Here is a 72,089-nt window from a genome sequence, read left to right as displayed (position 1 = left end):
CAGGAAGCCAAAGCTCTTGGCAGAGATAAAAGGCTATTTCATGTACATCAGTGTGTTGTTTTTTGCATCTGACCCATGCCTTTGGTGCTGTGGGGCAAGGCTTCCCATGCCACAGATATCCTTTCTCCTTCTGCACTTGCTGAGCTTTTCCAGAGGCAATGTGGCGGCTAGAGGCTGGCAGGACACTCCCCTGTCACCTTCCCTTTACTCACACATCTGTGTCCTGCCAGGCATTATTTGATCTGGAATATTTCTTTCACAAAATGCCATCATTGAAGTGACACTGGCTGGAAGACACTGCAGTAGGCATTGCAGGTTAACTCAAGGAATATTACTGAGATCTTCAGTGAATGTCTTTTTGTTAAGCAAAGTAGTACAAGGAAAGGAAGGGATGATACAAGAATAATGGAAGATTAGAGAAAAAGAAAGACTAACCCCTGAGCTTTTTATAATATGGAATTAACCAGGAAATAGTCTTTTTCAGTAATAGTCTCCTACTGTACAACTAAATTATGAAAATACTGCCATCATCTGGATGATTAAAAATGTAATCTAACTTTCTGGTTACGATTTGGCAAAAATATTTGAGAAAGCAATAGAGTAAATTTCTCCCTAAGTAAAAAATATGGCAAATCACAGCAATGAATAGACAATTAGTTTCAGAGATAGAGGACTATGGCTGTACCTGGGATGGTCTATGTATGTAATGACATGAGGCTTATAGGCTGATTCATGTAGTTGTGTGTTGGGTGCTGTCTGGGAGGAGCGGGGGGCAAATAACAATCAAGGAGCTGAAAAAGTGCTTGTATGTCCTAAAGGCTTTTACAGATCTTGTCTATTTTTGAGAGAAATCCAAAGCAAAAGGCATGAACCTTCATAGTTTTTCTCAATGTACTCTTTCTTTTTAATCATATTTTTTTGAACTTGGAACCTAATTCTTAAATGCCTTCTCCTCCACATCCATTTTCTTTCTATATTTATTACTTCCACGGATAGCCAGATTTGTAGGTGTGCACATTTGAAAATTACTAGTATTAAATATTGTCAGTGTCTCAAATCTCATACCAACTTTGGGGTGTAAAACTTGTAAAAACTAGGTTTTCAAATATTTTTAGGTATTGCAAAACTTGGTTCTGCTTATTATTTCTGCATTTGGCAGAAGGCAGTGGTTTAATTAAATTTTAAAATATGAATGATCCTTTCATGCATGTACTTGAGCAAGTTTGTTAAATGAACTGAACCTTGACTGATACCTTAAATTAACAAGGTCATAAATGACTTGAAGACGGGAAATTTCCTTTCCTTTTTTGTCTGTTAGAGAAAAGCACAACCTTCCCACATTAAAAAAGACAGACTTATTAATTCCTTAACATTTGAAGTCAATCCAAATGGCAAAGTGAAAAGACAGATAAAACCCAGAAACTCCATATTTTATATTCATTCATACTAATCTAGAAAATATATGGCTTTCCAAGGAAGGCAGTGAAAATGTCCTGGGAATACTAAACAGACAAACTGTGTAATTTCAGAACAAATCCTTCCAAAAAGGGACTCGATTACCACAGCATCTTGAGACCATCATGCAAAAGACCAACTTTTTAGGGTCATTCTGAAACTTGGGGGTGTTAACTGAATTTCACTTGCCGTATCTGTACTTCAATATACAGTATATTTCTTATATGATACAGTATACTATTGTCCTGGGTTCAGCAGTAGCATTCATTTTTCTCCTTCTTGGTAGCTGGTGCAGTGCAGTGTTTTGACTTTTGGCTTGGGAACAGAGCTGATAACAAGGATGTTTTGGTTTGGCCAAGGACTTTGTGAGCCTCATGCTCTGCCAGGGAGGAGGGGAAGCCGGGAGGAAGCAGAGACAGGACACCTGACCCAAACTGACCAAAGAGGTATTCCATACCACAGCACGTCATGCCCAGGATGTAGCTGGGAGTTAGCCGGAAGGGCTGGGAGACTGCGGGGTTGGAGGAGATATGGGTCAGAGCTTGGTCGGGCCTGGGGGGTGAGTTATCGGTTGGCTGGTGGCGAGGCGATATAGTCTCTTCCCTTGTTATTTCCTTTATCATTGTTATTATTGGTAGTAGCAGCAGTGATTTGTGTTATACCTTAGTTACTAAACTGTTCTTATCTCAACCCGTGGGAGTTGCATTCTTTTTGATTCTCCTCTCCTTCCCTCCGGGAGTAGGGGGAGGGAAAGAAGGGGGGAGTGAGTGAATGAGTTTCCTGACTGGGTTTAAACCACGACAACTATATACCTGGCAATTATGGTAAGAGAAAGGAGAGAGGGCAGCTTAAATCTAAAAAGTCCATGGCTCCTGTGGGATGAAATCTGTGAAAGCAATTGCAATCATTGATCCTTATACGTAGATCACTATCTGTTATTGCATAACCTTTTAACAGGAATCTTCCTAACAATCTGCGTAAATTAAGCAGTCTGAAATGCGTAACCCTTCTGCCTATGTAGAACAATTAGGAATTAACCACTAGTAAAAGGTAGTAAATAGAAATCAATGTATTTTTCTAAAAGGTGATTATACAGTCCAATAGAAGGTTGCTCAAAGGATGTGCTTTATTCAGGAGAGGACAAAGACTATATGGATAATGTCTATATAAACATGTGTAAGCCCAGGTAAGGTAACCACTATAAGTGATATGAACTTTCTTGTCCCAGAGACCATTGATCAAACACTACCAAAGTTTGCAAAGCTCAGAAAGCAAATATTGGGAACTGCGCTTAGTTATGTTGATAGGTGTAGTACTGACAAAAGTCAGAAATAGAAGCAGAGGGTAAACTCTGGAAGTGAATTTAGAAATCAGCATGCAAACCATAAGCTTGGTTTTGGAAAAAGATGTGAACTTGTTAATACTGTCTTTCTCAAGGACAACATTATGCCAGGTCAAGAGAAATACTGTGCTAGGGACAGTGTAAAAATGTGGTCATGGGCTGTTACATAGCAGCTGTGTATGTTGGTGTTGCTCTGACCTGACATTGGAGCAATGAAAACAGGGGCTGGTGGTGGTTTGGAAAAGAATAAACATCCCCTTTCTTTCTGTTAAAAACTGTAAAAAAGGATTTTGTGCTCATATAACCATAGAAGATTTTTTTCAATAAATCTAATTTTTGCAGTAAATATTTTTATTTTGAGCCATAAATTGTCATTTTGTGTTTCAAGAACCAGCGTTGTCAGTGTTTGGGGTACTTGAAAGATCTTCTCTGCTTCTGCTTTTTTTCTTCTTGGCTATTGCGGGCTGTGGATTTGAGACACCCAAAGTATGGAGAAGAAGAGGGAGAGGCAAGGCAGACCTGGCTATTCTGCCAGATACCCCAGCAGGAGTGGCTGCCTTTGCAGCAGAAATAGTGAAGCTGCACAGTCTGAAGGGGTGAGTATTAACCAGGGTACCTCCAATATCTGTCTGGTGAGAAGGAAGGGTACTGCTGCTCCATCCATGCAGTGAATTCAGTGCACAAAGAATTTCTGTATCATCAGAGAAACAAAACGGTCCCCAGCAGGAATCCAGGAAAGTGAATTGCATAAATGTTTTGTGTAAAAGTGAGGGTTTTTTAAAGGATTGCTGATACAAAGCAGCATTATCCCTAGCCGTTTGAGGTGTCCATCATTTCAACTATTAGTGGTTTAGAGTGAAAATGTACAAGTTATCTGAATAGTAATTAAAAGTTGTTATCATTCAAATCTGATATGAGCTGAATTTCTCCTCTGCCTCCACTGACAGTGTTTTGGATTACTAAAGTTCCAGTAAATATGTCTCAATTAAAGTCTAACGGAACAAATTCAAGCCCCCATGTCATTTGATGTAGCTCACCCAGTAGTGTTTTTTTTCTATAGTACAACATATTTTATACTAAAGTAACCAGCTTTTATTTGCATAATTTTATGTTCCATTAAGACTGCACCAAGTAAGGGGAAATATGATTGATTACAGGCAAATAATCCTTGATTTCAGCTACTGATTCTTCACGGCACCTCTGCGTTTGACAGTGAGACGCGCAATTTAACAACTTATTTTAAAGGGACCTAAACAGAGATTTTTTGAGCTGTGTCTGTAGGTTGTATTCATAACTACAGGGAGTCTGAGCTATGCTCCTACATCTCTCATTTAAAGACAGAGCTGTTTGCTTGGTTAGATACCCAAGTCTCTTAGTAATCTGTTAATGCAGTTCAATGCAGTACTACAAACCTCTGATGATTTTGTATCTCAGGAAGAGGTATGTGCATTGAAACACCCTGAAGTCAAAAACGGAGATTTTTCCAAATGAGTAAAAGATCTGCATAAGGGACAGAATGCTTTATTTTCCCTATAGCTCATCCATTTACTCATAATGTGATAGTTAAGAAACTGAACATCCAAAACACCCAGCTCTACTGCAAGCAAATACTGTCAATTTGGAAATAAAATCGACAAAAAATTTTCAGAAACAAGATTTATGAGGAAAAATCAATTCATTCACATGGAAACACTCAAAGAAAATGTGTTATTTTTGATAGCTTTCTTGAAAACTGCTTAACTGCTGGTTCTGGGCATCCTTGCCTTGAAAACAGTATTGGTGGGAGGGACTTTGGTGCTGGCATTTGCCATTCTGCCCCATGGGCTGTTCCATGGGCTGCCCCACTGGCTCAGGGGCAGTGTGTGTGATGCCCTTGGTACCTTGGTAACTTAGAACCCAGGAGGTGGGGCTTCTAAACTCAATTTTATTTTAAAAAATATTCATAGAATCATATAACCACAGAATACCAGGTAAGAGACCTCAAGGTCCATCTGGTCCAACCTTTTTAGGTAAAGCATGACCTAGACCAGGTGTCCCAGCACCCTGTCCAGCCATATCTTAGAAGTGTTCAGTGCTGGGGAATCCACCATTTCCTGGGGAGATTATTCCAATGGCTGATTGCTGTCACTGTGAAAATCTTCATCTTGTGTCTAGCTGGAATCTCCCGAGGGGTAACTCACGCCCATTACCCCTTGTCTTTTCCATATGACTCCTTGTAAAAAGGGAGTCTCCATCTCTGTAGCCACCCTTAAAGTACTCTAACACCATGGTAAGGTCTCCCCTGAGCCTTCTTGTAAAGTAATAATGTAAAACAATTTCTTTCTGCAGAAAATATCTGCATTCTCTATCTCAGCTCATCACAGCTTCTTTCTCTTTCATTCCTGAAATATTCCTGGGGTTGAAGCTGAAAGCATTCAGCATCCATTCACCCATGTGGGCCACTGTGTCCCTCTAGCCTTCTTAGCTCCCATCCCACACTCCCTCCTATCCACCCTTCCGGCTCTTTCCCCATTCACTCGGATTGACCAGACTCCTCTGTAGCAGCACTCAGGCTGGGTGGGAGGTATCAGGAAGTGCCTGATACAAGCTACATGGTACAGAACTATAAAGACAACTGAGAGAACTCCTGTTGTTTTGACAGAAGGAAAAGTAACTCTTACAATACTTATTTGAGTCAGAGTGTGCTGCTCCACTACTCAGGAGAAAAGAGGTACAACTGCATTGTTGTATGAATACATTGTTTGCAGTATTTTCTTACTTTTTTATGGTTAACTAGGGTTGGAGGGAAATAAATAATATAATATAGATGATTACAAGAATGATACATCTGCAGCAATCTAGTCAAACTGCCAAACAGCATTACACAACTTCCCTGATATACTACTAGTTCTGGCTTTTTAGGAAAGCCTGAATGTCCCTAATTAAAATTGTGGTTTCCTTTACAAGGAGAAAGAGGATCATTTCTTGGTGATTAACTGCTGCTTACTGAAACAGGATATTTCACATAAACTGTGGCTGACAGTTTTGAGCAACTGGCAATTCCAGGAATCAAACTGTGATCATAAGGAAAACATTCAGAAAAACATTATCTCCTTTGGATTTGTTGCAATATTGTGCATTCACAGGGAAGTTGTAAAATTATTGTTCCACAGACAGAAATAAATCATCCTGGATGGTGTTTCATTGATGTTATAAATTTTAAAGTAGTCTTTAGGAAGTTTGAGTTCTGCCAAAGTGCAGGGATAAAATTGTTTCGAGTACTGATGCTGGAAAGTAAGGGGAGCACTTGAGATTGTGAAAGAAGGAAAGCTAAAGGGAGATGAGAAAAGCGCAAGGATGCTTAAGGCATCCATGAGGAAGGGGAATTCTTACTTAGGCTCCAGTTGAGTAGTACCCAGCAGTGGTTTCTGTTACACCAAGAAGGTGCAGCAGAAGCAACCTGCCTCTGGGAGCCTTCATAAATATCGTCCTGTCTGTCTGAACCCACTTCGCTAGGCCTTATGAAAAAATAAGCTCAATGCATATTTTTAAAGTGTGCTTCCAATGTAGAGGAGTGGTTTGACTGTTCAATGTATTGAATTGATAGGCAAAATTCATTCAAATACAGTGAGTGCATATTTTAATGAATTTAATTAAAGGCTTTCTATGAAGGCAAAGTGATTTTACATCCCTTCTCTTTATAGTTCACTTAAAATGTTCCAGCAAAGAAAAATCTGACTTTATGTGTGTGTATGTTTTTGTCTTGTCTTGCTAGGCCCCCATAGCATCTCACTCACTCAGCTCACTTTCAATGGACTAAAATTAATTTAGAAGTTAATGTACTGCTTTGAACAAAAGGAGCCTTGAAAGTACTTAAGCCTGTATAGATTTATTTCTGATACTATGTAGAGTATGTGGGTATATTGATGAGTTTGCATGCTGGACTCTAAATCCTACAGCTGGAAAATGATGCCCTTCAAATGGCACTTGCATTTTTCTGCAGAAATATGTGTTGGTTAATGTCCTGGGTTCAGCAGTAGCAGTCATGTTTCTCCTTCGTGGTAGCTGGTGCAGTGCAGTGTTTTGACTTCCAGCCTGGGAACAGTGCTGGTGATACCAATGTTTTCGGTTGTTGCTAAGTGATGTTTACCCTGACCAAGGACTTTGTGAGGCTCATGCTCTGCCAGGGAGGAGGGGAAGCCAGGAGGAAGCAGGGACAGGGAGCCTGACCTAGGCTAGCCAAAGAGGTATTCCATACCACACACAGCACGTCATGCCTGGGGTGGGGGGTAACTGGGAGTTACCCGGAAGGACACGGGCCTCAATTGCTGTCAGCCCAGCACCACTCACTGGGAGTGAGTGAACAAGTTGCCTGACTGGGTTTAAACCACGACAGTTAAGCAGTTAGATATCTGTTCTGAGGACTAGGAATGAAACATGAAGAGCCAGATTTTTTACATAAAATACTATTTGAACTGGTAGAGTTGTGTTGGTTCATACCTGTAGTTAAGTAGCTTGTCTTAGAATTATTTGCAATTACTTAGGGTATCTTTTCAATAATATAGTCATTCTTGTAATAGGAAAGCATACACCCCCTATCTGGCAGTCAGATCTCTCATAATTTTGTCCTTAAATCCTTACAGGTCTTCAGTGAAAAGGCAGGATACCCCTCACTGCCAAAAGTCCAGGCTAGATCAATAGCAAACATGTCACATTTTCCTGAATGTCTGTTAGAAATATGTGAAAAAAAACTGCTGGTTATTTCCTTTTCTGCTGGACAGATATGTTTGCAAACTACTGGGAAAATAAACTGAGTTGGCAGCAAGTTTAACATGAAGGCAAAATAGTGAATGCAAGTGGAGCTATCTTAGAGCACTTTGAAGGCACTACAGGAGAGAATGGAGAAAGCTGTATTTCTGAGTTTATTTAGGTTTTGAACAGATAAATATACACTTTGAATTATTTGTGGTTTTACTCTCTATGTATATTTTCTATGAATTTTCAAAGTGGTATCCTGTTAATGTCTGGGCAACATGTATGCAGACTGAGCCAAAGAGACAGGGAGAAAAGGGATTGAATAAGGATGCTTTAATTCTTGTGAAGGTTTTGATAGCATTTTATGTTTTCTCCTCATTATGAAAGATAAAGTCATAGTAGGAGAAATAAAAGAAAATATTAAAAGAAGAAAAACCCAGAAGCAAATTCACAAAAATTCATTCAGAACAACAAATGAGATGGAGGTAGGTGGAGTATATAATGCCAAAGACAGACAAAAAATGTCAGTGGCTCATCTACAATAGAGTATACTGGTATGACATTAAAAAACATAAAGCTACAATGAATGAAAAAATCATTAGGAAGATACTTTGTTTAACATGCCCCACACTAACACTGGTGAATCACACCATAAGAACTGAGAGGAAACCAACCACATAAAAGTCCCAATGTACTAAAAGACAGTGTCTCTTCAGACTTCTGTATTAAAATGGGATCTTTCTGTGTCACATCTTCTTTGTTATGATAGCTGGAGTAAAACGCTATTCAGAGAACTGAAATAGCAAAATGCACAATAAACTGAAATAGAAAATTGCATACAGAATCTCCCTATCCTATCTTTCCATATTAAAGAAATCTTAAACGGATAGTATTGTCATCTTTCATTGAGGCCAGATAGAACATAAATGAATTATATTTATGATGCTGAAAATCAGCCCCTGCTATGATGCTAATTATTTGCAGAATAAGTAGGTTTTGCCACTGAGAAAAGCAAGGATTATACCTACTAAGCTTTTCTGTTGTTGTGTATACCACGTACTTCTTACACAGTGGAGGAAAAAAAGCCCATTACACTCATAACTGTCCTTTAAATTCATACTTTTTGCCATAAGGATATTGGTGTTGCTTGTGGTAAGAATTACATTTCTAAGTGGTCAATAGTGTTTCTTTTTCTTGAGTAGTAGACTAGACATTTTCAATAAGTTTCATTTTAAAGCATTTTGAAATTGAAGCAAAGTTCTGTAGTACAGCAAGTAGTCTGCTTTATAAGGAGTTCACTGGCAATAAAAGCTTTAAGAGAGGCATTTCAACATTGCACACTAAAAGCAACTAATTCCAGTATTGCCTTAGAGAACTGAGGTTTTGTTTAATAGCCTAGGTTGACCGTTTCAGCCACAATTGGAAGTGTTTTCCTGACTTTCATAACAATTGTAAACTACTTCAGGAAATGGTTCATTTTTGAGTGGGTGATCAAAAATGTTTATAAAGAAATGTATTGCAGAGTCCACAAAATATTGTCTGTTGGCAAAACAGAAGGTGATCAGTAAGCCAAAGGATTTAGGCACTTTAGTGAATCCCATATCCAAGAGAAAGAGCCTCAAAATGTCTGTCTCATGGGTTGGCACCTGGCAAGACTCATACACATGCCTGAAACAGCTGCCCCACTGTCATGCTCTGAGGCACTCAGACTTGTTTGTAACACAATTTTTCTTGGAAAATGTGATCTAAACATCTGTCTGCCCATCTGCTGTGTTCAGGAGCAGTTCAGGAGGTGAGCTTGGGCTATTCCCAATGATTGCTACCTTAGGTTAAACTTCCACAGTTCCTTACAAAATCTTGCTGTCGCATCCAATTTTATTTGAAGAAGTATCTCTGTAGCTTGTACTGTATTATACCACTTTTTAATTAGTAGCTTTCTTCATTAGCTCACCCATGCAGAAGTGAGGTCTCTCTTAGCGCAGAAGATGTCCAAAACCTTGTTCCACACTTCATGAAAGTGTCAGCCTGTTAAACCAAACGGCAGTTAGGATTCAAGTATTCTCTGGGCTCTTTGTTAAGCCCTTCCAGAAGAGAAAGCAAATTCTTCTGGCTATGCAGCTCAAGCACTTTAAAGACATTTTAAAAGGGATAGAAGTTTAATATATATATTTTATGTTTCTTCCATATTCAATTTCACTCTGAAGTTTTAAGTCCAAAACGTGTCAATCTGTTAAATGTCTAAATAATAAAATGTTAGTTTCAGTACTTCAGCCCCAAAGTATATCTTAAAACCGTTCTGTCTCATTCTGGAAGAGCCTGTGGCCTATAGTCAAGAATTATAGTAAAGAGGTCAGATGCTACTGAAGACTCTTTAAGCTAAAGTTTATCCACCTAGCTTTTGCTACCTAGGCTTAATCTGGTATGTGTCCTTAGAGCATATTTACTACTTCCAGTCCTGCACAAAAAGTTGGTAGCTGCACTGCCTGTGCCCCTTTTTCCCCATGACTCATTTTTAGGGCTTTTACCAGAATATGAGAGTTTTAAACCTGCAGTATTTTTGAGTGCATCTAAACCAGTTCCTTCTCATTCTCTAAATGGAACTCACTTCATAGGTTGCAGGATATACTGGAAATAATCAGTATTTCCAGTATATCAGATTTCAGATGGTACTTAAACCATTAGTAGTAAATTTTCACAACAGCTTTGCCTTCTCTCTGTTAAGAGAAATGCTAGTAACAGGGCTTAATCCCCACATATATTATATGGAAAATCTGCTTTGTAACTCCAGTGGGAATGTACCATCAATGTAGATGTTGCCCTTTGACTTTTATGCTGTAGAACCACAAGATGTATGGCTCAACAAGAAGCTGATCTCTTCAGAAAATCTGATACACTTTTGGTGAACTTTTTATAAAGGTCCTACTGCATTCTAATGAAGTGACAGGAGGCAATTCATCCTGCAAAAGTCTGACACTCTTGAGACCAAAAAAACTCAAAGTGTAAGGTACTTTCTAAATCTCTAAAATAACAAGCATGAAAAAAATGTGGTGATACTGAAGTCACCCAGGTCAAAAGAAACTGGAAATTGGGAGGAACTGTTCTTCCCAGTTCCAAAGAAGCATAAAGTCTTTCTACTAGAAAATGTATCAGCACTGGGGGACTTAACTTCATCTACTGGTCTTCAGTTTTGGCATCTCCTTATCTTTGTGCATTTGGTACATTGTGAACCTTGTTGTGATTAAATCCTACTGTGGGTAATCCATTGACATCTAATTACAGTAAATCATTCTGCTTAATCATTTTGAAAGTCAGGCATGTTTAGTAAGACAGACACTATGAAAACTGAAACATTAGAGACATTGAAGAGCTTTAGGTTGGACATAATATCTGTTTTTATTTAGATGCAACTATAGACTATCTCTGGTCCAAAATCTATTTTCCTTCTCAGCACGTTTCATGAAATCAGACTGTCAGCCAATAAAACCGTACTGCAGTTTTGCAGAGCCTATGGAGGCAAGAGGAGGTTTGACACAAATAAAAAAACCCTGAGGTTTAATCTGCATTTCTGAGAAAGATTCTTCAGGGTGAAAGAAGAAAGCAGTTAATTGCATCAGCCTGGGGCTGATTTGTACAGTGAGGATCAGCTACTGAGGTATGCACCCAGATCCACAACAAGCATGTTGGCCTTCTGGTGGGATTTACTACCTGGGGCAATACATGCAACTCATGCAGGTTCATGGGGAGCTGATGACTTGTCTCTGGCTACCTCCGTGTGAGTTGAGCAGGCACCTAAATAATAAAAAAGTATTAATAAATAATAAATTGTGCATAATTAATATTGTGCATAAATAATGTGTTCAGTCTTCCTCTCTACAGTAAGTAGGAGGCAGGAAAGCAAAGTATGAACCACAGGGGATGTATTTCTGCTTTTCTGTTTTCACAGACAACAGTATAACTTGCGTCTAAAAGTTTGACAGGTCTTACATGAATGTCCCATTTGGACAGAAAGGTTCCATGCTTTCATTTTACTGCCTGTGCACTTAATATGGATATGAGTTTTGATGCATTGGAATGCATACATAGGTTTGCAAAAATATGAGAGGGTTCAGAGGGTAGGCCTATGGAAATGAAAACATGGAAGGAGATTTAATGACTAAATAAACAGCTGGATTCAAGGGTGGCATCTTTTCACTGTTCCTACCTCTACTAATGCAAGCTCTGCCTCACTTCCACTCAAACGTGTGCGCAGCATTAGGTCAGTCTCCTGCAAATGGGCTGTGTCAAAACAACATATACTAAAAGGAACACAGGAACATTTAGTACCTTATTCCACCATTACCCATTAGTGCATCACACCTGGCACTAATGTAAATATTATTGTCTCATGGTATTTAAACAGACATTTTGAACTATAAATATGAGAAGAGAGAAAACAGGCAACCAGATGGCAATGACTTATTCTTCTTGTTTAGAGGCTGACTCTCAAACAACAGGTGTTTTCTCTTGTTTGTTTTTTTATAGATATGTAAAAAAAAAGTAAGTTGATAAAAGAATAGTTTGGTTGTCTGAGTGGCAGACTGAAATGTAATACTAAGGTGAAATACTCTTTTTCCTTCTATGGCTTTATGCAAGTTTTTTGACCTCTCTGCTCTCTGACAATCTGTTATGAAAATAACACCTCCTTAATTCACTATGATATTTTAAATACTTGATGTTTGCAGATTATTTTTAATGTCAAGCATGAATACAACTCCCTATGAGTGGCAAAAGATAGTAGCCTCCCGCTCCTGTAATTTCTGGAGTGAATCTCAGTCCTGCTTCCACCCATGTTTACAACAGAGTCATCATTTTCTCTTTTCATTTGGTCACTCCTGGTCTCTTTGGTTTGGAAACAGTGACGTTTCGCAAATTCTTTTGTGTCTCATCTACATCTGAATGATGAATTCACCTACTTTTGACATGTTTTTCCAGTACAATAAGTATTTAGGTAAATTTTTTTTATTTCAAATGTAGGAAAACAGCAATAACTGTTTTTGCAAACACGTAATTCAAACCCAATTTTAATCAAACCCAGTTTTAATCAAGAGATTTTTTTTTCCCAATTTTGCCTTCTACATTCTTGGGGGTTTTGTTGTGGTTTTGTTTTTGTTTTTTAATAATAAATTCAGAAAACTTGGTTTATAATCAGAAAATTGTGGGGTTGGGGAGGGAGAGATAAAACCAGGATATTTTCCATTTTGAAGTAGGAGTGATCTTTACACTCAGTTTGATTATTTCCCGGAGTTCACCCTGACAGGGTGGAGGTTCAAGAAACTGAAGTATCTGAAGCATGTTTTACTTGCTGAATGAAAACCACAGGACCAAAGCAGTCTTCCTTAACCTTATTGCCTTTTGGGTTTCCCAATGCAAATTTTCTCTGTGAGCAGTGACTTTTGAATACATGAATTCGCATGATCATAGAACAAGTGGTTGTGCCAGACTGAGGCTTATCTTTGGAAGGCAGTTAGAAAACCAGTGACTGTAATTCATCTGCGGGGACCTCAAGCGCCTGTAACTCCAATAACATAGTATCTTTCCCACAGTGGAAATAAAGGTTAGGTTGTGATGGTTTAGAGCTCCTTATACCTATGGAACTCACAGCCAGTTGATTATCTGCATAGCAGGGTTTTTGAACTACTAACAGTTGCAGAGATAGCAAAATACAGGAAAAAGTCTGGCCTGTGGAATGCATCAAAGACAGAAAGATCCATGTGCACTTGAAGCCAGACCAACCATCCAGGAAATTCTAACAAGACTGGAAAGAGCCTGTACCATTGGCAGACTATTTTGTTTTCACAATATTATAAATCTACTTATCTGGCTAGTGCCATGTATTGAGTGCTTACATATTGCTAGACCAGTACATATTTTTCATCCATTTTAATTGCTATTTTTACCCCAGTTATGCAAATTACCTAACTGTGTTTATTTTTGTACTTTGTTGAACCTGGGTCATAATGTTGAAGAGCAAACTATCATTGGATAGACTTATTATTTTTTGCTTTATATTAGAAAGTCAAACTGAGGGGAAAAAAAACCCAAACACCTTTTCAGAGCATATGGGGAAAAATGGCACTTACATAATTTACATTGCATGTATCATGTGATTGCATGAGAAATACATTAAGTATATTCTTCCCAAGTTAGTTTTGTGATGGTGGGTAACTGGACAGTTGGTGACAGTGGGAAGCTTCATGATTTCATAGTCACTGCAGCTAAATAATTTTCAATTGTATTTATAATCAGTTGATCACAACCATTATCTAAACATGCCAGCAGCTTGCACAAATACATGTTCATCTGAGTTGCAAATCATGTGTGGTATTTTTCCATCCAAAAGTCTGCAATGCCAGGCTTGATAGCACTGAAAAAGGACATTCTCTTCTAAATCATAGAACATGCACAAAAGATGACATGCTATGGTATCCTAGATTGCATTCAAATTTTCAATAAAGCAAGATGTAATGGCCAGAGCTGCTTTCAAGTTACTGCAAAAAGTATAATGAATGTTACAATTGCCCATATCAATACCTCAGAATCAGCATTTAAATTACTAAAATTACTTAGACTACCTAGTGGAAAACATTGTAACATAAAACTAAATTCTCAACTACTTTGAAATGCAGAATGCAAAACCTGGAAGTAAGAATGTATTTTGAATCTCCTAATGCTGCATCTTCAAATGTTTTTCCAGGCAATACATAAAAGTGATAAAAAAAGATAATAGCTAAAGTTCTGTGGCTTATTCTTTATTATGCTGACTGAATAATGTATGAGACAAAGACCAATATTTAGTAGACCAAATATTAGGAACCTAAACACACTCCTAACTCCAGTGTCCTCACTTTGAAGCCAGTGTGATGTTAGGTCTTCATAGAGTTGGGCTTTGAACTTTTTACCATTTGTGAGTCATGAGCCAAATTTAGCAAGGGATGCTAAGAATAATAAAGGCTTCTACAGATACATTGGCCTGAAAATGAAGATAAAAGAAAATGATTTAAAAAAGCAGAACTAGTGACAACCACCATGGAGAAGGCAGAGGAACTCAACAATTTTCAATGGTAATTTTTCTTCCTACATCTTTCAAGGCCCTGAACCTCAAGACAAGTACAGGGCAAAGGAGTCCCTCCCACTGTAAGAGAAGATCAGCTTCAAGATCACCTAATGAACCCCAGGATACAAAAGTCCATAGGACCTGATGAGATGCATCCCAGAGTCCTGAAGGAATCAGCTGGTGCAGTAGCCAAGCCACTCTCAATCATATTTGAAAAGTCATGGCAGTCAGGCCAAACCCCAGTGACTGAGAAAATGGAAATGTCACACCCTTTTTTAAAAAGGGTGAAAGGGAGGACTCTGGGAACTACCCATCAGTCAGCCCTATCTCAGTGCCTGGCAAGATCAAGGATTCTCCTGGGAGACATGTCAAAATACATCAAAGACGGGGAGGTAATAAGAGATAGCCAAAGGCAAATCATGCCTAACTAATCTAGTGGCCTTCTACAGCGGAGTGACAAATAAAGAGGTACAAATGTCATCTACGTAAACTTCTGTGAGGCTATTGATACAGTCTTATAAATGAGCTTTATTAGAAAGACAGAGACTTTTACCAAGGGCTGTAGTGACAGGACAAGGAGCAATGTTTTTAAGCTGAAAGAGGGTAGATTTAGGTAGGGTATAAGGAGGAAATTTGTTAAAATGAGGGTGGTGAGACACTGAAACAGGTTTCCCAAAGCAGCTGAAGATATTCCATGGTTGGAAGTGTTCAGAATCAGGTTAGACAGGGCTTTGAGTAACCTGATCTAACTCACCATGGTGGGCAGTGGGACTAACTGATTTTTAAAGGTCCCTTCCAAGCCAAAACAAGTTATGATTCTGTGAATATGTAAAAGGGCACGAAGGGTACACAGGACTTTGGAGAAGAATAGAAACTCAACATATGATGACAATACCACAGGCAATCACTCAGATCCTATTTCAGCCAATCTGTGACTGTTTTCATCACCAGAGGATCTCCTTATCATATCTATATTGCACCTTACATTTTCATGACTACATAATTATGATCCCCACTTTCACAGGCAGAATGGACAAAATATAGAGCTGGTGTCATTCTATTTTTATGCAAAAAAATGTGTGATGTCCCTAAGTGTCCTTTCTGGCTTCAAACTCAGTTACACCAAGGCTTCCTAACCTTTTGGGCATCACTGCCTGTGGTAGCAGCAACAAGCACCACCAGTGGTGGAAGAGCCAGCATTCTAAGCTCCATGATGTGCTATGTGCAATTTTTTGAGTGGCTGGGTGCTTCTAGTTCTACACATAACCACAATTTGTACTACATCATCTGACAACAGTACATCTCAAAGGCTACAACATGCACAGATTGTTGTGTGCTTAAGTTACGAGATGGGAACATACAGTGGCTGAATAAGTCTCTCAGGACATGTCATGGGTTTTAATGGATCCCTATGAGTTTCCCATTCAGGAAATGGTGTTGACTTTCAGGCCATCATGGCACAGTTAAAAGAGTGAGGAATGAAACAAGCATTTGTAGACTTTTCTGAAAACAGTTATTTTTTTGTAAAACTAGCTCTTCATCTGCTTGATGGAGAGGCAGTATCCCTGGTCCTAAGGGCTACCAATCATAATCACTGTGTAGTGAGGAGTCACGACATGCACACTGAAAATGTTTGCAGAAAGATCAGCAGGCTGGGGTCATCAGTCATAGGTGAGAGATGTTTAGAACTCCCCTGAGGTTAAATATTTCAGGTCCAGGTGTCTTTGGGATCTTGTGCTATGCCAATGTCTTACTGTAGAATTAGCCAGAGGAAACAATGACAGTCTTAAAAGCCTTCACACGTCAGAGGTTCTGAATGACTTGTGTTTATCACCCTAGAGAGCCTCTGGAAGAGGAGACTGAACTCAGACCATGTCAATGATAGGCATGTGTGCAAATCAACAGATCATTTTTGATATCTTAAGCTGCCTCTTTAAAGTTCTGATGTATAGAAGAGTTCAGGTTTCAGTGTGCTATTAAGAATATAGCGACATTATGAACCCATGGAAAAGTTGCTAATGAGCACAAGACTTTCAGTTTTATAAACCTAAACCATAAGTCATATGTATGTAATGCACTGTGGAAAAATGTAGTATGGTTTCAGCTTGAAAACTCAAATATAACAGTTTTAAATACGAAAAAAGCCCAAACAAACCCCAAAACAAAGACAACCCAACAACAGTCACAATTTGGTGACGGAACACTGGAACAGGCTGCCCAGGGAGGTTGTGGAGTCTCCTTCCCTGGAGACATTGAAAACCCGCCTGGACACATTTCTGTGTAACATTATCTAAGTGTTCCTGCTCCGGCAGGGGGATTGGACTCGATGATCTTTTGAGGTCCCTTCCAGTCTCTAGCATACTGTAACAGTTTTTGATTGAAGTTTTAGGTAGAATTGAGCCAGTAAAACCTTTCTTATTTTCCACTGCTATGCCACTGAATGAACTGGGTAAAGCATTGTGTGTTACTGTGGAGATCTTTAATTAGTCAACTAACAAATTATATTAAAATTATATATGTTTATATTATTTTTTATGTTTCTAAACTAGAAACTCAGAATACTTCTATGGCTCAGGACAGTAAAAATCACTAACCTTAAAATGGATTTGGTTCTACCCACAAAGACCAAGGTTAGCTGTAGTCTCCCTTTGCTCCTACTACCTATTACATCCTACTGTGACCTGAATTGTGAGGCACGTGAAGCAACATCTGTATTATGCATATGCCAGGAAGCTGTGATTGCAACCTCTGGATGCTACCTCTGAACGAAGAGCAATTGCTTGCTGAATCTGGTTACAGTAGAGTTGAATACTGCCTACACTGAACCTCATACTGTACTTGGATCATCAGGTCTCAGGTCCCCCTGTGCTCAAGCGTCTACTCCTCAATAGCCTGACCTGATTGATTCACAACTCAGCATATAATTACCTCATTTTATCTTGATTTTTTTTCTGGCAGTGTGTGTCACTATATTGCCTAGCATGCAGCAACACAGTTAATGGTGAAATTGCACAACACAGTCCTATTTGTAGCCGGTGGTTTGGGTTAGCTATTATCAAATCATAGTTTTTCAGCTACAGTTTTCTGCTGCTTTCTTCTTACAAAATTAATCTTGATTGTATATTACCCTTCTCTTCTTGAGAGTTTCTACTTCTGCCTTTACAGAGAATTTTAAGAATGCTTTTTTATTTTCTTAGACAGTCTTATAATGCAGTTGTGGATGCCCCCTTTTTGTAAGTGTTTAAGGCCAGGTTGGATGGGAGTTTGAGCAACCTGGTCTAGTAGAAGGTGCCCCTGCACATTGCAGGGTGGTTGTAACTAGATGATTTTTAAGGTCCCTTCCAACCTAAACCATTCTATGATTCTATAAATTTGGAGCTGAATGCTGTCAGGTACATACAGCTGTATAACATACTATACATTTGGGACCTATCTTTTAACACAAAAATATGTAGCTAAATGTAAACTTATAAATGCATATGTATAACTCTTGCTTTGGATGTTAAATCTTGAGCCATTTTAATCTCTGGTCAACACACATGTCAATACCTTTTTTGTTAACCAACTATAACAAATATAATTCTCATTATCTGGTGAGAATTTCAGCCACAGGTTCTGGCAGATGCATCTTTGTTCTCTTCTGAAAAAGTAACAGCCGCAGAATGAATGTATTGGCATCATCTTGCACAAAATCAAGATGCTTAAAATGGATTTAAAATAGAACTGAGCCTATTTACTAGGGCAAATGGTATTGAGAGAGAATTTATGAGATTCACTGTGGAGGTGGGCTGCCTGGACCTATTTTTAAGGAATTCTATGAGGATTCTGAGAGTTATATCATTCTTTCTAAGTGGCTATTTCACAATTTCAATATTTCACAGCCAAAGTTTTACTCCTGAAACTGGTCTTGAAATTGAGGTTACTTTCTTCTACTATTCCTCCTGTTATTTTCTGATTACCTCAGTCTATTTCCCTCTTTTCATTCAGTTTGTTGAACTCCTAAGCATCATCTATAACTATGCTGCCTTAACTAACTAATAAAACATTCCATTGAACTCAGGTGTGTAAGCTTTATTGCTCCAAAGTCGATAACTGGTTTAGATCAGCTCAATGTTGTGGCATAAGCATATTGACGCCTTTATACAATTGCATGTCAAGTTTTATCTTCACAGTATCACAGTATCACAGTATGCTAGAGATTGGAAGGGACCTCGAAAGATCATCTAGTCCAATCCCCCTGCTGAAGCAGGAACACCTAGATAATATTACACAGGAATGCGTCCAGGCGGGTTTTGAATGTCTCCAGGGAAGGAGACTCCACAACCTCCCTGGGCAGCCTGTTCCAGTGTTCCGTCACCCTCACTGAGAAGAAGTTTCTTCTCAAGTTTAAGTGGAACCTCTTGTGTTCCAGTTTGTACCCATTACCCCTTGTCCTATCATTGTTTGCCACTGAGTAGAGCCTGGCTCCATCCTCGTGACACTCCCCCTTTATATATTTATAGACACTTATAAGGTCACCCCTCAGTCTCCTCTAAACTATAGAGACCCAGCTCCCTCAGTCTTTCCTCATAAGGGAGATGTTCCACTCCCTTAATCATCTTTGTTGCCCTGCGCTGGACTCTCTCCAGCAGCTCCCTGTCCTTCTTGAACTGAGGGGCCCAGAACTGGACACAATATTCCAGATGCGGTCTCACCAGGGCAGAGTAGAGGGGAAGGAGGACCTCTCTCGACCTACTAACCACCCCCTTCTAATACACCCCAGGATGCCATTGGCCTTCTTAGCCACAAGGGCACAGTGTTGGCTCATGGTCATCCTGTCGTCCACTAGGACCCCCAGGTCCCTCTCCCCTACACTGCTCTCTAACAGGTCATTCCCCAACCTATACTGGAACCTGGGGTTGTTCCTGCCCAGATGCAGGACTCTACACTTTCCCTTGTTATATTTCATCAAGTTATTCCCTGCCCAACTCTCCAGCCTGTCCAGGTCTCGCTGGATGGCAGCACAGCCTTCTGGCGTGTCAGCCACTCCTCCCAGCTTAGTATCATCAGCAAACTTGCTGATAGTACACTCAATTCCCTCGTCTAAATCATTGATGAATATATTAAATAATACTGGTCCCAGTACTGACCCTTGAGGCACTCCACTAGTTACAGGCCTCCAACTAGACTCAGCCCCATAGACTACAACTCTCTGGCTTCTCTCCTTCAGCCAGTTCGCAGTCCACCTCACTACCTGATCATCCAGTCCACACTTCCTCATTTTAGCCGTGAGGATGCTGTGGGAGACTGTGTCAAATGCTTTGCTGAAGTCAAGGTAGACCACATCCACCGCTCTGCCATCATCCATCCACCGTGTTATTTCCTCATAAAAGGCTAAGAGATTGGTCAAACATGATTTCCCCCTGGTGAAGCCATGTTGACTGCCCCTCATAACCTTCTTATCCTTGATATGCCTTAAGATGGCACCAAGGATAAGGTGTTCCATCACTTTCCCAGGGATGGAGGTGAGGCTGACCGGTCTATAGTTACCCGGGTCCTCCTTCTTGCCCTTTTTGAAGACTGGAGTGACATTTGCTTTCCTCCAGTCCTCAGGCACCTCTCCCGTTTCCCAAGACTTGGTAAAGATGATGGAGAGTGGTCTAGCAATGACTTCTGCCAGTTCCCTCAGCACCCGCGGGTGCATCCCATCTGGACCCATGGATTTATGGATGTCCAGATTGCTCAACTGATCTCTAACCCATTCCTCATTGACTAAGGCAAACTGCTCCGTCGACCTGACTTCATCTAAGGTCTCAGGGGTACAGGGCTCTTCAGGACTGCCCGCAGCAGAGTAGACAGAGACAAAGAAGGCATTCAGTAACTCTGCCATCTCTGTATCTTCTGTCACCAGGGCACCCATCCCGTTCATCAGTGGGCCTACATTGCCTCTGGCGTTAGTTTTGTCTGCCATGTATTTGAAAAACCTCTTTTTGCTGTCCTTGACCCTTCTTGCCAGGTTTAATTCTAAGGATGCCTTAGTCCTCCTAGCTGCCTTCCTACATCCTCTAGCAGCCGCCTTATATTCCTCCCAAGTGGCCAGCCCCTCCTTCCATGACCTGTAAACTCTCCTCTTCCACTTGAGCATACCCAGCAATTCCCTATTTAGCCACGCAGGTCTCTTGGCCCTCTTCCTTGACTTCCTACGTGTCGGGATGCTCCGATCTTGAGCACGGAAAAAGCAGTCCTTGAATGTCAACCAACTATCTTGGGCCCCTTTACCTTCAAGCAGCCTTGCCCATGGGATTTCCCCTAGCAATTGCTTGAAAAGGCCAAAGTTTGCCCTGCTAAAGTCCAGGGTTGCAATTCTACTTGGTATTCTACTAGTCCTACCACACAAGATCCTGAACTCCACCATCTCGTGGTCGCTGCAACCAAGGCAGCCCTCAACCCTTACTGCTTCGACCAGATCCTCCTTGTTAGTGAGGATGAGATCCAGCAGTGCTCCTCTCCTGGTCGGCTCATCCACCATTTGCAGGAGGAAGTTATCATCCATACACTGGAGGAACCTCCTGGACTGAGGCTGGGTTGCCGAGTGGTCCTTCCAGCAAACATCAGGGAAGTTAAAATCCCCCACGACGACCACAGCCTGTGACTGTGAGGCTGCTCTCAGCTGCCTGTAGAAGGCCTCGTCAACTTCCTCACCCTGATCCGGTGGTCTGTAACAGACACCTACAGCAGTATCCCCCCTGCCAGCCTGCCCCTTAATTCTCACCCATAGACTCTCAACTCGCTCATCATCTGTCCCTGGACAGAACTCGGTCCATTGTAGTTGCTCCCGCACATAAAGAGCAACCCCACCACCCCTCCTGGCTGGCCTGTCTTTCCTGAAAAGGACATAGCCCTCCATGACTATATTCCAGTCATGTGAGCTGTCCCACCACGTCTCTGTAATTGCCACCAGATCATAGTCTCCTGACTTAACACAGGTTTCCAACTCCTCCTGCTTATTTCCCATGCTGCGCGCATTGGTGTACAGGCATTTCAGGGAGCGAGCTAAGCACACCGATTTCACCCTAGGATTATAGGAGGCCTCCCAGTCTTCATTAATTCTGGAGCGCTGCCCCACTGGGGCAAGCCCAGCTACAACCCCATCCCCCTTCGAATTTAGTTTAAAGCTCTCCAAATGACCTGGGCTAATGGAGCTCGTCTGGCCTTGTATGGTCTTCCATCAAAGAGAAGGACACCCTTACAAAACCTATGACCTGAGGACTTTGCTACCACCATCCTAGCTAGGCCGTGGCAATTAAACCTCAGGTGTAAAGGTGGGGCCAGTTCTGCGCAAGCTGCGCCTCACCTAAAAATCCACTGTGCAGGCTGCAAGGGCTTACTCTCACTTGTCTGTATGGACAGGCGAGGGTCTAAACAGCAGGTGACAAGGTGCATGGGAAGCTGCAGATCCGCTGCATTTGGGTGGATCAGCGCATGAGTAGCGCGAGTTAGCTCAGGAGTTGACAGTCGTGGTTGGACACTTCTTGATTGCCTAAGCAGACTTTTTTCCAACCAGATTTGGATATCCGACTTGCCCTTGGTCATCGTGCTTGTAGTAAGCGTGGTTAAAGCCCTTCCCAAATTTTCACTCGCTAAGCCAAGCCATCAATCAATCAATTACTGTATATCATTAGCTGTGATCTGCTTCTTGTTGTATTGTTTCAAACAATATATTTTTTTTAATTTAGAATGAATAGGGAAGTAAACAATGTCACAATGTACCATGTTTGCAAGAAAGCTATTAATATCCAAGCTGATATTTACAGTTCTAACACAATCCATGTAATAAAGTTTCTACTAATATTATAAACACAAAAAAGTGACCCAGTGTAAATATTTAAACTGCAGAGATCCTCGTCCAGCTTAGGCTAGGGTATATGGAGCTGACAGAGGTAGACAGGACTTCAAGTCTTTTAGCCAGCTTCTGAAACACACAAGGCATGACCTAGCTCTGATGGAGAAGTCATATGGCCATTTTTCCATCATCTGATATCTCAGTTACTCTGGGCCAGTTAAAGGCTAGCAGGATTTTCAGACTTTCATCTCATATAGGCAAGACTCTTAGATAAAGCATCTTACAAATCTTTCTAACACATCCTTATTTTTCAGCAGCTCTCAGTTGTATTTTAATTTTTCATGGCAAGATGTTTTTGGCTGGAGTGACTGATTATCTTGGTGTAGTTTAAACAGTACTTTTAGGGAAACATTTTTTTTTAATGGCTTATCACTCTCAATAAACAGAATGAATCATATTAACGGATGTGATATTGCTTGTTACCAGATGTAAGCATACTGCTATCATCTTGTGACTTCCTATGCAACATAATTGATCAGCATATGGCTGTCATTTTATTTGTTGCTCTGTTTAAGTAATGCAATCACTATGCCTGTTCCAAACACACATTTGGAAGTTTAATGCAGTGGGCAAAGCTGACAACTGTTGTAAAAGGGTAAATAATTTCAGAGGGTCTGAAAGAGTTATGAACCACATTTTAATGGAGTATTTACTGCTGTGGGTATCTTTCAAATGTTCTAATAGGAAGTAAAGTAAATCAGCTACTGTCATGGATGCAAAAATACCACAGAAGGTCAATCCTGTTGGCTATAAAAAAGGATATGGACATACAAGTCAATATTTTTATTGCCAAAGTGTTACCAGCTGCACTTAAATCACAACAACAATATAGAAGCAGTAATGGCCAAGAATTCCTCTTTCCTTCTGCCCTGATTGCTTCACTCTCCTTCCTGTCTTCTGCCTGCCTCCATTTCCCTTGGCATTCCAGCCCTTCTTCCTTCCCTTTCTTCCCTCCCCTTTTCCCCTGGCGTAAGGTTTGGGCTATTTTTATTTATCATTACAGAAACATCTGGAATTATACATATAAACTCAGGTTCTCTATGTGCTTGTGAAAGACAGAAACTGTTAGGTTTCCATATTATGGCTGAACCATTAGGTTTTCCCTGCTAGTTTTCTGTAATTCACATGTCATGCCATAGAGTTTATAAAATGAAAGGATTATTCATAGTTATTTCAGTAAGCTTTTCTCTAAAAATCCAGTGTCATTTTAAAGACAATGACTAATAGGATGAACTATAACAGGCCCTACTAGTTTTTTTAGCCACTAAAAAATTACTGTTGGCAAAATCTGCAGTTTTTTATTGTTAAATAATTACTTAATATATTTTTTCCATTATTAGGATTTCCATAAATTCTACAGGTTTTGATAGCAAATACAATGGCTTATTATATCGGAAACAGCACCTTTTTCTTATGATAAAGTGTAACTGAAGCTTTTCTGAAGTTCTGTTTTCTCATCATATTTCACGCAGATTAATGCACATTATTTTCTGTATGTTCTTACATAAAACTGAGAACATTTGTAAAGACCAGATAGAAATACGTTGATTGATTGCTGGTTTTAATTCCTGAATATAAATGCAGAATCTGTTTGACACTCAATGTAATATACTCAGGGAAAGCATACGAGCTGGTTAGACTTAAGAGGGAAAGAAACTCTTAATAGCTCATACTTGTTTAGCACTGAATATAGGATATTAGATAAAATTAACTATTTTTCAGGTACTGAGACAACTGCAGCATTGAAGAATAAGGCCTAGTTGCTTTAATCTCTTTAGTTTTGAAATCAAATGGACACATTTTCCATTTAAGGCACCCCATTATACTTTTCTGGGTTGGTGAAACTGCAAAAAATGCAGCAGATGTGGCTGTTAAGTACCCAGTATTTGACAATCCTGCGCTAGGTAGGAAAGGAGTGGCTCAATAACATCCCTCTTTCCCAGGGCAGTTGCAAAAATGTGCTAATGTTCTTGGTGCTGAACTAGTAACTCAAAGACTGGTACAGCCAGTGAATTACTGGAACAATTTCGACATTCTTCTAATATATGCCAGAAATCGCAGTAGAGAAGAAATGAAGGATTTTGAATTTTTTTGAAAGATATCTTCTGGTTTGGCAAGAATAGATGAGGTGAGTCACAATTATTTTTATTGAAGTAGTTCTGTCAAAGTCTTAGAATTCTTTAAATTACATACTAATGACTTAAATATACTGGATAATAGACTACACAGTGTCATCCCATTGAAGTTCAGCTGTATCTACAGTTATCAGAATTTTCACTAAGTAAAAATAGATGTGTCCAAGAAGTAAGGGTGTAATGCATTGTTTGCAATGTGATAGTAACTTTTTATTTTAATTAAATGAAGTGATAATGAAGTTATAGATATAAAAAAAAGTCTTTTCATGAAAGCCACATATTCATTCAGAAGACAGCACAGTGCAAACACTAAGCTTGAACTTAATACAGGTTTTATCTTTTGATACATATTCCCTGTTATTTTAGCAACATTAATCTTGCTTAAAATACAGTGCAGTATATCTGTTCCAAAGAACAGAAACAGAGTCATTAGAGAAAATGTTGAAGAAAAATTGACAGATTATACAGAGAATATTCAACTGTATGCATTTGGAAAATATTTCTGATTAAAATCTAATTGTGAACCTGCCAAATGGTTTCACCGTTTACTGTGCTGCATAGTTGGTGTGTGTCCATATTACGGCTGAACTGTGCATACTTTTTCCCATCTTCAGTTTATAATTAAAGCACAAGTTGCTTTTTTACATGCATAAAACTTTCATTTTCTTTGATTTCTCTCCTGCTTTTGATACTGTAATACCATTTCATTTTTTTCTCTGATACAGTGTATTTTGATGTGCTTTTCTTTGTGTATGTTATCACCAGCTGCCACATGATTTATGGAGAGCTGCTGGTTCCTCCCCAAATTCTCTCTGACGTGTATCACTCTAAAAAGTAAACTTTTCACAAGTGAACTTCCTAATCCTTTAGTGTCAATTGAAAAAAAAAAAAAAGTCTTAAAACTTGATAAATAATTCAGGTTTGTGGTATTAAACACCTATTTCCCCTTTATTTGATCAGGGCCTATTTTAATGTAGCAGTTACTAACTTTTAAATGTTAAAGAATGTTTTCAATACCTTTATGACAAGGTCTATAAAAGATGGTGCAAAGTTTATTTCCACACTGTATGCAGCCTCTGGCTCACACAGCTGCATCCTGGAGGTCTTCCTCAGTCATGTTATACTGTCTTTTCTTTGCTCTTTCCTTAAGAGAGGTATCTAGGAACTAGGTACTTAAATGTCCTTGAAGCATGGGTCCCACTGGTTCTCAGCTCTCACCCCTGATTTGTAAATCCCTACCCCTGGAGTGGTACGAGAAAAAAATGCAACCTAGCCATCAGGAAAAGAGAGAGGGAGATGTCTTTGGAACACTGTTAATATATGCCTGAGTAGTCAAAAGCATGACTTCACTCTCAGAGCAACATAAATGGTTACAATGGGTTCATTAGAGTCATTAAATGTTCTGAAATTAAGTCCTAATGTACACCTGGAATTCTTGTAAATGCTGTAACTTCTGCAGCTGCCTATTTTAATATTCACAGAAAATAAACCCTACAAATTGCCAATTTGGAAACTGTAAAAACAAACAGGAACATTTCTGAAGAGGCTGTTAGAATCTGGGGAAGAAGCTGAAAGAATAGTTTGGTTTTGCTAAGTCTGACAAAATCATGGTGGCAATGGGCAACCTGTGAGAGCGCGTCCTTTTCGAAATAATTCCAAAGGATAGATACCACGGTGAGGGAATAATAGCTTAAAACAGAAAACAGTGTTAACCAAGAGAAAATGGTTTATGAATAAATTTAGTTTGGAAATTTCAGAAACCTTTCTAACTATGAAAGCAGTAAGGTATTGGAGAAGCCTTTAGGAGCAATAGGAGCAAGAATCTTAACTGGCTTTAAGGTAGAATTTGTTCACCTGCTCAATGGCATGGTGTGACCACTCTGGTTATCAGATGACTGAATTTGGTGATAATCCCTTTTTAAAAACCAATCATTTCAAAATTTCCCCACAGAATATGACATGATGATTTGAAGGAAATTAGGTTTTCTGACTGAGAACCACTATTCAATATGCACAGAATTCCACCCATCTCCATGTCAATGAACCAGTGCGCTGTACTGTCTAGTTGCCTCCTGTAACAAGAGTCTGTGAACACATTTCATGCTTCAAGCACTGCATGGCAGCACTGGAAAATAACTCAAACTGCACTGGTAAGTCCCCATAATCTATCAAGACTACTCTTTCTCAGGTTCCATATTTTTTAAAGATACTCATGTTGTGCTATAAAGCTTCAACTGTTAAACTATTTTTGTGTATGTATCTGCTTTCTATTTACTGAGATAGAGACTCCATATCAAAAAAGACAGATAAATAGAATTACGTAGTGATGTGAGACAACCTCTGTAGGGAGAAATGTCTAAGTTGCTTGATTGTTGTGTGGTTAGAAAGCTGGTTTCTGTCTGTCTCCTTGAGTCACTAAGCTATCTGGTCACGAATACTGCTAGCACGGCTGACTTACAACACTTGGTGTGTTTCATCAGGTTAGGGAAAGACAAGCTGCAGAATCAGAAGCTCCATCCTTGTCAAATGTCAATCTAGAAGCTTCAATCTAAAATTTTTAACGAAAAGAATCATTTAGATAAGACTTTATCTGAATTTAGAGTAAGCATTTTATTCTAAATATTTTGGTTTTGCCCAGCTTCTATGCAATCAAAATGATGGTAAAGCTTGAAAATATGCCTCTCTGAACCACAAATTGAATCCCTCATTTGAAAATCAGAAAGGCTCATAGATTCTGAAAGAAGAAGATGAAATCAGACAGATCTTACATTTGTGATGCTGCTTGGAGAATATGAGCTACTTTCCCCAGATTACACAATTATGTATTTTAGTATATGTGGTAAGACAATTGGATTGATACATGGCAACACAAGAAAACATTGTTCTGTACCAAAATACTGGCCACAGTCTAATGCAGATGAGGCCACGGAGTCATTTGAGAATTCATCCAAATGAACCGAGCAATTTGTGGCACTTTGAAAATAAAGTTCAGAAAACAAAGTATGATTTATATTTCAAAAAGAAAGCACACGCGACTCACGCTGCCCTGTATTGCATTAGGTATTGATCACAGTCAGCTACTTTTTATATGGCAATTCTAATTTTTGAAACATTTATTAGTAAAGTGAAGCTTTATAAGTAGACAATATTCCTCTTCAGTGATGTTTAGATTTTCCATTAAAAGCAATTAGTTCACTGCAAATAGGTAAACAAGTACCCTCCAGTGACTACCTAACAATCTGAAAATACTCTAAGATGTTGCATTAGGAAAAAACTTCTGGTATGGAAGGTACATTTGCAGGCAGAAATTAAAATGGATGGGGTTGGATTAGATGTATTAAAAACAGAAAGCTTCACTTGATGAATACCAGTGCTCCTCCCTCACTGAGCAATGCACACCTACCTCTTTTAAATAAGCATCTGCCTACACCGAGCAAACCACCAGAGGACACAACTGGTGGCTTCACACGTCAGCTTCACAAGAACTTACTGATATAAGCATCAGATAAGGATTTAAGTAGTCCTATCTTTGTGTTCTTTATATGTGTGTTGCTTCAGAGAGAAATCACCTGCAAACTTCTTGAATGGTAAGTGTAATACAGTTTCCATGTAGCTCAGATTCTTCCGCTCAAATTTTTGTCCTTTTTTTTTTTTTTTTTTTTTTTTTGCTTTTAGGGAGATTTCTACAAGGTAGAATGAATATTTGGGATTCACATTTAATGTACATTTGCCATAATTCCAGTTAATTGAAGAACCGTATGATACATATAACAGTAAATTTTAACAAAATACTTTTTAAAAGTAGGAAAAAACAAGTAATATACAAGTAATATGTCATCCTTTCATGTTCAGTATTACTTTACATTTCTTTTTATTGCCAAAACTTTCTTACAATCTAGTTTTTCTTTTGGCCACCAGCCATTGTCTTTTATTCCCAGTAGATCCACATGAAAAAGCATTCTAAGTATTGCATCTACCGTATTGGTAGATATTAACTCTATTGCTAACTAATGTTTGTAAAAATTAAATATCTCATTATATTTGCTTAAACTAAAATAGACTATTATTATGGAGGGTCTGGTCATAGTTCTGTATCTACTCAAAATTAAATAGAAAATATATTTCAAACAAATACCCATATCCATCGTATCTAATAAGAATACAGAACTTAGTGAAACATGTCTGGATGATTTTGATATGACCACCAGTCTTCAGAACTTGAGGAAATCAAGTCAAAAGTCAACAAGTTTAATGACAAGCTAATGTATGCAATATTGTACTTAAATTAACATTATTTTGACCTTTTTTTTTCTTTCCTGAATTATATTTGTTTAATCTGACTAATTTAAAAAAAAAAAACCCACAACTATGTATTTCCATATTTTACAAATTCAGGTAAATAAGCATCATGTTCACTCAATTACATATATAACCATTTTCAGAATAAAGTTTTATTTCACTTTAAAAGAAATATATACTTGATTTGCCCTATACAACATAGATTTAAATATTTCTTATTTTTAACAAGCCTTTTTTTTCCCCTAACTTGATAGAAGTATAGTTTATTGTACCAAAAGTTCTGTTTCTCAGTTTCAGTGCAATTCACTATGATGGTGGTCAGACATATGGAAAGGTTGCCCAGAGAAGTTTTGGCTGCTCAGTCCCTGGAATTATTCAGGGCCAGGTTGGACAGGGCTTTTGGCAACCTGTTCTAGAAAAGGTGTCCCTGCCCATGGTAGGGGTGCTGGAACTAGACGGTCTTCAAAGTCCCTTCCAACCCAAACCATTCTATGGTTCTATGATAATAATGAATGCATGGAAACATTCAACAGAATGATAAATAAAGCCGTTAATGTAGCTGTAATAATGACTTATTCCTACTTATTTTGCCTTTCTGTTGCTGTATATGGTAAACTCATTTATATTTTATGAATCTATATTTATGAATCACTAAGACGCATTCTGACAGGATTTCCTTCATACAGTCACTTTTAAGAACTTCCACCTTTAAAGATGTCTATCAATAACAGGTCAACATCAATAACCACCAGTGAGGCTACTGTATCTTTGAAATAACAGAAGTCATTGAAGACTCTTTCCACCTTTTTAGAGAAGAGTGAGTAGGAGTTTGTGATTAAGACATCTTTATAGAGGGCAGATTTTATCAGATAGGATAAAATGAAAAAGGTTTCTAAGTAGGCAGAGTAATGAATGAAAAACACTGTCGCAATGAGGGTGCTGATAGGCACAGTAACATATATACTGTGTAGGGGAAATCTATAGATGGATGTTAGGACAGCAATGGTGATGCAAAATAGGCAGCTGTTGAGAAAAGACTAAGTAGCACTAAGAAATAATGATTTTTTTCTGAACGTACTCTTGGTCACCAAGAAAGTGCAAAAATTACACTGCAGGTAGGATTTAGGCTTTGAAATCTAAAACTCTCTTGCCTAAACCAAACCCTTGCCTAACCTTACATGTATAAATATCCCAATGCACCTGTATCTAGCTGAAGATGTCCATGCTCGTTGCAGGAGGGTTGGACTACATTTGTTAGGCATCCCTTCCAACCCAAACTATTCTATGCTTCTATGTATTTCATTGATTCTCAAGGTTTTTAGAGTTGGCACAACTGGAGGTATAGCTTCACAATATCCAAACTGAAATAAACCTATCCATAATAAACACTGCAATGCATATATACCAATCCTCAGTCTGATTGGATTTGATGGACAAGAAAGTTTCTGAAGCCTAATAATTCAGCTTTTCCTAAATTCCATAGTTAGGGGAAGCCCAGGATTGAGGTACCTGCTTCACAGATGGTTTTGGGTTTGGTCAGTGGTAGCCAAGAGTAAAACCACAAAACGAGTCCTGGAAGCAGGAACAAGAAGTTAAGTTCTCCAGTGTGGTAGGGAACCAGATTTCAGCACTTTGGCCCTGACAGTCTTTGGCTATACATTGGCACAGCTTCAACAGGAGGAGAAGAGAGCATCACTCCCAGAAAAGTAGCTGCCATTTGATTGCCATGATTGTTTTTATTAAGTAGACAGAGTATGTTCTAATCTCTAGTTTGAGGGAGACATGTGATGCCTGGCATGTAAGAGTTCCTCCACTTGTTTAAAGGTAGTTTGCAAGAGATGGTTTAGCTCCCAGCTTCACAGGGGGATTTCTGTCTGAAATGGGTACCTAACGTACCTAAGTCACCCTTACCGGTACAAACTCCACTCTGAAGTATCCAACTTTCACAGACACAGGGATTTCATTCACTTTTGCTACCATTCACCTAAACATTTCTAGATCCAGCTTATGTACTTGGATATACTTGACCCCTTTGTGTAGGAGTTACCTTGCAGCCAGTAGTAGCTGTAATTAATTGCTGGGCTGTACTGGAGACCTTTGGAAGCATCCTTACCAAGAATATGCTCATGAAGTGTCACCTCCCTTACTTACTACAATTGATATTAACCATAAGATCAATTTATACTTCCTTTCAAAGCATAGATTGTAGTCTATGGGCCTCAATTTAAATTTCTTCTTTTCTAAAGCATTGAGAAGGACTCAAAAATCTGTAAGTTATTGTTTCATATCTGATTATCATTTGAATAATAAAAAGACTCTGCAGTGTAGCAGAATGAAATATTGTTTTCTAAATTACTTTTTTTTATTTTATTGGGCATGTAATATACCTGTCAACAACTTAAATCCTTCCGCTGAGCACAGCAGCATGTTCCTTACTACAGCAAAATATCAAGAAGAAAAAAAAGCAATTAAAAAATCCATTAAATATAAGTATGAAATATTAGTTAAATTCACCTTGCTGGTTTGAAAAGGCAGTAGCAACTTTCTCTGTGGTAAGCACAAGCATGTTTCCGTAAACATGTAGGAGAAAGTGCATTCTTGCTTGTATAGGCAGTAGCTCAGATTAATTTCTAGATGACTGTAATCAATATCTGAAGAAGCATCTGAATTAAACTGACAACCCCAAATCCCACATATCATTTTACACATCATAATTTGCAACACTGCTGCCAAATAAATCACTTCCAGAGCAAAGTATCATGCAGTACATCTTTTTCATTACTGACATTTGCTTGAATTCACAGTTCCTAGGCCTGCAAAATTAACAAAACTTGCAGTACTGTATTACTAAGGCTACAGGACTGGAATGGTAATATGGCATATTTACCGTATATACAATTTAATTATTAAACAATCATATTTTTAATGAAATGCTGCTCTACGATTACTTTTAGTGAATTTTGCTTGTACTAATGGATCCATTATTCTACCATTAGCAAGATCATGTTTGAAATAAACTGGTAGAAATGTATTTTAACCCACTCTTGGGAAAAACAGCTATAAGAAAGGTTACTCTTTGACTGCTTATGTGAATTATTTCCTTATGTCAGATCATTATGCAGAAATAAAAGCTGTGGTCAGCCCACTTAAAATTCCATTTGATTTCTCCTGGGAGTGGAAAACCTTTGTATTATTTTTCGTGCTCTGAACATTCTTCTGAACATTTACTAGAAGGCTGTACACTATCAGTAATTTTAAAGGAAGGGAGTAGTGTTATCAGATTCAAGAAAATAGGTAAAACTATGGCTGATCAAGGATCATGACTTCTATTGTTTCACAGCATTGCTCTAACTGCAGTTCAGGGGATTTTAAGAAAAAATGGATGAGAGATTTACTGATGCTTACTGATGTTTCAGTGATACCTCTGTTCCAGGTAAGGATTCTTGCAGAATAGAGGATTTATTTTCTTTAGATGGTATCTAGACTGTTACTTGTTGAGTTTAATTTCTCAGAAAGAGACTAAGGGCAACAGAAAGGTCAAGGCCAAATAGGAATTGAAAGGGACCTCACCATGAACAATCTCACCAACTGGGGCTGCTTCTAACTGAAGTACTAAGAAAAGGGTTTAGAAATAGAGAGCTCCTCCAGTGACTTAATCCCAAGTCACATAATTAGACTCTCTGCACTAATGGCTAGCTTTCTTGCTATAGCAAAAATGACCCTGTTTCTTTTGGTCACAATTAATGATGACAGAAGAATAAAAATGTATCTTAACGTACTGCTGTTGAATGCATGCCTATGAATACCTATGGCAGAATGTGGGCTGAAGAAACTTTTTAGTTCCATGTTTTAATGTTGCCTGATAATTAATAGGATCAAAGCTCTACACCACAATCACTCAAATCCACCCAGTTAGTCCTAGGACTATTTAGTCTTATGATCTCTAGACTTAAGGTTGTGCAACTTAAGCAACTTGCTATAAATTATTCTGGAGTTACAGGCTCTAGGGTCAAAAACAACAAACACAGTGTTCACAGAGAGAAGTCTGGTGTTGCACACATTCCAGTGAAACTCTCTAAGGAACTGGCAAGAGTAAAAGTATAAATGATGGCAGTGATAAGTGGATTTGCTAAAGTTCTTCAACAAAGTCCCTCCTCATAGTCTCTTAAGGAAATTAAACTGTCATAAGACAGGCAGGCAGGATTTCCTGAATCTAGTTAGAGGATAAATATATGAAATAGGAATACAACTTGACAAAGCAAGGACCCCTTAAAATCAGTGTTGGGATCAGACATTCTAGTGATCTGGAAGGTGCTATTGGTTTTTCAGAATGACCAAAAATGCAGATGACTGTGGGAGATCCCACAAGATTTGGTGATACAGTAATGAAAAGTCGGATGAAATTCAGTGTTGATAAAATGCTAGGTGGGTACACAGAGGAAGCATAACACTAACTACCCTCACGAGTATAGCATGAGTGCTCTTTATTTATTCTATTACCACTGAAAAGGGATTGTGGTGAAGCAGCAAAAAAATCTCAGGAAACATAGTTCAGTGGCACTCAAAACATAAAACAAAACAAAAGTAAGCAGATACCTTTGTGTTTAAGAGAGGGATAAAGAAAAATTGAACAATTAGTACTATAGCTTGAATATATCTAGTCATCCCATTCCAAAAGGAAACAGAAAAGATGTAGAGTAGCAGGATAAGGATGTTCAGAAATAAAAATTGGCATCCTCTGGGAGGAAAACCATATGAATGAAGACCCATCAGCAAGCAAAGAGCTGGAAGAACTTTGTGCAATTATGAGTACTAACAGAGATAAAAAATTGGGGAACAACTCTCCATTTCTCAAAATAAAAACACCAGGAAGCACTAAGTGAAATTAACAGTAAAATAAAGCATTTTTCACAAACACATGATGAAATTACGGCATTTAGTGCCACAGGATGTCGTAGTATGGACAGTACAAACAGGTTCATATTGGGCATGAGTGAAGTAATGGACAATTGCCAGCTGACAGCTAATAAACGGGCTGTACTGGCTGCAACACCTGGTTCTGGTGGTTCTTAAGCTACTGATTACCATAAGCCATGAAAACACAGGCGGAAAGTCATCCTCTGTGCCTCCTGTGTCCTTTCCTAAGCATCTGCCCCGACTGCTACCTGACCTTTGGCAAGGCTATTCTTATCACATTAAGTAAACTGTTAGTTCTCCCAGTCACAAATGTTTCCCTTAAAGACCCAGCAGGAATGACTCAAAGTCACTTTAGATATTAACCCTTTGAAACACTTTGTGCTGCTTCTTTCTATACTCTGCCTACAGCCTTCCTATGCTGCTCCAAACTGACGGCAAAACAAATTCTACAAGAAAAATTTACACTGTAAAGTAAACGTTGAGAAGTTCATTGTCGATAACTCAAATAGCTGTCTTCAAGCTCTGAGGCCGGAGCAGCCCAGCCCTGCTGCCGGGGTAGTACAGCTTTTCTCCTGGGGCACTACGAAGAGCCTGACTTCGCATTTATTGAGCTCAACTTGTTGCACGCTGTGCAACATCTCCAGGGACCGCTGTTTCTGTCAGACACCCTCGAAACCCCTGCGGCGATAGCTGAGCCCTCTCCCTCTGTTAACCCTGCCAGGGGCAGCAGCAGCCCCCAACCGGCACCCCCCAGGGTCTACTCTGTGCGGTGGCCTCTGAGGGGACCGGCAGGGACCTGCCCTTCGTGGGGTTCCCGCCCCGGCGGGAAGCGGCTCTCCCTCCGGGCGCTTTCCCCGCCTCCTGCCGCCTCCGCTGGCGCGGCGGGGTGGCCAGGGGCAGCCTCGGCACCGGCAGTCACTCCGTCTCTCGCCTCGCAGGTCTCCGGAGCGGGCGGGGCGGGCGCTACTCGGAGCCGGGCGGGCGGACGCCATGAAGCGCTCTCTGTTGCGGCTCTGCCAGTCGCGGGAGAAAGCGGCCGTGTCCAGCTCCTACCAGGGCGTCGTCTGCGAGGCGGATGCCGCCTCCGTCGCCTCGCAGGATGTCTTCAAGGTGCGTGCGGAGGGGCGCGGGGAGGGAGGCGGGTGTGAGGGGACAGTCTCGGGGAGCCGAGCTCCTGAGGCACCCAGGCAGCGTGGAACGAAGTGATGCGTAACACTGGGGCTCGTGTGAGGGCGCTGGGACAGGGAGGGATGAAGGTGGAGGGTGTGAGAGGTGGGGCTCTGGAAGTAGCTGCGCAGGTTGTGTGCCAGACACCCTTTCCTCCAGGAGACCCTTTCCCCTCACTCATCAGTGGAGCATTGAGGGAAGAGCTGTGAGGGGTGGGAGGCAGGCTGGGAGCCACCTTGGCCGTCGGGCATGAATACACAAGAGCTCTGGCGTTATGTGGAAGAGTCAGGACCAGGGGTAGCCAGTACACAGGAGGCGAGCAGGAAAAGGAGGATGTGGGTGGTGAGTGCAGATGGCTGCTATGGGGCTCACATCCCCCCTGGGTACAGCTCCCCAGAAAGAGCCCTTAGAGGATTGTCCAAAAGTCATGATGGGAATGAGTAGTCCATCTAGCAAAAACGTCCTGAAAGGAAAGTTTATAAGCACTGGAACTGTTATGAAGGAAAAGAGAACCAGCAGCAAAACCTGCAAATGAGAAATTGTTACCAGGAAGGATAGAACATCTTCCCTTTTCCATAGAGAACAGGACAAGAAGTGATGTATTTATATTGCAGGTAGGGTGACCTAGACCAAACATTAAGGAAACCTTTTTTAAGGGGAAGAATAATAAAGCAAAATAAGAGGGTGCTTATTGGATGGATGGCTTGGGTAACTTTGGTGATTTTTTAAAAGCAGACTAAACAAATTTGACAAAGTATGTGGATGGGTTTAAAGACCTATCAAGGTCTTTTTCAGTCTTGTTTAATGTTTGCTAGCTGTAGTCCTGAGCAGCACCTCTTGTCACTCCAGTGGATGATGTGCCGCTACAGAACTTTTCAGGTGAAAGGCAAAGAAGCTGTTGCTGTTTAAAATAGTTTGTTTTGCTGCTTTGGACCAACCAAAGTACTGGGAACACCTAACTGATTTCTTTCTTTCCTATTTTGTTAATGAAGCACTGCAATATTGGCTGAAAAATCTTATTTTTGTTCATAGAAATTATCAACGTGCCCTATTTCGGCCACAAAATTACAATGTAAAGAGTGGTGAAATGTAGTCAAAATCAATAGAAAGATTTGGAATTTGCTACCATTAAAATTAAATTAGGAAGTTAGAAGGAGTGGAAGATAATAGGCTCTGAAATAAGTTTTTCTTAAGTAGCTTTTTGATGTGTATAAAATGTATAGGTATTTGTGTATGTAATTGACGTCTTATTTTTATGACAGTTGAGTCATCTTAAGTACCCTTTCCACAATGATATTGCCTGTTTTCTATTAGCTTTCTCTGACTGCGCTTTTGAAGGAGATGCTACCCCTGTATTTGTCCCCAGTGTTCTAAATCTGTAACACATTTGTAGCATTTTTGACATTACTAAGTTCAACGGGACTATTAAACTGAAGGAAGTTAAACATGTGCTAAATGCATGAATGGACTGCTCCATAATGTGTGCTTGTTTGATGACGGCAAAAACTGTTGTGTCTTTGTCGTTCAGGGGAGCAAAGTTTTCCTTTTCTTTTGCAGATGAGGAGGAAACAGTGATTTTAGGGGATTTCCTTTTTTTTTTTACCCTTTTCTTGCTTACATATCTTTGAGAAGTTCTGCATTACTTTTGATACCTGTTTTTATCTTTTTTTCTTCCAATTTTGTTGAACATTTTTTCCTTTTTATTCCCTCTTAACTTTTTAATACTTGTTTTTAAATTCCTGCCCATTCTACTGCAGTCACTTTTTTTTCCATCACTTCTTTTCATATACAAGTATAGATCTTGAAACACTAACAAAAATATTCAGAGATCTTCATAAAGTAAGAATCAGCAGGCCTTCTATAGTTGGTTTAGGATGCAAAGCATGCTCCCCAGGGAGGTATTAGGGTATCAGTGGGCTGACCTGTCAGAGGGGGTTTTATTGTATTATACTGTGAAGACTCGGGGTTGTTTCAGACTGAGATGATAGCCCATGGGATGCCCTTAGGATACTGCAGAAATTAAGAATTTAGTGGCTACTCTGACATAAAGAACAACAAAGAAACCCAGTGGCTGAACTTGACAGCCCAGGACATAATATTAGTCTCTGTAGAAAAACCTAGACAAAGAATTTATCAAGATTATTAATTTTTCCTCTCTGTTGAATTGATTTGATGTGGTCATACCTGGAGAGAGTATAAAACAGTAAGTTATAAATTTGCTTGTTTGAGATTTATCATAGTGGAGGGAGAATCTTGAACTCTCTACAGAAGATAAAATTATGTATTCAAGATAATTTCAATCTTTTGTATATTTTGTGCTGTTTCTCATCTGATCAATTAAATCAGTCTTGAGTTTCACTGTTGGTTCAGTGTGATCAGGATTTGTATACTTCTGTATGAAACTAAACACCTGGGAGAGAATTATAGCATTGCTAACATCTTGCCTGTTAGAAAAATGGAAAATTAGACTGTTTTTGTCCAATATAGGTTATTTCAGATGGAAGTGCCTGTAGGCTACGGAGCTTCATTAAGAAGAACCGTTCTGGGCTTACCAAAGTGGATGACTTAAATGCCACCCCACTGCATCACGCTGCAGAAGGAGGACAAATAGAATTAATGCAGTTGATCATAGATGATTCTTCCTGTGAAGGTAACACATGTTTTATGAACTGTTTTATTTAACAGAATAAAAAAGTTCAAAAATCAAAGTGTCAAACCAACTGAAGCAGTACTAAAATTAGGTGTTTCACCCCTCCCATCTCTCTAACCAGTACCATGTATTCAGCACAATATTTAATCCATTTAATACAGCGCACTGTGTGATGTGCAATCTTTCACTTTTTCTCCTGAAAAAGATACAGTAATAGCACAGAGCTAAACCTCCATTGAAGACACTATTATTTTTATTTTCAGTGCAATTGGAACATTTGATGGTTTTGGTTTGGTTTTGTTTCTCTCCTTTGACCTAGTATTAAACGTGATGGATTCATCTGGAAATACCCCACTGCACTGGGCCACAAAGAAAAACCAGGTCGAAAGTGTTAGTTTGCTTCTGAGCAGAGGAGCCAATCCAAACATTCTCAACTCCAATATGATGGCACCTCTGCATATGGCTGTGCAGTCCCTGCATAATGAAATTGTTAAGGTAAGTCCAAAGTCCACGTGGACTTGATAAGTGGCTCAACACTGGCTGCGTGCAGACTTGAAGACCTTGTTTATATATGCTGTATCTCCTCATATGGTTTGTTTAGAAAGCAGGATGTGTAACATCTGATGCTTATTGAAATGTTTGTATCTTTAGCACAGCAAGTAAAAAGTAACTTACTGATTTATATAAATACTGATATTTGTGCTGTGATAAGAGTTGTTGTTATATTATGAAGAATTCTTTTTAAGTTTTCCAATTTGTCTTTTTAATTTACCAAAGACAAGGAATTTTCTTTAAATAGGTTCTTTTAGCATCAGAATTTCATGTAGGCATGTGTCATTTCAAATATTTATGCTTTGATTTATTTACTTTTTTTTTACAGTTGAGTAGGGAGTCATATACATATCAACATTTACTTGAAACTAGCATACTCTTTTAATGAAAAACAGATTAAAATTAGTCAGAAAACACAGTTCTTAAAAACAACATTTCAATAATCATTTGAATAATAGCAGAACTCAAGCTGCAATTAAAAAATCACAAAAATATTTTGTGAAGACATTACAAGGTGTCCATTTTGAACCTTCAAAAATAGCAACAGCATTGAGATTTTAAACAGCGTATCTTTATCATCATTTGTCCAAGTGCAATGAGAATATTTTTACTCCATATGCGGCATTTGGATAGAATTTTAGAATTTGTAAAGCTCTTGTATTTAATAAGCGAATACAACTTTAACACAACATCACTTGCTTTTCCCTTTAAAGTTGTATCTATCTTTTTCTAGTTTGTTCAAACAAAAGGAAGAAAAACATATCCCTGTATTCAAGACTTAAAGTCCTTTAGAGATTTTCAGTGCTAAAATATGTCACTGTCTTCACATCCTTTACAAAATCTGTATTTATTTTCAGTTAAGAACAAGAAAATCTGAAATGACATTTTAAAAATAAGCTTTATATCAAGTTCTGGGTTTGGGTTATTTTAAGCTCTGCTTTTGACTGAATATGTACTCTCACTTTTCCCCGACTCTGTTCTTTATTCAGGCTAATTCTCCTTTGGTTTCTGTTGTTAAATGGACTGAGAGTGATTAAAATGTGCCAGTTCCTCCTGTACAGAAAAATTAATTGGAATTACTGAAAGACAATTGAATAAATATGTAGGTAGAGGAATAAATATGTATGGTCATTATCATTTCCAGATCCTTTGCTTCTCAAAAAATGCTAGAAGCAGTCATAGAGGTACTTGGTGATGCTCCTAGCTTAGTAACAGCTGTTAACGTAGGGACTGAAGCAGGATTCCTGTCTTTAAGTCCTGTCTCCCTTGATCTTATATAACTGTCCAATAGATGAATTAGGGAACAGCATCCACAACATCATTGCCACTTTCCAGAGAATACAGAATATTACAAGACATTATACCGAATGTGAGTTGAAAATCCCCACCTGCAATTTGCTACAGAAAAGATTTTCTCCCAGCATTGGGGAAATTGTTAAATAAAACTTTAAGAAGCTCTGCATCTATATGCAGTGTTTAACACTGCTGCTGGTCTATCTGCTGTAAAGAATTTTACTTTGCTTTGTCTGTTCTCACCTGCATTTTTCACCTGTGTTTTTTTTCATTCCCCTGCATTTTGTCTCCTTTTTGTGTCTATGTGTTGTGGGCTGTTGCCATGAAAGAAAACAAACCCAAGTTGCAAGAGTGCTATGGGTGATAACAAAAATAATGAAGTAGGCATTTGTTGTTGTGTTTGGCTTATGTTTGGCTGAATGTTTTCTTAAACCTTTAGATTTTAGTCCAGCATAGCAGTACAGATGTTAATTTGGAAGGCGAAGCGGGGAACACACCTATAACTGTAGCATGTTACAAGGATAATCCTGAAGCACTGACACTCCTGGTAGGTATAACTATCCATCATTTTTTATTGTGAGTCTATTTCCCTTGATGCAGTGTTACTCTGTTTCTGTGATCTGTGTGTTCAGTGGAGGAAGGTTAATCATGGACCTAGCAGGACACTAAGAAACTTTATTCTTTTAACAGCGTATATATCTGAATATATATATCATAGAAATATATCTGAATGGCAAACTTAAGAAAAACTTAACTGATTTTGAAGGTCATGAGAATACAAAATGAATTACATATATGTACAGATGTATGGATATAACATGCAAAAGATGTTTGTATGTAAGCTTCACAATGTATATACAACATAAAAAAAGGGAAACAGCTACCCAGGAGAATATATCTGTAATAATATGTTCATTAGTCAGAGTCTTCTGTATGTCATTAAGCTATATCCAAGCATTATTTTTCAGATTGAAAATGGAGGGAAAATATGTAAACCGAATAAAACAGGATGCATGCCTATCCATGCAGCTGCATTTTCAGGTGCAAAAACGTGTATGGAAATTCTCTTAAAAAAAGGTAAATTATGTTGCTCCCAAGCAGTCAGTAAGAGTCAGAATTTATTACCAATTTAGTAATTTAATTCTCAAAGAACTATGAAAACAAACACTTATAACTGTAATTAAACTTAGAAAAAGTTAATGCAATTATTCCTATGGGCTTGTGACTTTTGTAGCATTGCAGCAGCAGCTTAACTGCTTTTCTAAATGCATGTCCATCCATTGTTTAACGATAGATGTGAAACGTTCATATCTTGAGGGAGAAGAATATTATTCTACAGTTAATGTGCTTTTTTTGAAAGCCTTTATTATCTTCTGTTATCTCATTCTTGCTTAAAAAAAATTCATTTATTTTCATCTCTCAGGTGAAGAATTGGGTCACTCTGCTAAAACCCACATCAATTTTACCAATAATGGAAAGTGCAGTCCACTTCATTTGGCAGTTCAAAGTGGGGACCTTGAAATGATTAAAATGTGCATTGAATTTGGAGCCCAAATTGATCTAAAACAGGTAAAATCTGGAGTGGAGAAAAATATAATTTTGATAAAACCTAGGTATTTCTACATCTCTGAGTGGTATGAAAAAAAGATGAACACATAATTACTGCTTGTTGTCTCCTTCAATACAAAACCTAGGGAGCAGCAAAGGAAAACAAGCCTCTGGTGCAGATCAGGCAAAATGCCAGGTTTCATTACACAGGTTGCATAGGATGTTGTGAGTATGAAAAGTTTTTATAGGTTCAAAGTGCATTTGGGCAGATCCATAAAACAAAAGTCAGTCCTCAGCTACAAGCTCAGGCATGTTACAGCCCAACTAGAAGGAAGTGCAGCAGGAGGGCCAGGAGACCTCCTTGGATGAATAAGAGCTGCTGAGGAAAATTTGAAGGAAAAAAGAGGATTATAAAAGGTGGAAGCAAGGACAGGAGTCCTGGGAAGAGTACAGGGATGCTGTCCAGGAAGCTAGGGACCAGGTTACGAAAGCTAAGGCCCAGTTAGAATTAAACTTGGCTAGGGATGTGAAAGATAACAGGAAGGGATTCTGTAGGTACATAGTGAATAAAAGACAGACTAGGAACAATGTAGGCCCCCTCTGGAAGCTATCAGGAGAACTGGCTATCCTGGGTTTGGAGAAGGCTGAGGTTCTTAATGACTTCTTTGCTTCGGTCTTCCCTGGCAAAGGCTCTGACCACACCACCCAAGTCTTGGAAGGCAGATGCAGGGACTGTGAGAATGAAGACCTTGGGCCCACTGTAGGAGAGGATCTGGTTCGAGACCATCTTGAGAATCTGAATGTACACAAGTCCATGGGACCTGATGAAATCCATCCATGGGTCCTGAAGGAGCTGGCAAATGAAGTTGCTAAGCCACTGTCCATCATGTTTGAAAAATCATGGCAGTCGGGTGAAGTTCCCGACGAGTGGAAAAAGGGAAATATAACCCCCATTTTCAAGAAGGGGAAAATGGATGACCCGGGGAATTACAGACCAGTCAGTCTCACCTCTGTGCCTGGCAAAATCTTGGAGCAGATTCTCCTGGAAGGCATGCTAAGGCACATGAAAAACAGCAAGGTGCTTGGTGACAGCCAGCATGGCTTCACTAAGGGGAAATCCTGCCTGACCAATTTGGTGGCCTTCTGTGATGGAGCTACAGAACTGATGAACAGGGGTAGAGGAGTTGATGTCATCTACCTGGACTTGTGCAAAGTGTTCAACACTGTCCCACACAACATCCTTGTCTCTAAATTGGAGTGACATCAATTTGATGGATGGACCACTTGGTGGATAAAGAATTGGCTGGGTGGCCGCACGCGAAGAGTTGTGGTCAGTGGCTCAATGTCCAGCTGGAGACCAGTAACGAGTGGCGTCCCTCAGGGATCGGTGTTGTCTTTTTCAACATCTTTGTTGCTGACATGGACAGTGGGATTGAGTGCGCCCTCAGCAAGTTTGCCGATGACACCAAGCTGTGCGGTTTGGTTGTTACGCTGGAGGGAAAGAATGCCATCCAGAGGGACCTTGACGCGCTTGTGAGGTGGGCTGATGCCAACCTCATGAAGTTTAACCATGCCAAGTGCAAGGTCCTACACCTGGGTCAGAGCAATCCCAGGCACAGCTACAGGTTGGGCAGAGAAGAGATTCAGAGCAGCCCTGCGGACAAGGTCTTGGGGGTGTTGGTTGATGACAAACTTAACATGAGGCGGCTTCAGTGTGCACTCGCAGCCCAGAAAGCCAACCATATCCTGGGCTGCATCAAAAGGAGCATGACCAGCAGGTCAAAGGAGGTGATCCTGCCCCTCTACTCTCCTCTCATGAGACCTCACTTGGAGTATTATGTGCAGTTCTGGTGTCCTCAACATAAAAAGGACATGGAACTGTTGGAACAAGTTGAGAAGGGCCACGAGGATGATCAGGGGACTGGAGCACCTCCTGTATGAAGATAGGCTGATAAAGTTGGGGCTGTTCAGCCTGGAGAAGAGAAGGCTGCATGGAGATCTCATAGCAGCCTTCCAGTATCTGAAGGGGGCCTATAGGGGTGCTGGGGATGGACTCTTCATTAGGGACTGTAGTGATAGGACAAGGGGTAATGGGTTCAAACTTTAACAGGGGAAGTTTAGGTTGGATATAAGGAAGAAATTCTTTAAGGGTGGTGGGGCACTGGAATGGGCTGCCCAGGGAGGTTGTGAATGCTCCCTCCCTGGTGGTGTTGGCCAGGTTGAACAGAGCCATAGGTAGCATGGTTTATTGTGAGGTGTCCCTGCCCATGGCAGAGGGGTTGGAACTAGATGATCTTAAGGTCCTTTCTAACCCTAACTATTCTATGATTCCATGATTCATACACAGACAGAGTCTGGAAGAGCACTCTGGAGAATGATACATACTTCTTCACAAACTCTTCTTTACTTTGCAGCTTCTATTATTCCTTCCCAGAAATGGGATCCTCAGCCCGATTCTTTCTCTTCATTCTTGTTCATCCTCAGCCTTCCCCTGGCCTTTACAGTTTCTTCTTTGTAAGGAAGCACAAATTCATGATAATACTGCTGCTACTGTGATATTGTTGGTGTAATGGCCCGGATTTAGGATAAATAAAGATTTTGAAAATATCTGTCATTAGTCAAATTGTTTTCAGGGCCAAAACAGATCATGACAGTGAAGACGGCTAAACATGGTTTTGCCTTCTCCTATTGGTTTGATTCTGTGAACACACAGATTTTGAGAAGATAATTTATGCTGCAGATTTTGTGATGGGTAAAACTGTTTTGAGAATGCTCATTCTACAATGCAGGCATTGTGGAAAACCCAGTTCCAATGCATTCACTTGAGATGTTGCTGTTCTAAAAAGGAGAAAGTCAAAACCCTCAGGCATGTATCAAAGGTAGTTTGTGCCATTTAGCTAATTGAAATCATGTTTTGGCAAATACAGTTCTAATAATTTATTTATTGCTTAATTTTATGACTGTCTAGCGTTTAACAGTTTAATATCATATTAGACCAAGTTATTTTTAACCTGAAAAAAAAATATTTAAGAATGACTTCTAAGAAAGGTACCATTTAAGGAAGTCATAAACATTTTAAAATAATACATTTTCTGTATTACATACATTTTTTTGATTATTAATTTGTACTGATCTACCTGTGCTTTGCTATAGTTTTCCTTTGTTTCATCTCTCATATTAAAGGTCATGGTGTGTGTGTTTATTAATTCAACTGCAAAAGATTGCTAGGAGTGTAATTAACTCAAATCTTAAAATCTTTTCAAAGTTCCACTACTTCAGTTACAGATTAAAGTTTCATTACTTGTGTAGAAATTTAGGCATTTGGGAATTATGACTCCTGGGCTAGATCACTGGAGTGTTTAATAGATTGGAGGTTAGGTGTTTGGGATTTAAATATTTAAGTGTTTTTTTATTTTCCCATTTACAGAATGAAAAATGCACAGCACTTCATTTTGCTGCCACTCAAGGAGCAACTGAGATTGTAAAGTTAATGATGTCATCCTATGCTGGTGAGGAATCCATTATTGATGCTGTGGATGGGAATAAGGAAACTCTGCTTCACAGGTAGGAGGCTACCAGTCTGCCAGATTTCACTATGAATTGTGACCCATGGTATTATTTGTTATTCTCAGCATCCAATTATAAGTTACCTAGTATACTTTGGAACATCCTCTCACACGGGGGATAGCTTTAGTACAATATGAAAGAGTCAGTAATTTGGTGAGAATCTTAAAGATTTTGGCGTTGATATAAAAATCAGAACAGTTCAAGTTACTTGGGAACCATGTCAAGATATGGTCACTAACAGTTTGTATTAAAAATTTACTCCACTAAAATAGTAGGTGAACAAGTTAATGGAATTTTTAACAGCTTCTGAGGTAGTGGAGCAAATGCCCTCATGTAATGGGGTTACATTCTCCAGAAAATAAAGAATAATATAAACAGTTTAAAAAAAAAAAAATTTTTTTTATCCCCAATACATGACTATTATACTAGCAGTAGTCGTAATCTGGTATATATATATATATATATATATATATATATATATATATATACATAGTCATATACCCTATGACTGTAAAGTTGCAGATGGCATTTGATTATGTAATAATCCTCTAGCCTTCTAGTTTTTCACAGTCCATTTGAAACCAGAGCACTAGGCTGTGGAGAAATGTCATCAGTCTTCTGTAGTGGAAAGGCACTTAGTTAAATGTGCTGACTACCAACTCTATGGAAGATAGTATATTTCCCCATCTATATATTTTTGCAAGAAAGATATGTCTCACTGCATTTAAGTGTAATAATTTTACAGTGTTATTCTGTGTGTTGTTTTACAATACGAAATGATTGGTATAAAGTCAGAGACAGTGGAGATGATTGTTCTTTGAACACAGTATAAGGTGGAATGATTTGAAGATAATTGAAGAAATTACATGGGGAGTGTGTTGTGAAGTTAAGGTAAGTTTTGGGTACAGTTGGAAATGCTACCGTGATGGAACTTGACTGAAGACAAAGTGATAACAGAATGCCGAAGAAAATTTTATAGACACAGCACTACTTAATAGATAATTGGCTGTCATATCCATGAAAATGATTGTCCTTGGAAAAAGCTTGAAAAAAGAATGGCATTCTTTTAATCCCTGTGTCTGTGAAATGGGAAAAAAATTATCAAGAATAATCAGAAAGGTAGAAAGTCACCCAGATTTCTCAGAATATAACTAAATTGAATAGGAACATTAACTTGTTGAGAAGTGGGGGAGCAGTGCAGCATAGGCAGGACTTAATCCTTTCACAGACTTACTGTTATGTTTCCACCTAAATATTTTATAAAATGACTTTGCTTTCTCTTCAGTCATCTTGGAATTTATTTTGAGAGTGTGTGAAGCATTCAGTATTTATGCCTGGCTGGTAGAGGTGTCTACTACAGATAATGGATGCATCTCTACTTGTTTGGAACCATGACATGATTTTAAAAATGCATTTTTTGAGCAGTCAGTTCTAACTATAGTACACCCAGGGTTATTACCTCTTATAGTGCTAAGGGGACTATTATCTTTGAGATACAGCACAACCTTGGAAGTGTCCTTCTATGTTGCTTATTGAATCAAAATATTTAATAGAGATCTGACTTACAAAAAAAACATTTAGACTGCTTTAACTGAGCTGTGCTTCCTGCTTTGACCATTTTTTCCCTGTAATATATTATTCAGTGTCTTATTGTAGAATAAAATCTGAAATTTTTTTTAGTAAATAATTGTCACTACAATCTATATCAATATATTTTTGCATATTTTTTCAAGTAAACTTGCCCTCCACATTCAGAATACATTTAGCCATTGCCATTTTATCCCCACTCTAGCATTATTACACAAAATGTATAGGAAGTTATTTTTGAAGACTGGGTCAGTGAAGTGGATTGAGGCTGTAGATCTGCCTGGAACAAACTGAATCTGAAGTTTATGGAATTCCATATTGACATTGTGTGGTACAACAAAAGATCTGACATATGAAATGGCTGGATTTGTTAAAAAACTGGTAAAATACCTGTTGACTCACAGTGAGTTTTCATTGTATTAGCTGAACAGAACTTAGTTTAAAAATTAACTGCATGATAAAAACCAAATCAACTTACTAAAATGGATTAGGTAATAAAGGTATCTCACGACCTTTTAGTTTGAAATGGATTTATTTGAAAATATTAGAAAATGCACAAATGGAGAAGAATGCTGCCTTTTGGCTGGAAACTTCATTGTCCCTTCTAATGTTACTGTATTTTTGCATTTTTCCCTACAGGACGGCATTGTTTGATCATTATGAACTGGCAGAGTATTTGATTTCAATGGTAAATATTTAATCAATGAACATGTTTATAGAGATTATTGCTAGCTATTACTATAGGTCTGCATAGAGAAATTCATAAAGGAAAATATGTTCTCAGGTATAGGTTATTTAGATATATATAATTTCATAATGCATAATTGACAGTTGCAATACAATGGTAGTTGTGGCTCCTTATTAATGTTCTACAGTTACAGAATATTACAGAAAATTAAAACCTTTTATTGCCATTTTACTTATTCAGAAAGGTTTAATAAACATCTTTTATCACATATGACAATCTGGTTTAGTCATCCTCACTTTTAGAATATGAAATGAGGAATATATGCTAAATATGAATCGAATTTCATCTGATTTTCCCAGCAAGAAAACCTTTCTTTAAGGTATGCAAAAAGATTAAAAGATTAATATGTAGAAAGATCTAAAGGTTGTCCTGGGATCATATAGCCATCTATTGAAGTTTGTGCATGATCTAGAAATAATTTTTACTCTGTGTAGTTTGGTTATATTTCTCCACTGAATAATTATGTGGGAGAAAGAAGAAATGTAAACAGGAATGCTACTGGCTATGATCCAAGTGTCCATTTGTAGCAATTAAACTAAGACTCATAATCATTATATACCCCACTCTGCTAAGGAAATTTTCTGAAGTTATTAGACTTTCATTTTATTTATATTTAGGTACTTTTACTTTATTTCATGACAATTACATGAAGACAAATTCTCTTCTACATACAGTTCTGTTTTTCTCAGAAGCTCCATTGTAGGGATTGTATTTAGTCAGAACTAGATATTATGCTTATTTTTAATTCAAATGTGAAATGGTGAGGTTTGATGGCTTAAACTTGTCTGACAAAACAACCTCTCTGAAGACGTTATGAGAAATACAGGCACAAGCATAATGTATCACCTATGCTGTGTTGTACACGAGAGTGATAAAGAAAAGGTGGAGCAATGTTACTACTGAAAAGGAATAGCAAATTCCAGTTCAGAATGGCTTTCTGGTTTTAATAAAGAACAGCATTCATTTATTTTATACATTAAATACCCACTTTTCATGCACATGAGCTTTAAATGATTACTTCCTTTATCTTACCTTTGGTACTTGTCGTGTCTGAAAATAAAAGCCTTTGTAAACAGACACAGTGTTACATCTAGCTCCTCTAGACAGAAAAGATTATCTATGGTAAGCAGAATAGTCCAGGCACACTATGTATGCTATTTACGTTTAAATTACACCAATTTTTTTTTGTAAATTATAGGTCAGTGTGCTACACAAGAAAAAGCAGAGAATCAAACTCTACAGATAATATTTTGCAAAACCTTATAGCTTTGAAGAAATGCTACTCACAAATTGGTTTGCACATTGATCATTTTAAGCTCAATGACTTGGGCAATAATGTCAAAAGTGGCCGTTGTCACATTTGACAGGTGCACAGTATCTGATTTTGTGCATGCAAAGGTGATTAAAGACTATGTTATTAACTGGAAATTGCAACCCTGTATTCACTGAAATGAATGAGCCCCTTGGCTAAAAAAGGTCCTTGTTTCTTTGATGAATAAGAACATTTTTAAGAAATTGTCTGACCCTGTTGAAAGGTAACTGGGGAAAGGGTCCTCCCTGTGTTACTCTCAAACATTTCATCAGCGTACTTTGGAAGCTTCCTGTTCTCTGTGGCAAAGTACACTGTACATTTATTAAATGTTTCTTATTACTACATTACAGGCTTTACCATGCTAGAAAGTAAATATTGCTCTTGATTATGATTAATTCTCCAATTATGACTGGACCCAAAGGTGATTCAAGTTAATGGAAAAAACTCCCATTGATTTTTTTTTTTCTTTTAATGATCTTTGGATGCTATCTAAAATAAAATATGCGGTTTTGCATACTTCTGTCAATTCATCGAGTTTGATGTGCAACTCAATACCTAGAAATATGTATCTAAGTCATCATAAAATAAGCATATCTCATTCATGCATTTACTTGTATCGTCATACTGCCTTGTTGGTGTGATTTTTTAGATAGATATACTTATGTTGATAGTATTTCACTGATATGATCATAATGATATTGTGACCATAGTGACGATCCTGTCCTGAGAGTATGCACCAAAACAGACTGCAAAAACAGACAAAACTGCAAAACTGAGCTTTTGCCAGAATATCACATTACAGTCCTTGTGCTTCCTCTAATGAGATAGGTCACATCCAAAAAACCTGAGTTTGGAGAATAAAAATGTGTCTTCTGTTGATACAGCTACTTTGTAGTCAAAATTAATTTGGCTTATACAGTTTATGATGAAGAATAGAAAAGGAAGATAGATCAAGCTATACAGATTAAGATATACTAACCTCAGAATGCATTACTTGTTGAACAGTATTCATAAAGTAGAGGTTCAGAAGGGTCTTGTTCTGGTAATTAATAGGAAGACCACATCATTCAAAATGACTGCAATTTTTGTATTTTTCCAGAGCTTCAATCCCAGTATTTTCAAGTTAGAATTATATATTTTGAGTATTTAAATGTATGGAAAGGTATCCTAACAAAAGATCATGTGTTGTGATAAACTTGAAATTCTTTATTGCAGGGGGCTAATATTGATAGTGTTGACATAGAAGGTCGATCCCCACTTCTGTTGGCCACTTCCTGTGCGTCATGGAAAATTGTGAATTTACTGCTCTCAAAAGGTAAAAAGGAATATACACATACAATACACTTCCTTTGAGCAGGGTTCATACATGTTAAAACTGTGTCTAACTTTCCTCTCAATTTCAATTCAGTACTTCAGCATACAGGCCAGAAGCAGCTGAACTAAACAGCTGCACAGTGCTGGTATCCCCTGAGATAAAGGAAGAATTAGTGTGATGATTTCACCCTTTTTAATACAGAGTGAACAGGCTATAGAAAAATGTGTATGCCATATGTCATGCTTCTCCATATGTCAAGGTAGAGATGGCACTGGCGCTCCATCTCTGCATTCCTTAGCACTTCACAAAGTAAGCAGAACTGTGGAATAAATACACCACATATAGTCATGTTTTATAGCAACAATCAATCTTTAAACTTTAAAGTGCATATTTCAAGCATTACCTGTGGTTTTATGTAATCACAGTCACCTTGAAAATGTTTGAGCTGTCTTTCAATGACTGTACTTCTGGTGGAAGCTAGTTATTGTTCCTATATTTTTATCTTGTTAATAGTAATAAAACCGATTTGTTTATAAGCCTTTTAATGAGTTTTGAAGCTGTAACAGAATTACAACATTAAAAGATTAGAAGACGTAGTCATCTGCATCTTTAAATTACCTTGTGGTTTGTGGGTGTTCAGTATCTCTGAATATAAGGGCCGCACATAAATCTTAGTTCTACAGTAAAATACAAAATGTATATACACATGAGATAACTATGAAATCTGCATGTCAGTGTGGGGTGTGTTTAAATGATATTCTGTGTTATAATGCTGTCTTGAATAATCATTACTTCATAGGTTTTTAAACACATTTGTTCAACATTTGTTCCTTTGTCTTAAATGTCATCAGTTAGTGTCAGGAGCCAGCAGTTTTGAAATTGCTGGTATTTATTTCCATATTTATCTAGGAGCAAATGTATCATTAAAAGATCATCTTGGTCGGAATTTCTTGCATTTGACGGTATTGCAGCCTGGAGGATTACAGCATCTAAATGAGAAATTTCTGCAGGTACAGTAAGCATCATTTTATCTCTTTCTGCTACCTTTACTAGAAAGTGTAAAGACCAAAAGCATCTACAATTTCTTTTGGAGTGTTTGTAAAAGTTTGTGGTGTTTTTTAAGATGCCCAGTGTCACAGAAAATAGTTTGCAGAGGTACGTATCTCTCATGAAAACATTTCAAAGCCAATAATACAGTTTTCTTATTGCCAGGCAAAGGAATAACAATCCCATAAATTATTTTGCTGTTGGGGATTGAATAGCTGAAGAGGTAGGCAATAAAATATAGAACTTCTCACTTCTATTTTCCCAGCTTGCATGCAGTAAAGCTAGGGGACGTACTCATTAGCATTCAGTTAAGCTCTAGGACTGAAATAGTTTACAGCATGTTCTGCAGGAGCTTTCCATAGACTGGACTGTAATGAAATCTTGGATTTAGTTTTAGAAAGGATTTCAAACATGGATTTGTATTTGGCTATGCTGAGGTGAAGCACTCACATTGCTAGAGCTGAAGCTCACTTGAAAGAATAAATTTGCTAGCCTCCAGAGCTCCAGAAACAACCTTTAAAACGTGGATCAAGTATAACTGATCGTACAACATCTGCTGAAACCTGTAAACAACTTTGATTAGTAATGCAGAAAGGATTTAACCTCCCTTTTCAGCAGACGTAGAGAATTAGTTTTAAACCAGAATGACAATTCTGAGTTGTCTGCATTGACTTTCCAATTATTGATCATACTAAAAATTTAGACAAAGGAGTGGAGCAAACTTGGGGCAGAGACTTAGTTGCTTTCAGAAAGGCTATACATAGGATAGTGTTATATGAGGTACGGAGCAAAACCAGGGAAATAAAGATGAGAAAGAGAAATGTGGGAAATAAAATTACACTGTAAACCAGTGAACTGATGGTTTTTGACAGCCAGAAATTTTGCTACTGAACACAAACTACAGACTACCCTTGCATTCTGTACAAGCCTTCTGCTGACAGCATTAGGTATTATGGTTGAATGGCAGTAAAGAAGAATCTCCTGCATTACACTTGTGCTATGGATGCGTTGCAATGAGGGTTGCAAAGTGGCAAACTGCTGTGTTCTTCAAAGAGTAGTTGTTTGAAAAAATGGTGACCCACAAATCAGCAGACATTAAATGCTCATTGTTGCTAAATCTACTTTTCCTAAAGTTTTTCTTTTTTTTTTTTAGTTACCACTTTTAAGTATTGCTGCTATTGTTACAAGCTATTAGAAGCTGTGCAGCATAAATTACTTAAATATAATTCTGTGCTTTTGGGGTTTTTTGGGGGTTAACAGATGGAACACATTAAAAATCTTGTAGTGGATGAAGATAATGAAGGATGCACTCCATTGCATTATGCATGCAGACAAGGTGTGGCCCTCTCTGTAAATAATTTACTCAGCCTCAATGTTTCCATCTACTCTAAGAGCAGAGACAAGAAGTCACCATTACACTTTGCTGCCAGGTTAGTACTGCAGTCTAGGCAATGGAATCAATGCCATTTTTTCCTCTGTTTTTTTTTACATTCATTTCTATGTTTATCTTTCAAAGCTATGGGCGCATCAATACATGTCAGCGACTTATAAGAGATATGAAAGACACAAGACTTTTGAACGAAGGTGATAAGAAAGGGATGACTCCTCTTCATTTGGCAGCCCAGAGTGGTCATGAGAAGGTAGTTCAGTTTCTTCTGAAGAGAGGGGCCCTGTTTCTCTGGTAAGTATATTAATTTCTATTCATTAAAGCAAAAAAGAATCATCACCCTATATTTTATGTCCATTTTCTGGGAAGTTATATAAATATAAATGCAATATATAGAAATATTTAATATGCTCTTATATTGTATATTTATATTTCTGTATACTAATATATTTATAACATAATTTATAATACAGCTTATTGTGCCTTGCTTCAGCCTGACACACAGAATCAGGGCTAGCTATAAAGCAAGGCTTCTAATGCTAGGGAAACTGAGGTTTCTCTAAATCAAACTGAGAAGAATATTGAACCTTTTGATAGAAAAAATATTAGTTTGGAAATATTATGATGTTAGCTTCACTTACAGGCCTGAATAGGGGTTCTTAGGGTTAATGTATCACAAGTAACTTGCCTTGAACTCCAAGTCCTGATTTCAGATCAGTGGTCCTCAGATCATTGGCAGCTCCGCAAAAGCTTCCAGGGTCATACCTGTAAAGCTAGGAGCTGAAGCTACCAAAAATTTAGAGTCCTGTTTCAAAGGTACAGTCTGGAGCTTCAGCTTATAAGTCCTGTGCTTCCAGGTCCACTGCAGCTCCAACTTGGAGCTAGGGGCCTAAGCATTCTGAGAAAATACTTTACCTAACAGGCCTGTCATATATGCATTGCATGCATTGTTTGTGACTGCAGAGGTCTCACTAAATGGACTACTGTCAAACCCTTTATTTGCACAGTGTTCTTAGCTGGACTAGTACACCTTAGAAAGGTAGAGATGATTGTGTATATATATATGTATATATGAGTATATATATGTGTATGTATTTAGGCTTCATTTAGGAAGCATTTACGTTTACTTTTATAATTTCTAATTTTATACTGCAACATATAAGTGATTATAAAGGCTGGACAGCCCTGCACCATGCTGCCTTCGGAGGATACACTCGCACAATGCAGATCATTTTGGATACTAATGTGAAGTGTACTGACAGAGTGGATGAGGAAGGGGTATGTTTTCACATGGCATTATTTGTTTCTTGTCTGCTATTACTTCTAGAGCAAATGTCAATGCTATGCCATTTCCACTGTGCATTGCATGTGTAATATTTCATTTCCTCTGGCATATTTAAAGTCTATCTGTTTCACCACTGTTAAAGCTTATTTCTTAGTTTAATATATAATTGCTGAAATTGTTATTCCGTTGTTAGAAATGGGAGTCAAAAGACAAAGCAGATAGCCTAACGGAAAACATAAAATACTGAGAATGTTAGACACATCCCTCTTGCCTGCTTTACAATACAAGAGTATTTTAACAATCTAGTACAAATGTTAGTAACATAAATTTGAAGAGCTTATACAGATTTAGAAAAAAAGTCCAGTATCAGCTATAGCTTGTTTGAGCAGATTGCTTGAAATCCATGTGTTCTGCACAGCAATGTCCAACAGATACAGCTCTTGGAAGTCTGGACAAATGCAGTGTCTTTGGGTTGACAGAATCCATTTCCTGGATTGGAGACCTCTTCTATGGACCTGCCTGACAGTTCCGTATCAGAAAACATAGGGGGATCATTTTAGGAACTGTTCAGTTTCCAACATAGAAAGTGCTGCTAATTTCTCTGAGAATTGGTGTTGGAAGCATTTATTAGATTAGGAACAGATCTTGCTGGGAAGTTAATGAGAAGCCAATGCTTAGTTCTTAATTTCCTTCAGAAGAATCTGGGAATGCTTTCAAAAGTCGTCTTCACTGGGACTTGGTTCCTAAAACACTCATGACCTTACTTTTATAAAAATACCAAAGGAAAACAAAACGTTGCCCTTATAAAACTGTGCTTGCAGATTTGATTGTATGAGCATGTCTGGATATAGTTGGATGCTTCTCTTCCTGATTTTCAAACTTTGGTGTTCTCTATCTGTAAATGACATCGTTTTTTACCTATCTATGACTTGCAGTTTATTAGTTATAGAACTAAAATATATTAATGAATTGGCTTTTCTTACGCACAGCTGAGTTTCTTCCTCAGATTTAGCACTGCTGTATATGTAGATGTAGCATCAAGAACTTGTCTATAATCTGTCAGAATTTCTGTAACAATATTCTACTTTTTAATGTTGCTAGTAAAGGTATTCAGAACTTGCAACTGAGAACAGTATGTGGCTTTTCAGTGTGGGAAAGGACTGAAATACATATTTTATTTTTTTTAATGATTCTCATTGATGCATTGCTGTACTTTTCCTGTGCAGAACACAGCTTTGCATCTGGCTGCAAGAGAAGGACACGCAAAAGCAGTAAGGTTACTTCTTGACTATGGTGCAAAAATTCTGTTCAACAAAGCACTAGCTTCTTTTTTCCATGAAGCAATACACAATAGGAGAAAAGATGTAGTGTCTGCTGTAATTTTGCACAAAAGGTAAGATACGCAGAAAATGCTTTTCAAATTTCTGTTGTTTTATTTTGTTTTTAACGGAGATAAATTTCTGAAGACCTGTAGTTTAATAAGTACATATTTTAAAACTCCAGAGACTATATCGTGTTCTAGTGAGAGCAAATAAAAAATGGCATAATTGTAATGGACGTCAGTTATGTGGCATGTTGTTTTTCATATTAGACTGAGTATTCATAATCTGTTAAAAAAAAACCAAGCAAACCAAACAAATATGTAGAAGTTATAAATAAATAAATAATCTTTCCTGTGTCTTCCCTCTTATGTATGTCAATTTGGCCTTTCACAAAATGCTTCAATGCATAAAATTTTAATCAAAATGTGAGTACATGTGATACCAAAATTATTGGTTTAAATGTTGCAAATACTTCTAAAAATAGCCCCACTTCAGGAATAAAAGTGTTGCACCATTGCCTAATGTTTGCATCTCTTGGTAACAGTTGCAGGAACACTGCCAGTATTTTACTTTATTTGTTATTACTCACCTAATTTTATAATCCAAGATTCCAGCTTTAGTTCAAGTTTCATATTTTTTAGAAGGTCCTAGCATAGTTGAAACATCTCTGTTTAACTAATAACAGAATTAAACATTAATCATTCTTAGAGAAGCATCCAGAATGTTACACAATTGCTCCCCAAACGGCTGATTTTCCAATTAATGGTACGCAAACTTGCTACATATTGTGATTTGCAAGATAATATCATAAATAAAAGTCAAATACTCTAAAAGTAGATGAGCTGAAATAGAAGCAACTAATTCATTTTCCGTTATCTTAACTCATTTTTGCAGATGGGAAGAAGCTGTTGTGACATTCTCTCACTATTCTAGTGCCAATAAGTGTCCTTTGCTAGAAATGGTTGAGTATCTTCCTGATTCATTTAAAGTGAGTTTTCTGCACATATTAAAGAAATTACTACACAAAACTCCCTTAGTTACATTGCATCACTTGCCATTGTTTTTTTAATGCTGTCCTCACTCATGTATTATTGTAAAATAGAAACACTATAAATTCACAAGTTGATTTAACTGTATTTTAGTGACAATTTCAGTTTGTTCAGTTTAATTTCTTTCATATTAGGGAAGTTCTCAGTTTCCTGAGGTCAGTGGAGTTATAAGAATGTGAAAATAATATAGAACTAATGAAAGTCAGAAGATAACTGGGTTCAAAATGATTTGAGATATTTTTACTTTCTGAGCTAATTGTTAAATGATGCTACAGAAATGCTTTTTAGTAAAATAGCAAGTGACTTGGTATGCATATATTAATAAACACATTTGACACTTGTAAAGTAGCATGTAGTCTTGTAAACTTCATAGTTTCATTATGTAACTCCTACATGGATGTTTATGTCTTCAAAACATACAGCATAAAATCTGACTGAATCATCACTTCTGTGTATTTGATTGCTGTATTTGAAGGTCATTTTCTTCAGGTAGAAACATATTCTTTCTTATGAATATCTGTATCACCTTAATTCACTTTTCTATTCATCTGTGAAGCTGGTTTTGGACAACTGCATAATTGAGTCTTCAGAGGAAAAGACAAGTCGAGACTTCTATGTAAGTGGATGAAAAATATTTATGAAGACAGTACATTTTATGGTCTTAGGTTGGAATATGCCACAGTGTGCCTGGCTGCATGTTAGCAGTGGTATATTATCTGGATAATAATAAAGTTAGAAAATCATCAGCTTGGCTTTTAGGTACCAATACTGGACTAGATTAAAAGTCCTCTTAAATATTTTCTATTGTTGCAGCTATAGTTCTGTGCTTGGTAAATTGAAATCAGTCAATATTTTAACTTGATTTATGAATAATTCAGTAGTTATTCACCAATAACTGTATTTGAATCTGTGCTTGAATTTGAAACTCCTCAGTATTAGGGTAACTTTTAAAAATAACTTCATCGGGTATTAGCAATCTTCAGCTATGAGTCTCTTTTTGATTCTCAGCAAGCCACTGATCTAATTCTCTTTGCTGACTCTGTGACACTGAAATTAACACATTTTTTACTTGAAAGTTTAGGAAGAACTCAGTATGTGTAGTTTAGTAGTTGTGAGTTTAGGAAGCACTCAGTATGTGTAGTTTAGTAGTTGTGTCAAGTTCATATGAAGAGGCACACTTGTAGGTTAATCAGATCTTAACAGAAAATGCATGTGACTGATCTAAATTTGTATTTTGGTCTGTAAATGGCTTTGAAGTTCAATTTCTGTAATCTTCATGCTTATGCATTTTAACAAGTACAGCATTAAGCTTGAGCAATCTCTAGTCTTTATCTTTGCTGTGTTAATCCTTGCAATCAAGCTGAGTATCAGAGGTTATGGATATTTCAAAATAAAAGTGATTGATAGAAGACATAAGATCTATTTATGCATATCCAAAGCATGTCTATCATAAGTAGTACAGTTGTCATCAATAATTTTCATGTTTCTTTTTTTCGTAAATTCTTGACTAAAATCTTTAGTAGATTGCTTTCACTCTATAGCTATGTTACCTTTGAAACCATGTTGTCAATCTTATCAATGATTATGTTGAATTGTGTCTACATTAGTAACAGGAAACATGCAAATTTTCTACTACTCTACATATTCTTTATATTGTGTAATCAAAGTCATATAACTTTTAAATACAAGCTTTTCTTCAAAGTCAACAGTAAAACAAATTGCAGTTATGAGAATGACCTTTTTAAACTAATAATTTAAGGAGAACTGTTTATTTTACAATTCAAAATGGGTGTTTAATCTTCCAGGCACAGATGTGTACCTTTATGGCACGTGCTCACTGGCAAACTAGCTAGCAATCATCAGTATGCATCAGTATTCTAATTACTTTGACTCAATATGACTTTTTTGTTTCTAAAGGATAACCTTTCTAAAATTAAACACATTAGCTCAGTCTTAGATGATCAGTTTCATTTAAATGCTATTGTGTGTTTATTTTTCAGATTGAATATAACTTCCGATATCTTCAGTGTCCCTTGACACTTAACAAGAAACTAAAGGATGATGAAGACATTTTCTATGAACCACTTACCACTCTAAACGTAAGTTCTGTATTTTACTTGACATAATTCCATGCTTTTGTGCTCTAGATAAAATCAAGAGGTTTGAATTTTTCATAATAATATTTCTTCTCTAAAGTTTATAACTCTGTATATTTAAAGTATATTGGAATGAAATATGGGCAAAAGTTCTTACAGTCTAAGTTAAAAATAACATTTCCTTTAGGTTTACACAAAAATTCTTAGTTTATTTAAACAACTGTGAATGTTTCAAGGGAACATGCTGTACATGCAGGTAATAATACATCAAAGAAAACCATACTCCAGTCATTGTAGTGAACATCTACTGGAATGTAAGGCATTGAAAATCTGACAAAACTTGTTTTTTCACATGCTAATTACAAAATACTTTCTGTGCTTAAAACAAACATAGCCAGTCTGTCCTCTCATTCTTTGTCAGAAAATGTTTACCGAACAGAATTTCTGGCTTAATTTGATGACTTTTTGGGCTTCCCGTTAGCAATTAGACTTGGTATACTGTCTAATAATAAATAGATATTTTCTCATTAAATGTAACTAGAAAAGCTTGGTAATCTCAGAGTTATAGTTGGCAATAGTCTGTACAACTTTTTGCAGCTCCAAATAGACTAACAGAGCAGCAGGAAAGAAGCTGGATGCCTCAGCAGACAGAGAAGGCAAAATAGTAAAAGCTTGGGGACAGTGTGCATAAACAAATGAACTTTGCAATATCTTACAGACATTTTAATTTTCATTAGGCTAATATTCAAGGAAAGAAGGTGACCTACCCAGTTTTGTAATGACTTTTACTTAGCTAGCTAGATGAGATAAGCTTGATCCTTCTGCTTTCTTGTTTTGTAGGCCATGGTACGTCACAATCGCATGGAGCTGCTCAGTCATCCCGTGTGTAAAGAATATTTGCTTATGAAATGGTAGGTGTATTTTAATGTACATAAATATCATGTTGCATGTCAGGATGGAGGTTATTGTGCCTGGAAGTTATTTACTGAGATGTACATATCTATAGCATTAACTGAAATGAGTATCTTTTCTACATAAACTCTCATGAGCATAATTAGAATATGCTGACGACTATAATATAAAATGTAGCTTAACATTTAGTAATGATTCTTTCATATTTACAGCAAAGATAACCACTATTGGTGTTTCCAATTTATTACAAAAATATATAGGAGGATCGGTGACTTAAAAAGAAAGGAACAGTATTTCAGGAAGGCAAATACACTTCTGTCCACGTAAAGCTTAATAAACACATTCATCACAAAAGGACATTTTGAAAAATGTTTATTTCTTCATCTTGAAAACATTGTTGGCTGTTACATTTGAATGCATGCTCTTCTAAACTTATAAAGTGTTGTAACTTTAATGTTCTCACTTTCAAGGATGGCCTATGGGTTTCGAGCACATCTAATGAATTTAGGCATATATTCTCTCGGTCTCATCCCACTGACTCTTCTGGTCACTCACATACAGCCAGGAAGACCTTTGAATGGAACAGATATCTATGAAGCAAGGCCATTAGAATATGAGGTACCGAGTTTTCTTGCTAGCTACAATATGGTTAGAATTTTTGTTGCAAAAAGGTATGATTATTTAAATAATTTCTAGAATTACGATTTAGCAACTCTAAGGAATAGAACTGAAGTATATCTTTATAAGTGGCAACTTCTGTAGATAATTTTCAGTTCTTATTTCTTATTTTTAGTCTTTTCTGAAAATTTTTCATCTGGTACATGGTTACTTCAAAGTCTTCCCTAATGTGAATCTTTCTGTAACGTGGAAGAAAAAGGATTAACATGTACTTAATTTTGAAAAGACAGAATCCAGTGGATTCTTTAGTTTCCTATGTCCATTTAATTTTCAACCCAAATAACTGGATATTGCACATTTAAAATTTGACCTAGAAAGAGCAGTCATTAATAAAGTGCTTTTGAGTATTCAAATATATCTTTCTTTGCCCATATTATGTATTACTTTCCCTTGCAGGCCCAGTATTTTTCTTCACTAAGCTTATAAAGTATGAGGCTAAGACAGAACAATTTCTACCAGTCTGTATATAGGTACCTCATGTACAACAGTAGTGACCAATGTGACAGCAGAAATGAGTCATACATGGATGGAAAATTCTCTGAAGGGTTTTTAAGTATAATGGTTATTTTCTATAATCCCTGTTCATAAATGTAAAAGAATAAAAATTTAAAAAAAATGTGTTGTGCCAGAATGTCAATGATATATACCCATTTTGGAATTACAGTATCTCAAAGTGAAAAACTTTCTTAGGTAGCAAAGTCACACTGTGGTAAGTGTGGCTCTACTCTAGTAATTTATGAATATTGATCTTGTTCATGATATGCATAGGATGGAAATCATAGAATCATAGAATAGTTAGGGTTGGAAAGGACCTTAAGATCATCTAGTTCCAACCCCCCTCCGTGGGCAGGGACACCTTGCGCTAAATCATATCACCCAAGGCCTCGTCCAACCTGGTCTTGAACACTGCCAGGGATGGAGCATTCACAGCCTCCCTGGGCAACCCATACCAGTGCCTCACCACCCTAACAGGAAAGACTTTCCTTCTTATATCCAATCTAAACTTCCCCTAAATCATGCTTTAGTTGGGGTCTTAAGGAAAGCAAGCAAGGATGAACCCTGTCTCAGGATAAAACTGCCCTCCATGTATACTTTAGGGCTGCTAAGAGACAAAGCTCAAACTTTTTTTCAGAAGCTAGAACTGGAATAATTGGACAGCATAATGAACCAAAGAAGGTAAACTTGTCAGTTCCACCGCTACAGGAGAATGGGGTTTTAGAAAAGAAATGTATTGGTGTGACTAGTGGATGCCCTTTTTTCATAAGGGTTTCCTTACTTCAGTTAAAGTAAGCAGTATTCTCTTTTTTAAGAAAACTGTATTGCCCCAAAGCTGAACATTTTACTAGACTTCCAGAGAAGGAACTGCAAGTTCTGCTGTTTATTGAACCTGTGAGTACAGCTCATACATAACATTACACTCATGTGTTCATGTGAAGCACAGGAGAGTCAGAGCTCTGTCTCCATGGCATGAAGTATGTATTCTGAGACACCTGTGTCATTAGACCTGAAATGGTAACATGCTGGTCTTAATGGAGACAAGGTCTTGTTGTGTGGTGAACTCTTCAAATGATTAATTTCAAAATCATGATTTTTATTACTAAATGGAGTTCTTTTGGGGAGATAGAAGGCATAGAACTGAAATAAGAACTCAAAAAGGATGTGCTAGTAGAAATATGAAAATAAACTCAAGGGATATAGAAGATTCACGAGGATACCCTGATATATGAAAAATCACACACCCATCCCAGTAAATCTGGGATTCTCAAAGATTTGTAAGCCAGAATGAGTAGAATTGGAAGAATTCGTCTCCACTAACTCATCTTCCTGGTGGGTGATGGGAGAATGACAGCAGTTGTCTACAGAATAGAGAGGGATAACTCAGACAGACTCTGGTCCTCAAATCATCCAAGACTGAATGGAAGAAGAACAGTTAGAGTCATGGAATCATAGAATAGTTAGGGTTGGAAAGGGCCTTAAGATCATCTAGTTCCAACCCCCCTGCCATGGGCAGGGACACCTCACAAGAAACCATGTCACCCAAGGCTCTGTCCAACCTGGTCTTGAACACCACCAGGGATGGAGCATTCACAACTTCTGTGGGCAACCCATTCCAGTGCCTCACCACCCTAACGAACTTCTTCCTTATATCCAATCTAAACTTCCCCTGTTTAAGTTTGAACCCATTACGCCTTGTCCTACCACTACAGTCCCTAGTGAAGAGTCCCTCTCCAGCATCCTTGTAGGCCCCCTTCAGATACTGGAAGGCTGCTATGAGGTATCCATGCAGCCTTCTCTTCTCCAGGCTGAACAGCCATCCCACCAGTTCTTTATCCACCAACTGGTCCATCCATCAAATTGATGTCGCTCCAATTTAGAGACAAGGATGTTCTGTGGGACAGCGCCGAACACTTTGCACAAGTCCAGGTAGATGACATCAACTGCTCTACCCCTGTTCGTCAGTTCTGTAGCCCCATCACAGAAGGCCACCAAATTGGTCAGGCAGGATTTCCCCTCAGTGAAGCCATGCTGGCTGTCACCAAGCACCTTGCTGTTTTTCATGTGCCTTAGCATGCCTTCCAGGAGAATCTGCTCCAAGATTTTGCCAGGCACAGAGGTGAGACTGACTGGTCTGTAATTCCCCGGGTCATCCATTTTCCCCATCTTGAAAATGGGGGTTATATTTCCTTTTTTCCACTCTTCGGGAACTTCACCCGACTGCCACAATTTTTTAAATATGATGGACAGTGGCTTAGCAACTTCATTTTCCAGCTCCTTCAGGACCCACAGATGGATTTCATCAGGTCCCATGGACTTGTGTACATTCAGATTCTCAAGATGGTCTCGAACCAGATCCTATCCTACAGTGGGCCTAGGGTCTTCATTCTCACAGTCCCTGCATCTGCCTTCCAAGACTTGGGTGGTGTGGTCAGAGCCTTTGCCAGTGAAGACCGAAGCAAAGAAGTCATTAAGAACCTCAGCCTTCTCCAAACCCAGGATAGCCAGTTCTCCTGATAGCTTCCAGAGGGCGTCTATGTTGACCCTAGTCTGTCTAGTTGGAAGTGGGTGTCCTGTCTTCCAATGAGTAATGATGCCAGCTGGTAGAGAAGTGGTGAACTGAACAGCATCCATCAAGGTGCTGGCTGAGCGTCTAGAGCAACATTGGTGTATATGAAATGTCATGCACTGGAGGAGGCAATGTCCTAATGACCTAGCAATTGGAATGGAGTGTGCAGAAACTGTTTATCATGGAAATCCTCAAACTTTCATACTTGGTTTGAATTATTTAAATACAATATACATGACATGGATTTCACAACAAATGTTAGTAAAACAGACTTTAGATAGTAATAAGTTTATATGAAGTAACCTAACAAATGTAATGTTTATGTAGTAGGTAGAGCTGAAAAAAAGCATTAATTTAATACTTTCTAATTTGGTTTGTTCTCTGATTTTTGTTTCAGAACTCATACTTCACAAGGGTGTGTATGTGTTTAGTTTTAATTATGAGTTTACTGGGAATCTGCAAAGAAATATTTCAGCTGATTCAGCAGGTAAATACTTAGAGAAATAGAATTAATCAGACAGTGTGTTTGCATAGCAGTTTGTGTAATACTGAAATTTTTTTTTTCCCTTTTAAAAAGGGAAATTCCAATTTATAAAAGATTAAAAAGGAGAAGAGGATTTGAATAGTGTAGTGAGTTCAGTTGTTTAAAGGTGCATGACTTTTAAGTATGTATCTGTCTATCTCTCTTAAATCCTAGAAACTGAAATATTTGTTGGATTACTCCAATCTACTGGACTGGACAATTTATACGACAAGCATAATTTTTGTGTCTTCTTTATTTATTAATACACCAGCTCATTTGCAGTGGGAATGTGGAGCAATTGCTGTATATTTGTCTTGGATGAACTTCTTGCTTTACCTTCAACGGTAAAAGTTTTTAACAATTTACAATAAAATACTTTAAATATTTTCAGATATTTTTCACACCCTAAACCATGAATGATTGAGTGTGATAGCCATATATTTTGTGAGTTTTTTTCAACCTATGCAAGTTTCCAGGTTAGGAATTTTTTAATTACCATAGGAAATTTTTTGATCTACAACACTGTAAGGTAGTTTTCAGTGCTTTACATATGGAGAATAATAGCATGTATTTTGGCAACTGAGGAAACAAGAAGAATTATTTTAATCTTAAGCAAAGCCACCACATATGTCTTTTTAAAAATATGTTTCATTATTCTGTAATGACTTTTGCTTTAAAAAAAAAAAAGGATGTGAGTTACAAGAGGCCAAAGGAAGTCTGTTTTTATAATACCTGGGAGAAGATAAATTCCTTTATCATTTCACAGATTAAATGGCACACCCTAATTTTCTACACCATATTGTTCATTAAAAGAATTACAAAGGAGGAAATTATTTCTTTAGTTGACACAAGGTCTATTTCTTGCTAATGATCTTAACAACGTCACTGGTACAATAGTGCCCAAGAGTTATAGACAGCAGGAGAGCTGGGTGGAGAGAAAAATTGTATCTGGTGCTTAAGACTAATAAATTAAACATCTTTGTTTCTGAGCATAAATGCCTTGCACAAAGATGAGGTGCGACTGATCTGCAAAAATGTGCTGATTTGGAGCTCTTCAGATAATAAGGATGACAGTATGTGACAACAGTGCATATATGCTCTTCTGATTTTTAGTGTATATATGTACTAATCACCCCCATGAGGCCTGACAGACAAACACATCATTTGCTGATTAATTTCAGGATCATTTTACTGTAGTTGGAATGTTTGAGGACAAGTTTTGTGAAGAGAGTTAATGTCAGAGTGAGAATCTTTATGATACTGCCTCTGCTGGCAAACCTTGTCCTACACATGCCTGACCTTAGATGACTTATGAATGGGCGTGTCCTCCCTGCTGTGTACTGTATGCAAAATGGGGATTGAACCTAAATAGTAAAAAATACATTCATGATTGACCAACATCCCTTCTTCTGCTAGATGAAATGCTTCCCTGGCCTGCATATTCTTCATTTGTATAGCAGTAGTACACATCATTTTTCTAACTCATTCAGGCCATCTCTTCTCAAAGCAACCTGTAGCTCCCTTGACTTCAATGGCTTTTGCCTAATAAGTACCTGATAAATAGGTTTACTTTACTTCCAAATAGATCTTTTCAGCCTTGCACATAATATTTCAGGGGGAAAATCCTGTGGGGGGATTTTCTCAGTGGCTACTGTTGTAGCAAAAACCATTCATCTGGTCTCTGAATCTAGCAGAGGATACAAATTCCCAAGTTCAGGTTTGGGGGAAAAAGTAGCTTAATCTGCTTTATGACAATTCGTGTTCTGAGGTATAGTTTTTGTGTAAGCCAAGAGTGGGAGAGTTTGCCAGATGACAGACTGTTGTTGGAAACACCGATGTCTTAAAATTATACTGCTCCCCCTCTCTTCCTGAGAAGTGTGTTTCTTTTTGTTTGCTTGTTTTCCATACTTCATAGTGCCATAAACAGAAAAATCTTTTTATATCAGGCATGTGGCCGGTAGATAGGTCTTGATGCCAGTTGTCCTTTGTTCTGGTTGCTAATTTGCTTCAAAAAGCAGCAAAAAAAAAAGGGATAATTTTCTAATGTTTGTTAGCATTCCAAGTGCAACAGTTGTAGAATATTGTACGGTCTGTGGCTATAGAGAGAGTACATGTTGCCCACAAAACATAGTATCTTGAAGAACTTCTGCTCTGGTCCATTAAAATATAAGATTATGTGGTTTAGGCTTGCTGTAAATAAGACCACTTGCATTGTTTTGGATGTGAAAGTACAAGACATTTGTACCATCTGAAAATGTCTCAGAGAGGCAAAATGTCTCTTTTCACACATGAAAAATGACATTTCTTATGCCTTAAGTAACTGCAAAGGATTCTACCTTCAGTATTTAATAGTTTAGTGGTGGACTAAACTATCTGGAATGCCAGATTAATGGTTGGACCCAATGATATTAAAGGTCTTTTTCAACCTAAACAATTCTATGATTCTGTATTTTTTCTGTTTACTTATCATTTAGATTTGAAAACTATGGTATCTATGTTGTGATGTTCTGGGAAATTTTGAGGACGTTGATACGGATTGCTGTCGTTTTCTTTTTCCTGATATTGGCCTTTGGACTAAGTTTCTTTGTCCTTTTGGGTTCACAGGTTAGTTAAATGGCATAATTAATTTTTTATTATTATAAATATTAATTTTTACTAAAGAATCTCAAGAGGTTATTTACAGATTTCATAAGTCCATGTTTTTTCTTGATTTTGATACTTCTTTTTGCAGCAAACGTATAGCACACCTCTGCTTTCTGTAATGAAGACATTTGCAATGATGCTGGGAGACATTAATTACCATGATGCATTCCTTGATCCATTACTAAGCAGTGAATTGCCATATCCTTTCCTGAGTTACACAGTTCTCATTATATTTACCTTGCTTATTCCAATCCTTCTTATGAACTTGCTAGTAAGTAAACTATTTATTAATATATAGAAGTGGTTAAGCACAGGTTTATACAGTTTTAGCATATAGCTAAACATAGCATATACTGTAGTGCTGATACGTGACATTCATTTACTATGTAACAAATGGATATTTTCAGTAACATATTAAAAAGTTGCCTTTCCCTGGACTCCTTTTGCCTCCAGTTTACTGTTTTATTTTTCCACAGTTAACCATTGCAGGGTTATGTTGCTTATCTTCAGGTAGTAACCATGATGGAATTTGAATTGGAGCGGCAATGTGTTATTATGAGGTCTTGATAAAGAAAATTAGTGAACAATGATTTTTCTTCAATCATCTCTTGCTGAATTATAACCTAGAGCTTGCAATATATTTTTTTATTAAGAAGCCAAACTCCAGATCTTTACTGAACACAAAGCAATAGTCAACAGTAGTATTAAAGCTAACTAATAAGCTTGACCTGGACAAAAAGAAGCCTAAAACATGGTAATGGAGATGAAGGAGGAAAACATGTAATACATTTTCAGCCATGTTCCATTCAACATCAATTTTGTTGTTTTTTTTTTTTTAGGAAATCAAGTTTTTATATGAGCTGAGCAATAAAAATCAAACAATTCCTTTTTTTAAGTTAAGTTGTTTGTTGCTGCCACGATTCTATCCAATGAAGAAGTCAATAAATTTTTTACATAGCACCAGTATTGAAGAATAAAAAAAAAGAGATGTTACTCTAGACAAATCTTTGAAGTAGTTCTTTAGTGCCTTACTGGAAGATGGATAGTTGGCATTAAAAAGCTATCTACATTTCTTGATATGGATTTCCTAAATATGCACGTAAGGGGTGTGTTTCCAAATTCAAGTGAAACAAAATAAATTTAACTTTAGAGTCATTTTGGATTTAAATATGAATAAGAAATATAATTGAAATCACAGACTACAATAAAAATAAATAATTATATCTTTCTTGGCATTTTTAGATTGGTTTGGCTGTTGGGGACATAGCTGAAGTACAGAAATATGCTGCACTCAAAAGGATTGCAATGCAGGTAAGTAGTATACCACAGAAGCACTAGCTATGAGAAGCATATATTGTTAGAACACCACTTATTTAATTAATTGATTTATATTCCTTTGCCATCAGAGTGCTCAGGAAGGATGTTGTCTTGCAATTTTAGATAGGACTATGAAATCATTACTATTAATGCTCTGTATGTTTAACAGAATTATGGTTGTCTTCAATAGGCTTATACTATACAGCCTGTTCTTCTAGATGCATATGATCTGTATTTCTGTACCAATTTGGTAGCATCTCCTGAACAAGCACTCATGTAACATATTTGTTTCTACCCAGGGGAAGACTTTTCTCACAGACATTCCACTGGCATCTTAATCTATACTGACTGTCCTAATCGAGTAAAAGGATATAGCACAATTAAAGAGAGAAAGATTACTCTCCCATTATGATTTGGTCTTAAAACCTGTGGCTATAATAGGCCTTTTGTCTTGACTGTTTCTGCCTTATAATTCTATACTGTGACCCACAGTGTACTAAGGAGCTATTTGAGCCATTGCACAGAAGTTTTGAAACCAGTTTAGTTATAAGAGTGCACATCTATGTATAATAATTAATTCTGTTAAGATAATCAATACTGCTATGACTAGATGATTTTAGTATCTGAGCTGGACTGTTGCAATATAGCATAGATACTCTGAGACTTGACATCTAATAATAGTGATTTGAATATAATGACATGATGGTTATTTTCACGTGATAATATGTGTTTATCTTAAGAGAACATATTTTAAATGCAAAAATACGTTTAGGTTAATCTTCACACCAACTTAGAGAAGAAGCTACCATTTTGGTTCTTAAGTCGGGTGGACCAGGAATCAATTACTGTATATCCGAACAGACCAAGATACTGTGGATTTATGGTAAGATGGTGAATTTTAGAGTAAAGAATTCTTACTAAAATGTGATAAAATTGACTTAACTTTGTGCACAGATTGCTAAGAACATTGCCTTAATAAGTCTCAATCATTAACTGACATCAGTGGAATCATGATAAGGCCTTAACTATTGTCAGTGAAAACAATAAATCAGTTTTAGTGCGTCCTAACTTATTCAGATATAATTAGTGTTTGAATTCTCAGTGATCTGTGACTTTATTAAGCAAGACAAGCTACCAAAGTTATTCAGACAGAAAACAGAGTTACTTCCTTTTGGCATTTCTTCTTTTATTTGTTTACTTTTGATTTCAGCTGTTGTTGGTAGACAAATTTTCTGATTAGACAAATTTTGGAAAACAGATGTTTAATATACAAAAAATAATTTCATAGCTGAAACCTACTTTTTGACTTTAACATTGTGTGGAGACTGTTAACCATTCACTTATTTGGGATTTTTAATTTATTGTCAGACTATATTGTCTGATTTCAGATTGGTTCCATGTTTTCTTTAGAGTGTGTTCCAGTATTGCTTTGGGTGTGAGGACTCTACCACAGATGCACAGAGCACTGACACAACATTAGAACTGGAAGTTCTGAAGCAGAAATACAGGTATTTATTGTGTTATTTTACTGCTGTAAAAATAAACAAGATTACAAATATAGTGCTATTTTTTAAAGTGTTCAAAAGGTCCATACTGTACCTAAAAAAGTAAAATTCAGTGTATCTAGTGTCTTTAAGTAAGCTTTCACACTATGGTAACTTAGTATTTTGTATTCTGCAATGTATTTACCTTCAAAATACTTGTGCGGTAGAGAAATATTTTTATCCCATGGCAGAGAAAGATGACAGGCTTGTTTGTTCATTAAAGTAAACTGAATTAATGTGGAAAATGCATTTTCATTTCAGAATTAAAAGTTTGTGTATGGAGGTTTTCAAGGGTTATTTTAAACTCACAATTGATGTAGTTCCAATTGGTTTGCAAATACACATAATCTTTCCACTGGTCCGATGGTAAATCTGCCTCAGATTGTTTCCCCAAAAATGGGTTGGTGTCCTGGTTCATCTTTGAACAGATCATCTGTTTCGAAAAGCTGGGGAAGGAATTCTCTGTACTTATTTTCTTATTCATCTTACCAATATATCCCTTAAGAATCACTTCAGAAAAGCTGGGGAAATCTATTCTTTCTCCCTCTGTCTCATTCTCCCCTGTTCTTTTTCTCTCTCTTTTTATTCCGCCACACCCCCCACCCCCCCTTTTTTCTTTAAATCTATTAAATCTTTGTCTTGCTGCATAGATTCTGATTAAGTATTTTTTTGGATTAAGTACTCAACAAGAATTGAAGGAGAGTGAAAATGCACTCTACAGATGTAGGCAAACCATGGAATTTAGCAAGTCTTTTGCATCAGTAATTTTAATGATTTAAATTTTTTTCCAAATGACAAAGCCTGTTGTAGGCTGTATGCATATTTTTTTCTATTTTGTTTTTCCTTTTTTTTTTTTTTTTAGGCTCAAAGATATATCAACACTGTTGGAAAAGCAACATGACCTCATTAAACTAATTATCCAAAAAATGGAGATAGTGTCAGAGGCGGAGGATGAAGACAGCAATGATTTGTTTCAGCACAAGTTTAGGAAAAGGCAGTTAGAACACAAGAATAGTAAATGGGATACAGTGTTAAAAGCTGTTAAAACAAATGTGCCCAACCCAAGCACAGAAAAAAACAATAGCTTCTTCTAGACATGGCTGTGATATCATGTTGTATTATCATTCTGATTTACGTTAGGGTCACTTTTTTTCTCTTATTGTCTGTGCATAATGTTAATGTGGTACTTCATGTATGCAAATATAAAAAAAGGCCAGATCCAAAAAAAAAAGGATGCAGGTGCTCAAAACAGTATTTAAGGAGACTTAAGATGTCTACATCCAAAACTGTGATCTTAAAAGTGGCTGGCTAATCAGGAAAGTGCCTAACTCACAAGATGCCAACCTTGCTGTCCTGACAGTTCCCACGGCTTCTGCCTAGATCTGTTTCTGGATTTGGTCCTAATACTCTTAGGTCTGTACTTAATTACAGTATTTTCTGTTACAAATATTTTTAGAATTTCCAAATTTTTAGAAATTTAAACTCTAATCATTTACTATTCAGATGTTTTGGGAAAGCCAATGGGCTTTACGTAGCTTAAAGAAAAAGTAACAAGTAAGAAACTAACCTGACAGATTGCCTTGGAAGTTTTGCTGAGTAAGGACTGCAGGATCAGGCCTGAAAGGTAAGAAATAAAAAGACCATGGAACTGTAATGGAAGGGAAGGACAGTCTTCTGTAGATAACTATACACAGTTCTCAGAGGGATTATTTATGCTAGCATGCATACAGCAGCGATAAGATGACATGTTAAATATTAGTCATTTATAACTTGCTGCCCTTATACTGCTAATGTAATTTTGACATTCCTGATAACCTAAAATTGACCTTGCTACTTTAATCTGCACTTTGGTTTTATTATTTATTTACTGGATATTCAGTGCGTTATGTAATATACAGTAATATGTCAAATAAACATGAAATAAGCTGTGTTTAAGTACCTGAGTATAATTGTTTCAAAGCCAGTGCTAATAAACTAGTTAATGACTATATGTGGTTGCAACAATCTGTGGTCTGCTTTTGAATTCAGACATTCTTTAATTCTTCATTGTCCTGGGTTCAGCAGTAGCAGTCATATTTCTCCTTCGTGGTAGCTGGTGCAGTGCTGTGTTTTCACTTCCAGCCTGGGAACAGTGCTGGTAATACCGATGTTTTCAGTTGTTGCTAAGTGATGTTTACCCTGACCAAGGACTTTGTGAGGCTCATGCTCTGCCAGGGAGGAGGGGAAGCTGGGAGGAAGCAGAGACGGGGCGCCTGACCCAGGCTAGCCAAAGAGGTATTCCATACCACAGCACGTCATGCCCGGGGTGGGGGGCAACTGGGAGTTACCTGGAAGGACACGGGCTTCTGGGTCGGACTCGTTTCTTGGCCGGTGGTATTGTATTCTCTTCCCTTGTTATTTTCTCTTATCATTGTTGTCGTTGGTGGTAGCGGTGGTAATCTGTGTTGTACATTGGTTGCTGGACTGTTCTTGTCTCAACCCATGGGAGTTCCACCCTTTTGATCCTCCTCCCTGTTCCTCTGGGAGTGGGGAAGGGGAGAGCCCCGGGGCGGGGGGGGGGGCCTCGATTCCTGTCAGCCCGGCACCACTCACTGGGAGTGAGTGAACAAGCTGTTTGGCTAGGGTTTAAGCCACGACAGTTCTCTTTTGGCACCCAACGTGGGGCACAAGGGGTTGAGATAACAACAGATCTGACCGGATTGATAGTCACTCATCACAATGCTGATTTATTGGCTCTCAAGGTTGTTCCTCTTGATCTCACAGTTTCAGTATATCGTATCTTACTTCCATCCGGTATTTGCTGTATTAAGTGCTTTTCAAGTGTGGGGCTTGGGCTAAGGTTTTTGTCTCATTGTACTTTATGGCAATGACTTGTAATACAATAGAATCATTGATCATGAAACTGATCTGGCTTATGTTCCCAGTGTGGTCACCACCTTTATACTTTGGGAGGTATATAATAGAAGTGCTTAGCAATTACACATCTTTTTTTCTCCTTCTCAGGTGCTCAACCTGTGAAGGAGACATCCTTTTACCCTCCCAGTCCCACTCCCAGACCATTTACAGCATCATTTGAGAGTTTTGAAGTTTTTGAATGGCCTTTTAATGCTATTGAGACTTGTTTGCTGATCGTGATGGGGATCACCATGCTAGCACGCATACAGAGTGTGTTTTGCCCACGACTGATTTCAAGAGTTAAGCAGAGTCAGGTTTGGGTCTTGTCTGGGGTCAAACGACAATGTAGGAGGACCAAGAGATTTTCCCTGTCTCTGGACAGCCATGAGTGGCAGGGTGTGTGGGATAGTATGGGCAAGTATCTAGGTCAGTGGGCCCCTCCAGTGCTTTGGAATTTCACTACCGAACAACTGCAAAATCTAGAAGAATTAGTAAAACACTTAAATGAGGTGTGTGGTCATTCTGGCCATACCAGAGATGGACAAATCATGGCAACGTGCTGGGGCTTGGCCTATGCTTACAGGGCCTTGTTCAACACTATCCAGCACCTTCAAAAGGAAAAGAATGTCCCTGGATCTGAGGGCAAAGCAACAGTCAGCGCAGCTACTCCAGCCCAGCACCCACAATACGGCAGCCATCAAGCCAGTGCCTGATCCCCTGCCTGGAGCAAC

General features: G+C 37.9%; 1 protein-coding gene across 1 annotated transcript; it reads left to right on the top strand.

Moving 5' to 3' along the window:
* The first annotated feature begins 34,741 nt into the window (after window positions 1-34,741).
* On the top strand, window positions 34,742-70,389 carry TRPA1 (transient receptor potential cation channel subfamily A member 1). The gene is made up of 27 exons (XM_057426221.1): window positions 34,742-34,967; window positions 37,512-37,674; window positions 37,994-38,169; window positions 39,959-40,066; window positions 40,488-40,596; window positions 40,943-41,088; window positions 44,495-44,631; window positions 46,861-46,909; window positions 49,497-49,596; window positions 50,506-50,606; window positions 51,904-52,073; window positions 52,160-52,324; window positions 53,194-53,308; window positions 54,542-54,708; window positions 55,532-55,625; window positions 56,243-56,302; window positions 57,687-57,785; window positions 58,623-58,693; window positions 59,165-59,312; window positions 62,834-62,923; window positions 63,134-63,303; window positions 65,434-65,563; window positions 65,691-65,873; window positions 66,845-66,913; window positions 67,692-67,802; window positions 68,330-68,427; window positions 69,326-70,389. Exons 1-27 carry the CDS (start codon window positions 34,848-34,850, stop codon window positions 69,555-69,557), a joined length of 3,381 nt encoding a protein of 1,126 aa, XP_057282204.1. The 5' UTR covers window positions 34,742-34,847; the 3' UTR covers window positions 69,558-70,389.
* The last annotated feature ends 1,700 nt before the right edge of the window (window positions 70,390-72,089 follow it).

This window comes from Pezoporus wallicus, unplaced genomic scaffold (assembly GCF_028554395.1).
Source record: "Pezoporus wallicus isolate ANWC-B61680 ecotype Strahan unplaced genomic scaffold, APGP_CSIRO_Pwel_v1 contig_4131, whole genome shotgun sequence".
Lineage (NCBI taxonomy): Eukaryota > Metazoa > Chordata > Aves > Psittaciformes > Psittacidae > Pezoporus > Pezoporus wallicus.
This window is presented reverse-complemented; position numbering and strand designations above follow the sequence as displayed.

Coding starts and splice junctions, on each gene's coding strand:
- TRPA1 (XM_057426221.1), top strand. CDS start 34,848: ATGAAGCGCTCTCTGTTGCGGCTCTGCCAGTCGCGGGAGAAAGCGGCC. Junction 50,607..51,903: donor TAAATGAGAAATTTCTGCAG/GTACAGTAAGCA, acceptor GGGGGTTAACAG/ATGGAACACATTAAAAATCT. Junction 67,803..68,329: donor CAAGATACTGTGGATTTATG/GTAAGATGGTGA, acceptor TGTTTTCTTTAG/AGTGTGTTCCAGTATTGCTT.